This window comes from Lethenteron reissneri, chromosome 17 (assembly GCF_015708825.2).
Source record: "Lethenteron reissneri isolate LAM-NWPU_2019-01 chromosome 17, ASM1570882v1, whole genome shotgun sequence".
Taxonomy (NCBI): Eukaryota; Metazoa; Chordata; class Hyperoartia; order Petromyzontiformes; family Petromyzontidae; genus Lethenteron; species Lethenteron reissneri.
In genome coordinates this window covers 10,353,203-10,407,585 of record NC_083795.1, presented here as the reverse complement: position 1 = coordinate 10,407,585, position 54,383 = coordinate 10,353,203, and the positions used below count along the sequence as shown (strand labels likewise).

General features: G+C 41.7%; 2 protein-coding genes across 6 annotated transcripts; one reads left to right on the top strand and one right to left on the bottom strand.

Moving 5' to 3' along the window:
- Positions 1–2,145: 2,145 nt before the first annotated feature.
- On the top strand, positions 2,146–9,399 carry PSMD4 (proteasome 26S subunit ubiquitin receptor, non-ATPase 4). Its single transcript, XM_061553119.1, is given in 12 exon segments — positions 2,146–2,268; positions 5,350–5,490; positions 5,805–5,919; positions 6,134–6,220; positions 6,522–6,590; positions 6,710–6,907; positions 6,909–6,926; positions 7,054–7,162; positions 7,304–7,338; positions 7,340–7,448; positions 8,571–8,638; positions 9,095–9,399. Coding segments are annotated over 12 exon segments (1,167 nt in total). The 5' UTR covers positions 2,146–2,242; the 3' UTR covers positions 9,287–9,399.
- Positions 9,400–10,141: 742 nt separating this feature from the next.
- On the bottom strand, positions 10,142–53,813 carry HTR4 (5-hydroxytryptamine receptor 4). 5 transcript variants are annotated; one of them, XR_009755252.1, is made up of 10 exons: positions 53,304–53,813; positions 51,374–51,475; positions 49,188–49,278; positions 46,696–46,818; positions 43,378–43,578; positions 41,467–41,620; positions 40,175–40,821; positions 33,352–33,502; positions 20,131–20,183; positions 12,016–12,124 (listed from the first exon to the last, which is right to left on the bottom strand). XR_009755252.1 is itself a non-coding variant. In XM_061553115.1 (9 exons), exons 3-8 carry the CDS (start codon positions 49,214–49,216, stop codon positions 33,388–33,390), a joined length of 1,269 nt encoding a protein of 422 aa, XP_061409099.1. In that variant the 5' UTR covers positions 49,217–49,278; positions 51,374–51,475; positions 53,304–53,813; the 3' UTR covers positions 10,142–12,124; positions 33,352–33,387. The 5 variants fall into 5 exon arrangements, 4 of the variants coding, with proteins under 4 accessions (XP_061409099.1, XP_061409102.1, XP_061409101.1 ...); XM_061553115.1 differs by lacking the exon at positions 20,131–20,183 and having other exon boundaries at positions 10,142–12,124; XM_061553118.1 differs by lacking the exon at positions 33,352–33,502 and having other exon boundaries at positions 10,142–12,124.
- Between the last annotated feature and the right edge of the window lie 570 nt (positions 53,814–54,383).

Genomic DNA, 54,383 nt, shown 5'->3' with positions numbered 1-54,383 from the left:
GTTTCTAAATGCAACTTCGCCTGTAATCGTGTTTAAAACCAAGTTTGCTTGATGTAACATCTGATGTTAACGTAGGGCTACCGCATTTAGAGCGTTTTAGCTCAATGGGAAACAACTGCAGTAATAGCTAAACTAACTACAATACAGTATTCATGAAAACCTAAGAATAGGCCGCAGTGCTTTTGGTCATCAATCTGAAACAATGGATCACGATTTCAGATATTCCAAGAACGGCCATTTACCGAAACGTCGCCTATAACAGTCGTGTATATTCATTGTTTTCTGCAATCATTGGTGAGAACGCAGCGTAAATCAGAGGCGGCTGGTTGTCTCTATTTAAACCCTGGATTTCAGAGGTGACAAACTCAGAATTGTGATCTTTTATCCACCGATGTAGCAATTGATTTTGCAACCTGCGCATGAGCTGATTTCATCACCCCATCTCTAGGATCACACCCTTGGCTACCATTCGGTCGTCAGTTTTGACCATTCCATTCTTGTCACCAATTTAATTCCATCTCAGAATCAGAATATTTATACTCTACTGGAGGAATCCGATGAGCAATACAGCAATTTTTCACATATGCCCAGGAGGGGCGGGTCAGAATGTTACAACAACAAGCAATACAAAAACACAATAGGAGTGGAAAGTATAGGAAACGTAAATAAAGCCCTTTGATTTGTGTAGTTGCAGTTGCATGTCTTTTCTCCTACATTAACATGAGCTGCCCCGTCCATGCTGCTGACACACTTGGGCTACTCCCATCTCTAAACCTCTATAAACAGTTTTCCTTTAGAGGCTAACCCCCCTTTTCCTGATGACGATCGCTTGTGTTGAAATGTCGTGGTTTTTTTGTTGATTTTTTATTCTTTCTTTATAACTGAAAGAACCAGAATAAGTCTACATTATAGACTGCCAGTACGCTCACTCAGGTTCAGGTTAATAACCATTGCTACAGTCTACATTATAGACTGCCAGTACACTCACCTAGCTTAATAACCATTGCGACAGTCTATATTATAGACTGCCAGTACACTCACCAAACTTAATAATCAGGCTACATATTATTGGTTTTTTCGGTAAAGTCATGTAGAAGGGAAATAATAAAGTAATAAAAAAAATAAAACACCTGATGATGATTGCTTGTGTCACAATCGAAACGTGAGAATTTTATAGTTTAATTTTTATTATTTTATTATTTCCCTTCTCCGTGACTTTACCGAAAGAACCAAGAATATGAATCCCTGCAGTCACGAAAGCTTTCAATCGAAACCAGGCTGCAGTCGACATTATAGACTGCCAGTACACTCACCAAACTTAATAACCAGGCTACAGTCTACATTATAGACTACCAGCACATTCACCAAACTTAATAACCAGGCTACAGTCGACATTATAGACTGCCAGCACATTCACCAAACCTAATAACCAGGCTACAGTCTACATTATAGACTGCCAGTACACTCACCAAACTTAATAACCAGGCTACAGTCTACATTATAGACTACCAGTACACTCACTCCGAGTGTTGATTTATTTTCGTGTAATTTGTATTAACTTTATTTTTTATTCTTATGTTTCTATTTACGTGACTTTACCCATAAAACCAAAATAATACAACAAGCTCCTTGTTGCCTTTCTCTCCCTGCCCTAAATAAATAAATAACACTATGGGAACCTCATTTGCCAGTAAAAATATGATAATTGAGTTTTTACCCTTCTATCTGGCAACAAAACTGACTGTCAGTTTTGTTGCCAGATAGAAGGGTAAAAAACCAATTATAATAAATAAATATTCTTTGTTTCTTTCGGTTAAGTCACGTCTAAAGATAAAATAATAAATTAAAATAATATTAATTAATATTATTTTAATTTATTATTTTATCTTTAGACGTGACTTAACCGAAAAATAATAATAAATTAAAATAATATTATTTTAATATTATTTTAATTTATTATTTTATCTTTAGACGTGACTTAACCGAAAGAAACAAAGAATAATTCCTGCAGTCACGAAAGCTCCAAAATTAAGAATAAATAAATAACCCAAAACCAAATCGATGACGCTCACAAGTCCCCGTTATGACGTCACATCCGCGAGAGCGCGATTCGTGAAACCTCGACCGCTCATTGGTCCGCCGGACCGACGTACGACCACGCCCACCGCTCCTCCCGTCAGCCAATCGGCTTCTCGCTTATTAACTTCGGCCGCCGAAACATTCGCAGAGAGAGGCCGCAACGATGGGGCTGGAGAGTACTATGGTGTGGTGAGTCCGCTTGTGAATTCTTCGCAGGCTCTGCACCGCACGATGTTTCACCCTCATCACACTCGAGCGGCTTCTCTCCCCCCCGCCCCCCCCCACCACGTCCGACGGGCTGGTTCGCTCAAGAGTTTTATCGTGAAGTCAACTAGGCCGAGGTCTTGAGTGGTTAGGCCTCTCTCAAAAGTGCCTTGTAATGGGGGACACTGTTGTTGTCATCCCTCCTTTGTTTTAATTCGTTTAATGTTTCTGTTGCGCGTGTGTTTGTCCGTCGATGTGTTTAATGACGACTGCTTTTTTTATTATTATTATTGCGTGCACGTATCTGTACCTCGACTTGCTTACGAGCGTTTATTTTGGGCGGTGCGGTGGCAGCACCGTTCGCCCTGAAAACCTCACACGACCATCCGAGTTTGACTCCCGACGCTGTCCTCTGTGGAGTGGTGTCCGAATCGGTCCTTCATCACAATCACACGTGTGCTCCAACTAACCACATTACCCTCTGCATGGTGGGTGGGTGGGGAGGCCTTCATCCAACAGGACTGTCAATATGTACACTGTATTTGTACACTGTAAAAAAATTTATGTACACTATTTAATAACCTGAGGACCCATAGAAGTCATACGTCACGCCATAATTATACAGGACCGGTACTTTAAAGGCGTTTTGAGATGCAACCGTGCATCCCAATTAGCGTTACTTATGTTGATTGACTTGCATCCTTTATTTACTAGGAAAGGGCCACGTTAGAATATTCAATAGATGTATTACTTCCCCGTAGTCAATCAATGTGAGGGCCCACTGAGAGAGGTTATGTTGTTTTGTATCAATTATATAACCTGGCGAGGGCTTTTTGTAAGTACATTTTAAAGATCCTATTTTATTTTTTTGTCAATTCACGGCCTCATCACGCCATGTTTGTAATGGGTGTTGTTGTTTGGCTTTCCTTCACGCTGGTCATTGGTGAAGGGTTGAAGCCAATTAATATGCAATACAATATTTTCTGGAATGAGCAGGTGAAATTAAATTTTATTTTTATACATTGATTGCCCTCGTATTTAAGCTACCGATGAGCCATTGATGTGCGGACCCGTTGGTAATATTAAGTACCTAATTAGATTGCATTCTTCATCAATATTTACTGGACATCTGTAAAATATAACTTAATAGCTCATCGGATTCCTCCAGTCAATACAGATTCTGATTCAATAAAGTGAGTCAAAGTTCCATCACTACTCTTGACTGGCATCCTTGAGGCATTATTGAGATGCAATACCTGCACTGTATAGTTATTAATTGTCAAGATAGTAAATCTGTTGATTCCTTAGACTAGGTAAAGACCCATTGGAATTAATTATCTGTCTCGATTAACTGACATTTAACCAGGTAAATACTCATTTAGAGGCAGGAATGATATTATTTTAGACTGTTCTACTTCATTTGAACAGAGGAGGGCCCAATGCGACTATCTGTTGGTTGGCTGCAGATTGTATTACATGACGTGAGATCCATTTAAATTAATCTTGATATTCTATGCTGAAATGAGCAGTGAGGTTGCATTTGTCACCACCGATGGTCATGAGCCACCGGTGGGAATTGCCTATTCCCCTGGAAGATTTTGTGTAACTGGAAGAGACCTCCACTGTTGACATTCCTCATTGGTAGTTAGTTTATGGCTCACAAGGGAAATGTCAAGTCGATTGCCAACGAAAATTTAAATTCACTCATTTCTCATTGAAATTTGAAGATTCTGATACAGCGCCACATGACTGGACTACATCTTCAAATTGGTGCACCCTTTATTTAATCATGAGAGCACTCGTAATTGTACAACTTTTTTCATTGGTTGTAGTGGATTTCTAGATGATGATGCATTGTATGAGAAGAACACCTTCATAATAACATTACATTTACTGTAGTTGCAGTGCTCTTGTATAAATACTATGCACTATAATGCTGGATACATCTTTCCTTTTTGTATTTCCCACTGCTCAGTTTCAACAGTGTTCACTTATTATGGAATGCTATTTAGCGAAAGGATGCTTTTCGAATGTTTAAATCCCATCTTCGTGTGCATAGGGGCCATCCATTTAGTACATACGCATGGAGGGGGAGGGGGGTTTAACCCATATTCGTACGCTTGCGTATTGGGGGTCTACTGACAATGTACGTATGCATAGGAAACGGGGGGTGGTGTGGTGAAACCTCGATAATTATTTGTCTACATTGGCCTTCAAATGAGTTAGATAGTTCGGCGGTGGACTATCTGTTTGCTTAAAACGTTAATATTATTAATCCTTGATCGTTTCTGCGTGGATTAAATATCGGCCGTTCTATAGGATTCGGGGGGGGCGGGGTGCGTCAAGCGTACGTACGCAGGTGGGGGGAGGGCGATAAAAAGTACACGTGCGTACAGGGAGGGGGAGAAGGGTCAAGTTTTGACATATTTTTGCGTACGTAATAAATGGATGGCCCCATATCGGATATCAAATTGCAATGAAAGCCAAAACCACATTGCTTCCCAACAAGGATAATTTATAATCTCGGAATTACGTTGGTGCATTGTAGGTTCCAATCAGTCCATTATTGAGCAATGATTTTGCCTATCCACGAATCGCATCTGGAACTCTACACGACTCCATCGAGAGAGAGAAATAAAGTTTTGAGGAAACGTGATGTTATGAATTGATGAGATTTAGTAATGAGATATAGTGATGAGATAAAGTTATACAATGAAGAGATGAGAGAAACATATCTAGGCTTTAGAAGCATCTGCAGATGTTGCGTGTACGATATTCGTAGGCCAATATTATCCGCGCCATTTGGTATTTATGAGCCTCTCCGGAACATATCCCTCGCGAATAATGAGGGAATACTGTATGCAAGAATATTACATTTACAGAAGGATCATGTGCATTGTGTATCATTTAACTATTGCACTCGCTCTTATGTCCAGCATTATTCATTACTCCGGGTGTTGTCTAACTTATGATCAACATAAATGTGCCTGACCTCACTGTCACATGTTCTCAAAAATTACATTGCTTTTCTGCCACACTCCCCTTTTTTTACATTGAATTGAGCAGCGTCGACAACAGCGAATACATGCGGAATGGGGACTTTGTGCCGACCCGCCTGCAAGCACAGCAGGATGCCGTGAACATCGTGTGCCACTCTAAAACCCGCAGCAACCCGGAAAATAATGTTGGGCTTATCACACTAGCCAAGTAAGCAAGCAGGGGTGCACTCAAATGATACAAGAAACTAACTTAACTTTTTAATTGTGAATTAACGTTAATATATGGCAAAGCTGGAGAGATTACAGTATATCATTAGATGAGAAATAATCGGCACCATTAATAAATCAAAATATAGTGATAGCTGTGTTGCTATATTTAAAGCCCCCAGGAATAAAAATGTATATTTATTCTAAGTTTTTGACAGTATAAAAAACAAAATTGTCAAAATATTTGAATGTTTTTGCTTTTACAGTAATTTGCGAATATATTCATATCAACTATATTTGCTCACTTTTTGGCAGCAACTGTGAGGTGCTGACAACATTGACCTCGGACACGGGAAAAATTATATCCAAACTTCATTCTGTGCAGCCCAAGGGAGATATTAACTTCTGCACAGGGATTCGTGTGGCTCACGTGAGTGTGCAAAAGTTATTTTGATGGGAGCACCGCCATTACTTGTGTCCAAAGATTCTTAAATGTTACGAAAACACTGGTATGCTCTAATTAATTAAAATTAAATATTGGTTTAACAAAGTGTATTTTTTTGTAAATTATACTACATTCAAATGTATGGATTCATATCGTATGAGTTTGTTTAATTATAAACGTTTTCATTATTACTACACAGCTGGCATTGAAACATCGCCAGGGAAAAAACCACAAGATGAGGATTGTAGTTTTTATTGGAAGTCCCATCCTCAATGATGAAAAGGAGGTAAGTGGGTCACATAGCATATGTTTTTTTATGCCTTCTCATCACATTCATTATAAATGGGGGTTACGGCTTCATTTAAAAATGTGGGAAAAACTTTTACCCATTAGCTATAAAACATCTGTGTGGTTATTAATGTGACAATTGCTGCAGACTCTGCTGCTTAAAATAATATATTTCACATGCCATGGCACCGAATTGGTCAGGTGGGACAGCAGCAGCACAATAATTTATGTTAATGGTTCATTGCCTTCTGTCTGTTCTGCACCACTGCTTCCTCGTTTGACCATTGCCTTTTTTCCAGCTCCTGAAGCTAGCAAAGCGTCTAAAAAAGGAAAAAGTTAATGTTGATATCATTAACTTTGGCGAAGAGGTACGTTAAAAGCTTTTTTTTTTACCAATGTTAAAATATACATACATTGTGTTGCAGTTGTTTCTGGTGAGAAGGCCCTGTCTTTTATTTTAAACTCATACGGATGTGTTTGAAAACAGGGGAGCAACACTGAGAAGCTGACAGCATTTGTGAACACACTGAATGGGAAGGAAGGAACAGGCTCCCATCTCGTGACTGTTCCACCAGGTTCTAGCCTGGCTGATGCTCTGCTTAGCTCTCCCATTTTGGCTGGAGAGGGTGGAGTTGGGTTTGGTCTTGGACCCAGCGACTTTGAATTTGGGGTAGACCCAAATGCCTGACCCGGAACTGGCCCTGGTAAAAACAACTTTTCTCTTTTTACGTCCTACATTAGACATGCAAGTTACTGTATTCTACGTATTATTTTAGTATACTGCTTCATAACTGGCAAACAGAATTGTTAACTCGTGTAATCTTCATCTAGGCCCTGCGTGTATCTATGGAAGAACAGCGGCAGCGCCAAGAGGAAGAGGCACGCAGGGCAGCAGCTGCCTCTGCTGCTGAGGCCGGAGTGAAACCAGCTGCTGGTGAAGGTGAAACAAAAAAAATTACAATGAAAATATACAAATGCATTTAATTTTCATTATTTATATATATCATTATAATCTGAAAGCTTTTAGGTATAAATGTGACATCACATATGAATCTCTGCTTGTGTGTGTGTTTGTGTGCAGACTCTGACCAGGCTTTGCTGGAAGCAGGCCCTAGCAATGTCCATGCAGCAGCCGGAAACGGTCAGCCCAGGAATTCCAGATTTTAGCAGCATGTCCGAGGAAGAACAAATTGCTTATGCCATGCAGATGTCTCTTCAGGCATCAGGTACCGTACACATTTTGGCCATTGCAAGCAACTGCTAAGAATACTTTCCATATAAGCCGACTCTTGAACAATTCCGTGCATTTGGCATCACCAATGCATTTCAATTACGATTATGACCAACTTATATTGGTATAAATCTCCATCTTGGCTGTAATTTATGCTTCCCTAAGCGATATTCAAAATAAAATCCCATTCTATTGGAAATTGCTCTTAGTGTTCACATTTCCTGCATAAATCATTCAGTGTGGAATCATAGGCATTAAATAAGATTCCAAAAACATTCAGTTTTACTTGGTAATAAAGAACGTGCTAGTTTATGCATATAAAGTATTGCACTTTTATCTAAGGCAGTGTAAGTGCCTTGTATGGTTTACCAGTGAAATTTGAAATTCGACATGAATGCATAATCGGTGAGTTATGTTGTAATGGAATGTAATCTCATTGCACCGGCAAAAGTCTGAGCCATTTGAGCTCAGTAACAAAACAAATATAAATGATCATTTTTAAAACACGTTTTATCAATCGATGAATCTGCAATTTGTAGTACAAAATTTATGTTTAAAGGCAAGTATTACAAATGAATCATTAAAGCAATATTTTGCTCGCAAATTGTGCCATTTCATTTGGTTTCTCAAAGGACTTCAAAATGGCTTTCACATGCAGCTTAATGCGTTTTGGTTATAAGCCATTCAATACCTACAAAATGGCCAGCTGAACCAACTCGCATTAATTCTCCCACGAGTGCAGTCGGTTTTGTTGACTATGGCAGCATTTACAGTTGGGTGTACTTAAAATAATAAATGCACTCTGACACTTAATCACCTTTTTAACACCATTTAGGAAAAATGTTCACAATGGAGTAAGCCCATTGTTCGTTCACAAATAGACTTGTTGATTGCTATAATGTGGTATTCGTAAGTGGTTTCCAACATTACAGGCTGACTTAATTTTCTTATGTTATTACTTTTCCATAATAGGCTGTGCATTACATTTTTATCTTCCAATATGCTCTCTTCTAGTTCCCTAAGGTGATACATTGTTGGTTATCCTTAATGGTTTCATTTTGAGGATTTTGGTAGCAAAACTGCATGTCACTGCAATTTATTTTTTCTCCCTCTGTAGAATTTGGTCGAGAAGGAGCAAGTGAAGCAGAGAGCTCTGCCATGGATACTTCTGAACCACCTGCGAAGGTGAAGATTGTTTTATAAAGGGTTATTTATAAACAAATAATACTCATGATAACGCGTTCTTAATTTTAAAGGGGACTGCATAAACGTTTTAATTGTAAAACAAATTAAAGTGCCACTTCATTTAGTAGGCTATATTTAAATTTCTCTTTAATACATCTTTTACGCATGTCACATGATTTTTTTTATAAAATTACTTATGCTTTTGGCTCATCTTGCACAGTATGTATATGCCAGACTGCAGCTGGCATAATCACCGTTGCAAGCATGTCTACGAGCATAGGGAAGACATTCTCTCCTTAAAAAATAAACCACACCGGGAAGTTTATTTTGTCAGTTTCAGGAGTGTTTAAACAGAAGGTCTTTTTTGCTTCGGCAAGGAAATGTTGACAGTTTGACCCATAGAAACGGTCATGTTGATTTGAAATAATAATCATGAATGCATTTCTCCTGTTGCAGGCGGATGAAGAGGATGATTATGATGTGATGCAAGACCCAGAGTTCCTGCAGAGTGTGCTGGAGAACTTGCCAGGAGTAGATCCTTCCAATGAGGCTATTCGCAATGCTATGGGCTCGCTTGCTTCTCAGTCAGGCACTCAGGCCCAAGACACCAAGAAAGACAAGGACAAAAAAGACGAGAGCAAAAAATAGAGCAGATTGCAAAATGCATTTCCAAACCTTGCAATGCCCTGAACGTGAAAGTTTAAAATGTGCTATGTGTAAAGCTTATCTGTGCAAAATAAAGATCTTTAATATTGCACGTTTATCTTAGTGGTGGTCCTACTACTTAAGCGTTTACAATAAACATTGTAAAGGCTTAAAGGTGCTTGAGTGTTTTATACTTAAAATAGCATTTCTCCGAGGTTCCTGTTGGCAGATTTATCAAGTATCTAAATGTAGGAAGTGTTGTTCATTGATAGTCTTCATAAATGCCTAACTTTACAATTGTTATGCTTTAAAATTTGTTATCTTGGAGTCGGATACTTTACATTTGACTGGAGAATACTGAAAAACAAGTAATTAAGCAGCCATAGTTATAGCAGTTGTCTTACAAAAAACCTGGACTTGGAAGTTAACTGCTAAACGTTCATTGCAATTTATTTCATAATTATTTTTCTTGTTTGGCTGCTACAATAAAATAGTGTACTTTTATTAATTTAACCATTTAAGTGTTTTGTAAGGAAACTTTCACATCACATTACACCTAGGGATCAGGATTTTGATTGAGATTTAACATTTTTCTAAAGTGTTTAGTGCATTATAAAAATGTGATTAAATATTTGAACCATGCAAAAGTGTGCAAATTCTTCCCAGGATTTGTATAAACAGCCCTCCTGCTTAGCCATGAATCAAAATAACTTAAGTAAAAGGCATACAATGTTAGGTCATGTGGAAGTTTGTCAAGAGTTTGACCACATGCAGCTTCATTATTCGTGTGGTGTTTATGTCAGCAATACTTATAAATTGTATAGTTCTACAATTTGTAACAATACAACCAAAACCGAGTCCATTATAGATTTTATTTGCTTACACAGAATATGTACAAAGGAGTGAAAAACTTAATCCGTTCTGTACAATCACTTTTTTACAAAAAGTCCCCAAACTAAACAAGTACAGTAATGGTCAACTTTCTTTGGTTTGCACCAATTACAAAATGTACATTTGTATAAAGTACGAGTGCCCACCCACGCCTTATGGGGTATGGACCATCAAAATCCCTTATCCAGACTGGAAAGCATACACAAAAATCCCCACAATGTCACTCGGCTCGTGAAATGTTAGCATTAGCTTGTCGCGATCTGCAAAGAAAATGTATTTTACATGCTTAATCGCACAATGGGTGGCAAGCTTTGGTATAGCCTTCAAAACATGCCTTGAAAATGTTAACACCACCGACGCTAATGCTTATGCCTTGAAGCCCAATTTTGCAAAAGTTAAGTCATGCACCACTGTTCACCTTCTTGCCCCCAAGACCCTTTCAATGCCACGAAATCCCAACCTCAAAAGCGCCACAACCCCCACACTCCCGATACATCATTACCAGGAATTTTGGTTGGGCACCTCTGGTATAAAGTGAAATGCAAGAGTGCACAAAAAGGGCATTTTGAGCGTATGTGCTATAATGCAAACTTGCAGCATTATCAACGAGACTAAACACGATTCCACATGGTGTGCTGGGTAAATGCTCAGGCCGGTTTTTGGTTTCCCGGTTATGTGTGCACAGAACATGTGCATGATGTTTAAGCGTTTAATTTTCATAATATTAACAACCCTTTAAACATGTTTTAAATAGTATGTTTTCACGATAGACCCTATGAGTTAACATTCATAAAACTTGTAAAAAAAAACACATTGTGGAAATATAACAAAATAACAAAGTGCTGGATGCATTATTTACGAATAAATTTAAATAAAACACTGCTAAGAACTACAGATTTTGATTGATCAATTACATTATTTGGCTGTAAGACATCTTTAATACATTGATGTACTGATAAATAACCACTTACATTCATGTATGATGCTGGAAAACTTACATTTACAAGATGTTAATACTGTAACCTGGACAAATGTGACAACTAAAAGCATCCTGCTTTATATATTTGGGGGAGCAATATTTTGTGACTATCTTTAGGAATTTAAGACAAACGATAATACACAGCTGGTAAAAAAATAAAACCCAAGTAATGGAAACAAGGCTGAACGGATTAATGTTTTAGCATTCAGCTTTTCACGCAACGGGATGGCCATTAAAAGCGTTTAAATATTCTTTACAAAGTGTAAGAAAATGTGCTCTTTACATTCTCCACTTACTCGCACAGATGAAAGGCATACGAGAGCCATATCAATGTATACAGTGCTTTCACAAATACAACCTCAGCTCAACTGATATCAACACATTGTCTAGCAGCCTATCCATGCCTGGAAGGAAAGATCTTAATATATAAATTAAGTTAAAAGTCCTACAAACATCATACTGCAAACACTGCCAATTGAGACGGCATCGGGCCTCAGTGGCTGTTTAAATAGATTAGTCACATGGTGACAAGTATTTTAATAAGTAAGTAAATTACCATTTTAATCAAATAATTCTGAATTTGTGATTGCCGAATTTAAATGTGAGTTATTGGTAAGTACATGTATCCAAACAAACTATTTACATGTGAATTGTTAGCTTTTTCAGGTGGAATATCTACGAACGTTTTACTGGATGAAAAAAATAGCTTTTTGCGTTTAAAGTTCTATAAACTTTATAAACATGTACCTTTACATCCATTAAGTAGTGCATGCACTATAAACGTGTACAATAACGTGTATTGTCTTCATCTTCGACCTCAAAAGACATCAATGTTCTTGGACATCAAATCGATGTTCAGTTTTTGTTATAAACATGATTCCCTCTCTTCAGTCCCATTTGTTTTGTTGGAGAGGCTGAATCTTCTGTTGTGGCCATTTTGCCGTACACCAGCGTTCGTCAATGTAGAATATCTGAAAGGCAATCGCACAAATTACGTTGATATTATAACCGAGATTCAGAGTAAGCAAAGAGTACTCAAAACGAATTAGGACTTGGCCCGCGAATTTATCGAATGAGCATTGTCTGCTTTCAGCCGATCTTGATTGTGGGGAAAGTTTGGGATGGTGGTCCATATGGAGAGAAATCAGATTTGTGCAGGAGCCGTACGGATTATCGCAACACCATATGCGCGAGATGACAACAGTTTGGGGAGACCTGCATTCAACAGTGGATAGATAAATGTCAGACGAAATGATGCATTTTGCTGAAATCATAATGCCTCGCTTGTTAAATATAAAAAGGTCGCTGTGCCCCAAAATTCTTGTCAACTTGCATTCGTATCCCCAACCACTCTCCTCGTGTATTACACTAGGAGAATCCGGTTATGAGAAAATAAACAAATGACACTTTTTTATCGAAGTAATGTGATATTAGAAATGCAGACACCAATATTTATTGGCATACAAATACCACGAGATTTGTAGTGTGACTTTCAATATCTGTTACATGTCAGTTTCACTATGACGAACAAAGCACCCGAAAGAATGCCTTTATCTTTTTAGCATTCAAAAAATATATATGGTAAAATGCAGACGTAATATAAAAAAAAACATTTACTCAATTATACTCCTATAGATGATTGCCATTTTCTGTATGGAAATTTTTTAATATACGTTCATCAATATCTTGCTCAAAAACTAATTAAAAGCTTCATAATTGTTTTCATGTGCGACACTTATTTTCATGCCGTATGGCATTTTTCCTTCAAAGGGTAGATGTGGATTAATATAATGAAAAAAAAGTACCCATGTGGTTGTTTGCATGGAAATACTCCATTACGATTATGTGATCGTCTTTATTATGCCTCATTTGTTCAGAAGGTCTTAAATCTCATGATGTATGCAGAGCATACAAATGTCTACCTAATAACACTTCACACAATATGACTGACATGCATAGCCAGTAGAAAGGTTACTTTCATGTACAAACGTTGATATGAAAGGTGTTAAAATACCTGCAATTAAAACCGAGAAAAATAATGAATGACCACGCCTGAACAAATATCAGTTGTAATGATGGACATTTATTTACACGGTCTAATAGTTGTCTAATAGTTGTGCTGAACACTACACTAGGACCGTTATTACTCTTATTAACGTTAGATTTGCATTTCAGGGCAGCACAATAATCTTGTGGGCTACTTGTGATATTAAACTTTGTTCAAATAGCAGAATTGAGACTAAATGGAGCATCTCATGTTAAAAATAACAAGGAATACTTAAGTATATACAATTAAGCGAAATATACCAACCCCAGACTTGAGATACATTTTGTTTCTGAACTTTACACTGCTGGCCCACGCAATGCTTATGTAAATGTTTTACATCATAGCAATTAAAATTAAGTCTCTCCCATTATTTTGGAATTTGAAATAAACATTCAGTGTGCTTAATACATTGACGGTGTTTGCTATTTTTACCTAAATAGATATAATGCATATCCTGGCGCAATGTAATGGTTAGTTCACTTTCGGCTTGCATTCCATAGGTCACTGGTGTGATCTCTCGGTATGGAAGTTGAAATAATGGGACAAGTTTCTTAAATCCCTCCGAATTACTCCACCCAGAAGTATAGCTGGATATTTAGTTGATTTTCATCTCGTGTGTGGTTGCGTAAAGTCTGGCCAGCATGGAAGAGTAGGCCTAAGAATACCCTCAAGAGTGGCTCTCTGGAACCCCCCCCCCCCCTAGTGGAGCAATTTCTACCAGCAGTGGAGTAAGCATGAAATTGCAGAGCCCACATCTTTGACTTTTATAATTCAACCAACAAATCAAGGATAGTTATCCCGCATCATAGTTACTTTTACATGGCTTACATCAATATATATAAATAAGGGACATTTGTGAATATGTCTGTTCAAAATGTTTAGCATACTTCCCGATATGCAACAAACTTGAAATTTGGCATGTGGGTAGTTTCCAGACTGTACACCATGCAAAAAGTATAAAATAGACTTTTGTATTTTGGGGGGGGGGGGGGGGGGGATATATTTTGCACGGCAAGTGAGCTGTGACGTCACATCCGTGATGTCACCCGCATGCGGAAGCGTTATGCAGTGTGCCTGCTGATGTCACCCCCCCCCCAACCCTCTGCGAGTAAAGTGCCATACAAATGTGTTGCAGGTCTAAGGCGTTCTTCGCGCAGCATTGCTTTATTATTTGAGTCGTTTACTGCCGTACGCACCCTCAAAGTTGCGTGTGTCTGCAGCAAGCGCGTGTATGTGTACCTATGGACGCGCGCGCGTGTGTGCGGGGGGGGGAGCTGTAGTGTAGTGGTTAGGGCTACGCTGCGCTACGAACCCGGCAACCCGAGTTCGATTCCCGCTCACGGCCACCGGTGACAATTATTTGAACCGGTCCTGGGCCTCCCCTAGGTCGACTCAGCCTCAAACGAGTAACTGGTGTGGTGTGTGAACATCGCCACGGGGGAGACAAAGGCGGCCGGGCGTGGTGAATCCAAGTCCCGGGAAGTAAAGCTAGTATAATATAAAACGACAATTGTTTTAAGTGTTTCATATTTGCATAGTTATGCTGTGAACAGGCCGTTACCCTTGCCAATGACATTACTACAAGTTGCATAGCACTAATGACAGCAGCTGTGAAACAAGTGTCAGTTAAATTCCACCATGGTATGGTATGCCATTTTTTTTATAATTACATTTAAGGTGCCCGTAGCCGAGATGTAATTGCAATAATTTTCCAATTTACAACACTACATGCATTTGCATAAAATTTATCAACAAACTTTACAGTAACATTTATGAAGGGCCATTGCTCTAAACGTCACCTGTTAGGTTTCTTTTTAAGGCAGTGCTATTGACAAATGTGTTGAATTATTTGTTATTTGTGCTTCTGCACTATTGCCAATGCAGTATCACCAAATCCTTCATATTAAAACATTGTTTTCCTACCACCGATTTGCACGGTTGGCTACGTACGGTCCGAAAGAAGTTGAACGTACATACAGACATAGACACAACCTCTTGCCGCTTGGTTTTTTTAACAACTGTCGTTGAGAAACACTAAAAAATTAACGCTGCCCTTCAAAATCGTGCAATAAATATACGCGATCAGTAAATGTGCAATAATATCACGACTAAATATGTACTGCTACATACCACGACCAAACGCAAGTGTCAAAGAGAAGAAAGGTTTCGCGTTACAATTACAGTCATCCAATACAAACAAACTAAAATCATAGCTGACAACCCAATTTCCAAATCTACTCTCATGCCAATTGCTCAAAAGGATTCACAAAATATACGTATTATAATAGTAATAGCTCTGTGGACATTTAGACAGCTCACCGTATAATGTGTCCCTGGCTCTCACTTTTTTAAGTACTCAATCAGCCAGTGCCAAACAGATGGGCATTTGGCACCCAATTATTTTAAGCACTTGTGTAAGCACGAGTTCTGGGAAAAATTAACACCTGAACTCCACCACATGCCGCACTGCAGTGCGGTATAACACATTCATTTTGCATGCAAATATCCCGCAATCACGACCTTATGTTGGCACGCAACCATTTCGTACAACAAATAACTGCTAATGCGATGCTATCAAACATATTCATCTGGGCTTTGCTACACGGTAGCAATCTCCGCGCATTAAATAACATCTCTCAAATACGCAATTGAACAGAAAACGAAATTTGAAGCTCACACAGTGACCAATATATAAACATACCAAATCTATGGTCTACAAAGATACAATTTTAGACATAGGTGAACAAAAAGTACAATTAAAAGCGGATTCCTCGATCAATTGTATGTATTGCTCACACTGCAAGAATATTTAGCTACTCCAAGTACAGTATTTCCTAAAGGGTATAAATTCTTCGATTTGCTGCTCACGTTTAAACGGTTATGTTCCACATTCAGTGGTGGAAGTGGCCCATTAAGCTCCTGGTTTCTTTTTCTCATTGTCCATGGTAATTATGGTTTGTTATTATGCCATTGCAAGCAGGTCAGAGTACTCCTGACAACCGCAGGAAGTTGACCGGTTCTTAGGAAAAAAAAATTCCCGTCAAGACTTTGACAGTTTACAAAGCCAATAAACCCCCAGCTCTACGTAAACACTAGCCTCCACCTTAACTAAATCGTGGCTTTTTTTGGACTCACATTAAGTGCTGTTTGGAATGTTTTTCGAAAGTAAACGCCTATAAAACTGACACGAGAAGGACACGTGTCTTCATTACGTCGTTCTCCCAACGACTAACAAGTTTCAAAAAAATAACGAGGATACATTTCGGTTGTCGAGACTAAACCTAACCCCTTGCTTGAACAATGAGAAAAACAACAACCTTATTTGAACCTACAACCGGGACTTTAAAATAGATTGATTTTTTGGATGTTACTGTCAACAGTGCACTGTGGTGTATAAACATAAATTTGACACCCGCTTATTGCGGTTCCCTTGGAGCAGCTGTAAATATAAAGGATGTGTAAACCCTACTTTGACATTTTTAACTGCCTGCTTATTGCACGGACAAAAATAGACGCACAGGTACAGTGTGCGACCATAATTCCTAAAATTTTCATTTTTGAAACAGCTTCGTAGGAAGTGTTCAAAGTTTGCTTCCTGGCCCGGTAACTGCAGTGTTTGTCACGGTAACGTAGATGTGTTTATTAGCAAATTTAAAACACATTTCATTGCTCCCCTAACACAATTTCGCGAATGTTCCCATCAATCATTCAGTTTAACGGTGCCCAGGACAAACACCAACTTGTATTGAGCAAGTGGACATTGGTTGATGTCAGAATCCGGGCAAACTTAATGTAACGTCGAGGACGATCCATTTAAGTGCCGTACACAAGATTGCTGCAGGTTCCTTGCGACTATCAAAATTTGCGTATAGCTGACAGAATACAAGGTTTAATTTGCTCAACACATGAAATGTGTACGGTGCAGTTATTAAACGTTGGGCAAAATGTTCAAGACTAAGTCAAAACTGGAATCTGCCCCAAGAAAATGAGACCACAAGGTTTATACCAGGACAAAGCAATGTTTCCCCCCATGGAATGGTTAGCATTTGCGTGAAGACGTTGATAAAGAACATGTTTTCACATATAAACGGGACAAATATGCATACATTGGTACTGACGCATTCATTTATAGACAGGATTAATGGTAAGCTATGTGCTTAACATGGCCATGCACCACTAATGAGAAATGTGTCATTATTGTCTAAGAACTACCCCTATGTCCAGTTAACACACTGCAGTCCTGTGTATGTTAGGGTCTGGCCTTTTACTTCCCGTCATATAATTTGTAAAAAATATATATACAGTATTCTCTGGATTATAAGACACTCTGGAAAGTTAAATGCATCCAAAACTTGTGCCCGGTGTCATTAAAGTTAAACAAAATCTGGTCGCACACAAAAGATACACCCCTGATAGTTTGTTTTAAAACACAGGGGGGTAAAGTGTCTTATAATACAGATAATACAGTATATATATGTATGCAGTGTAGTATATAAATTGAGACATTTCGAAAAAGACAATCCAGAAGATCTATTTTTTGTTATTTTAGTAGTGTTAAACATGCCTAATTTAAATTACATTTGGCAGCATTTACATGACTTAATAAGAATCTGGCTCTGAATAGATCTACAAAAAATAAGCAATGAAACCCACTAACCTTTTAAATGCCAAGTTAGTCACGTACCCATAACAGCTCTTCGGATGTCTCTTCTAGCCTCCTGCATATAAAGTGCTCTATCCTTAAAAGGCAGGATACCCTCCACCGTAAAGATTTTATGAAAGAAGCCACTTTGGGGGGTGGGAGCAACATACCTTGAAATCCTAAAGCCAACTTGGAAAAAAAAACATCTTGAGAAATCGAACCAAATCTTTTCACATTAGCTTTCAAATAGTGTGTCTCAAATTGAGGTGCCTTACGTACTACTCGAAAAAGCATGGAGAGATGCATGCTTGGAACAACAGGTACACAGAGAGAAAGGAGGAACACTTGAATTGGACAACATACGCAGGCATATTGTTAGAAGGGATGATGGCCAATGGACGTAAAAGGTGACAGAATTTCAAGCAAAGGAGGGGAACATGCCCAAAAAGGATGACCACCACGGAGGAGATTGAGCGATGAGATCAACTCATGCGCAGCAGCAAGATGGATTGTGGGATCGCAACACCGAGAGAGAGATGGTGACGGTGTCGAGATGCCTCGTAATAGAAAGACAATGGCCGATAATTTGCCATGAATGAGTGCATACTTTCACAGAAAATGACAGGCATTCACACTTCTGCCTATCTGATTGTCTTCATCAGGAATTAATGTAAAATTGTGAGATGGAATTATTTCTCAACAGTATGTGCTACAGAACTATGGGAGCATTATAGGACTATAATCATGCATTTTTAGGAATCTAATATTGCTAATATGATTCACTGGTGCAAATGTACATGATGACAATTTTTTCATTTCCAGCCATTCCTAAGCCACTAATGGATGAAGGCCACCCACGCCATGTCGTTCATGCATTTTTTTTAACCGTACTTCACCACATCAGTTAGTGTAAGTTTGTGAAGTGTGGGAAGGGATGTTAGCCAGGGTTGGAAATCGAGCTCTGGTTGCTGGGTTCACGGTGTAGTGTGTTGACTTGCTGGCCCACCACCACCTCACCTAATTATTGTATATTAGCTATTATAAACATAATTTCTGGACACTGGTATATGACATATTAAGTCCGCAAAAGATACAAGCAATATGTTCTACTGTACATTATTATGGCACAGAGCCTTAGGCACATCAAATGCACAAATTAAGCCATGGCCAATACCTGGTTGCATTGAAACAGGAGCCTATTATTTAAAATAACCTTTAAAAAGTAACCTTTTCGATTTTTCGTATGTATAATATTTTAAATTCACAACCCTAAGGACTAAAGTTTAATTACGTCTTACAAATTTCATTTCAATTTGAAATTTTAGATACATGTAAAAACACATTCATATTACACACGCTTCAAACCCTAAAGGCTTGGCATTGACAGGGCTTGCTAAATTATCTCCAACTTTCCTACTCTGCATGATGAGAATTTCAAATTGCAACGCCTTAAGATTATCAGCATCATGGGCATGATCTTTTCACTGCTGGATGAAGGTCTGCCTTCATCATTGTCACGCAACAATCCATGCAGCTCCTGGAAATGAGATGATTTCATGGTCTTCCTATCTGTCTCTCAGCGTAATTATGCAACTTTTTTCCCCCAATTTTCTTTGTCAATGTCCACATTTGTGATACATAGCAAGTAGCAGGATTCTGAGGCGAGCCAATCGCATCGGTAAGAAGGGATGTCGGAAAGGTTTATATACAAAAATGTAACAGCGTCTGAGATTGCGAAAATGCATATTGTTCAAATAACTTAATAAATAAGGCTGCAAAGTTGGACTCCGGATAAATATGAACAAAACAAAAACCATGCACAATTTTGCTAAACAACTGGAAATATTTGTTGGATGGACACAACTGACACCACTAGGATATGCATGACTATGGCAGTTAATAAAGGTGGACCGAGATCAAAACAATGCATTAAAGAGGCAGACGAGAGCAAGGATGGAGTTCTATTGGAAAACTGAACTTGATAACTAAAAATTGTATCCCAATGTACCTAATTAAAAAGTTTTTTTTAATCAATTAACAGTAGTTACCAACATTACAGTAGCAAAAATTGTGACTCCATCAGGCGGTGTTGGGTCGTAGTTGTAAACTGTATCTTCCAATGCTGCAGTAAAGAAGTTGGCTGCTGTAAGAGTCGTTATTGTATTAGTGAATAATGTATTACAGTATCATATATCAATGAGGACATCCTAAAGCATGTCATGCTACGATGTAATTTTACAACAATAATTAACCCTTTTCAAAAACAGTATAAACTCAAACACAAATACCTCAAGGTCTGTCTCTTGAATTGATTAGGTCGCCCAGAGCTCAAGATGCAATCCTAAGAATCCAACATGAAAGCATGTGTTAGCAAGACGGTTCCAAATCGACTGGATCAATGTGCCGAGATTAAGTTCATGGGGTTCAAAGATGAGCTCATAAAAACGATAAAGAAAAGTAACAGCCTACATTAAATCAACGGATTATTATATATATGCACACTATACCAGGTCATTATTAACTTTTGTCTATCCACTCCTGGATGATGGTCTACCCACTCTGTCAACATTGCTCACGGTCCAGTGCTGATATCATCCATCTCACTCCTGCACATGGAACTGTTCTCATCGCTCCATCTCTCTGCGATGGTCATCGTCCTCTTGGATAAAAAAAAACTATCCCCGACTCGATTGAAATGTACGCAGAGAAATAAACCTGGGGAGAGGGGGGGAGGGAGTTATTTTCTGTGCTTGCCAAGTTTCCAGAACCAACGGGCAAACATTGAGAACGCCGTACCCAAAGCACAGACAGAAGCCCACTGTCTCTATGCTCTATTAGGGACTTCACATGCGCCCAGGAGTTCCACAAGCTCGGCAAACCTTAACATTTCGACATCAAGTCAAACTAATAACATAATCATCAATGACAGCTTTTTGTCTCTCTAAATAAAGGCCTCGCCATTGCTCTGTCGGTCACTGGGTTTTTATTTTTTTACCAAACTTCATCGTGTCTGTCTTTGTCAAAGGCAGTGCCAAACCAAGTTAGATGTTATTTGCCACTGATAATTATGTACATGGCCAAAAATTTACTTTCATGACCAGGTTCGTGGTGCTGTGTGCCAACTACTGCACCACCACTCCACCACAATCAAATATACTGTGTGTCATTTGGAAGATAATTACCGATAGATTAATAAATATCTGATTTATGAAATAAGTAAATGACTTGACACACAAACGAAAAATAATGCACATACAGCATGGATAAAAATGTTGTTTTGTCCGAGTATGTCCAACACCATGGTATTTATAAAATGTTCTCCCTCATCAAGAAAGGTGAACAAATTATTTATATCTGATTTACATTCCAAATTTATGGACATACTTTACCTAAGTAAAGGGACCACTGTGATTACACTAACGATCATCCACATCATTAAAGTGTCTGATATGTATTTCTAAAAAATTGAAATTGTCCAACTAATGCCACACGAAATGTGAATCTAAGGTAAATCTACAATTATGCACGAGCATTCATGCAATACACAGCTGTGCAGTACATATATTTTAAAAAAACATCCTCCAAAATATAAAACTGGAATGAATTAAATTTAAGCAAGGCTATACAATCTGTCACGGGAAAACCACGATTTTTACATCTGGAGAAAGTGGAGATAGATATTTGCTGGCGTTTCTGAACTCCAGTCCTCACAATCCTTCATGGTACAGCTTTCCGTGATTACCAACCATCAGGTGCATTCAGTGTGCAATTGCTTAATTTGCATATGAATAGACAATAATATATATGTGTATAATCTTGCTCTGCCACTCAGTGATATTTGTGACACAAACCGGCACACTGGATTTGGCCACAAGTGCTGAAGCCGAGAAAGACCGGTGCGTATGATGGGTAGAACAATGCATCGATGAAGATCAATTCTTAAGCTCATGATACACATAGAGTTGTGTGTGCAATAATCAATATCTTTTCATCCACTGTCACCACGAGTCCGGCAACTGAGCAGGACGACTCAAGAGCAGATGGTGGTTTACTGCTCGGGGCCGATCGTGGAGGTTACGTGTCTACTGTGAAACAGCTGCGGGATCTGGCATAGGGCAAACATCGTTGACAACGTGTGGTGGTGGTATCAATGGCTTAAGCCATGATGACATCTTTGATCTTTATGAACCGGTTTGTGTCACGCCTGCAGCCACTAGAGACACTACATTTACCTGCAACATTGAGACAATTTGTTGAATTCCCTAGGGGGGTAGCGAGTCATTTATACCGCGACGGTTCACCAGGGCTCATGGTAATTTTACCAAAACGTCTCCACTCCCTGTATCATAATCGTGCAATAAAAGCAGTCTAATTTAGTATTTACGTTCGTAAATAATTATCCGTGTAAGCACAAACAAGCCATTTCTGAACACATTTTCCTGCTGCACGCGGCCACATATCATGCCTTCTGCTGGACTCACGTCACAATTTAACGAGTAGCATATCTTGATTTACACTGTATACCTTACTGACAGCGTTACACCGCCCTGCTGTTTATATGACCGTAACTACAAGGTCAACACAATGTTGTTGATATCGTGATCAAATTAGACGAATCCCAATTGTGCATTAAAAAACCACAATTATTACGTCTACGCTCACATCTTACCTACATATTATCACGCCAAATCAGCGTCGCGCCATTCCCACTAATTCACCGTAATTGAGGCATGGTTCATAATAATGAGATATGTACAAATTACTGCCGTGCGAGAAAAAAATCTGCTCGGCGACAGATATAGCACTGCGGCGATTTGCGTCACATTTCGGCAAGGACTGCAATTTCTTGCGGTAATGTCTCCTTAAATTACTTACGCAGACACCCACTACAACGCTTCTCAACACGCATAATTAGGCATGCTAATTATAAACCGGCGAGCAGCTTGTATGCTCTGTAACGACACGCGCCACGCTAATGAAAGTGGAAACCGAGCTACAACCCCGAGCCAATGGTGCAGCCACCATACCGCTTTCCGCTGTCCACAGACTTCATTGACCCTCAATGAGTAATGTGAAATTTAGTTAAAGCCATGTACGGAATGACAATAGCCATCAAAAACAGGTCCAATATTTACATGCAATAAAATAAATGTTCGCACACATAGCAACGGTTGAGCCCACCTTACCATTTCCCAATGCGTATATTACCTCCTATGAAATATCGGATCCGAAAAGTGGACCGTGATTTAAGTAAATCTATGGAACAATTGAGGTTCATTACGAATTGTGAATTCGTGTTCATGGTACAAAAAAGCATTGAGAGAACCACGCTTGGGAATTACACTGAGTGAACAGAACAGATCACTTAGATTGGAAAAAAAATATTCAAGTTGGAAACATCTTATTGGCCATCAAGAATAGTAAATGGGCTTGGGCAAGAGATGTGACTATACAGGGAAGATGACCGGTGGTCGAGCTTGGTGACAACAATGACTCAATCATATTTTGTCCGCATTTACGGATTAATTAATTCACTTATGCATTATACGGGGGGGGGGGCGGTTAATTATTTGTTCTGATCAGATTCTTTAAAATATTTACCCTCAAACCCAACATTAAATCGACAAGAATCTTAAAACAATAAATGATTCCGTTTGTAAAGGAGGCCTAATGGCTTTTGGTATAAATGTTTCTCGAAAATCTTTGCCACAGTTTACAAGGATCGTGCGTAGGTAAGTGCGCGCTGTTCGTCCCCTCGCCAGAGAGCATTCCAATGCCTGCTGCATCCACTGGCATCACCCCAGCGCTCAGCCCCACACAGCAGTTCATTATTTCAGAGCAGTGGCCTCGAGACACACAATCTACCGTTATTGTTGTTGGGTTCTAAAAAAAAATACTCACGGTTTGAATCTCGCACCAAGGGATCGTAACAAGACGCAATGACAAGCCTTTGATTCGCAAAATGGCACTGAGTTTGTATATGCACTCAATTCTCTATGGAGCATGTTACCCAGAGGCCTTTTCAGTCACAGTGTGTAAAAAAAAAAACATCACAATGTAATCTAAAAGCAGTTGGAAACCAAATTACAGCCCCTGTACCTGAATGGGCAATACATGTCGGCTTTCATAACTCATTCAAGGAAAGCCTCGAGTAGGTTATAATGATGATAACAATAACATTATTTACAGCCCCGTGCCAATTCACTGCTGGAGTAAGGCCGACTCATGCCATGTCAGGTCATGGGGGTTCTTTGACTATACTTCAATTTCTTGTTGGTGGGGGTGAAGGAGGTGGGAGGGGGACCCAAGATTTTGCAGTTTCATGATCCTGCGAATTAAGAACGAGAGTTGTTAATCGATAACCCGTAACCGTTTTCAGAAATCGATGACCATTTCGAAAGCGAAAAATCCGGGAATTGTTTCCAATGGAACGTTGATCATGAATGCACCAATTGCTAGACACGAACGTACAAAACCGCAGAGGCACAAGTCACTGCGTTGTATATTTTCCCTCGTTTCTCAGTTGAAAGATAAAGGTGCAGCCCTGCAATTGCTTTCTTGCTCACATCACTGCTGGAGGAAGCGGCCTTCACGAGAAAGAGCTATGCAGGATTTTTGGTGCACTCTTTGAAGGAGGTGCGCGAACCGACACTTTATCCCACCTCACATGACCTGCCGAACGACTGCTACGCACACATTCATGCTGCTGGGTGGACAGAGGCCGTGGGAAAAAATATAAGAAACTTGCACCGTTGTTTCCACTGCTGCACCGGGAGATGGAATCGAACAAGCGACCACTGCACGTCCAGTGTGTTGACCATTACACCACGGAAGACTACCTTCCTTGCTCAGTTAAAAAGGGTAAAGCCGTACCAGACATTTCAATGTGTGTGGCAAAACCAGCAACTGCCCCCCCCCCCCGCCTTAATTTAATGCAATCAGAAACGATTTTAACAACTCTCGTTCCAAGCCATCTCGCTTCAACTCCATCTCTGAGGAGGACGTCCTCTCAAGTGTTGTCTCTCCTTTGGCTGCCACTTTGTCACCAAGCTCGACCACCGGTCATCTTCCCTGTATAGTCACATGTCCTGCCCAAGCCCATTTACTATTCTTGATGGCCAGTAAGATATTTCCAACTTGAGTATTTTTTTCCAATCCAAGTGATCTGTTCTGTTCACTCAGTGTAATTCCCAAGCGTGGTTCTCTCAATGCTTTTTTGTACCATGAACACGAGTTCACAATTCGTAATGAACCTCAATTGTTCCATAGATTTACTTAAATCACGGTCCACTTTTCGGATCCGATATTTCATAGGAGGTAATATACGCATTGGGAAATGGTAAGGTGTGCTCAACCACCGTTCTCATAACAGCAGATGTCACTGGAACACGTTCGATCAGCCTCACTAACCACAAACAGCCGAAAGATTTCTATTTAGATTCAATTGGTGCTTCTGTTACGAGTCGACAGCTTATTCATGTAATCCTGCTTAATCTCAAATTAAAGGTTCTCCCACATCAATTCACTTCACAGCCAATGACATCCACGTGGGCAGCAGTGATTAGTCGTGGACATAAAAAAGATAAAAGTACAACTAAAAAGAAGTGGCATTACATTTTTAATTAAATCCCTTTCATTCTCTGCCTTTAATTTTCCCATTTGACCCAAACGTTGACAATGCAGCAGTGGTTTTTTTTTGAAATTGGGAACACACGTGCAATAATAGAGGGAAAGAAAAAAAATCTAATTATAAGGTTTCCTGCCACACAATGCACCGCGAGATGCTGCCATGGTGTATTGCACAGCACACTGGACTTGAAATGTAGAGGTCACAGGTTCGTTTTTGGTCGTTGCAATAAATGGTCAAGTTTCTTAAATCCCCCCACCTCTCTTCCACCCATAAGTGTAAATGTATACACCACAGTGAGTCAATCGGCAGGTCGCGTGTGTTAGAGATAAAGTGTGGGTTCTCGCATTTCTTCTAAGATGTCTGGCCAACGTGAACAAGTAGACCATAATATCCTTTAGAGATCCCCTCAAGTGGCCCCTCCACCAGCAGTGGCACGAAAAAGTAATTGCAGGGCTGCACTTTTTCCTTTAACATGGCACGGTGGTAGGGATTGGCATTGTGCCATCCCAACGCGATTTGAATAATTGTCACTATCCAGAGTCACTACTCAAATCAAGAATCATTGCATTGTCTTGTTTCCCCGTCATTTATATTCATTCGTCCCATTTGCAAGTATTATTCATGCAATTGCATTAAACCAAACATCTTATAATATGCACCGAATTGTCGTGGATTGTAAATAATCGATTTTTCTCACACTCTCTGATGCCGAGTGTATCATTCTATTCTACTCTCGATTGTGGCAATATGTTAAGGGACTAAATGCCAATGTCGAGGTCTTTGCCACGAGATGGCCTCAGGAGGTAGAGTTCGTGTAATTTTGCTATTCCTCCTTTGAAGGAGCGCAGACTACAGTGGGTCTATGGTCCACAGTTCGGCAGTGTATCATGAATCATGAGAACACTTTTTAGTCGGTGAATTGATGCATCGTTTCATGCCAAATGGAGGTTTCTTATATATTTTTTTCGCTGCATGAATACCCGTACGAGATTGGCTCGAGTGAGCCGCTGTCCGAGCTGAGCAGAAACAGGCTGCGGCGGTGGCCGAGCAAAAGGAAGAAACGTCTAGAATACTGAAGCCATCATTCTGGCAGTCAGCTGACAGAGATATGCACTGGCAGCTCATGTGTCCCGCATTGGCCTGCTGCCTAGCTGCCCACTGTTATTTTGGTACAAGCGTTTGAATTCCTTTGGTTTTGTCGAGACTTATTTTTGCCTACACATGGACAACTGACGCAAAGGATTAGAGCTGATATGAAGACAAAAATACGAAGAAAGAAAAGTCGATTTATTTACCCTTAAAAAAAATTCAAGACAGGTGCAGGATTTATTCCAGTGTCTCATAAATGGCTCCATCTCAAAATAAAAATGGAAAAACACTACACAGAATGCTGCTCTACCACAGCATTTCAGCCACTCTGTCTCCAAATGTCATAAATCCCAATCAAATCCCTCCATAATGTGCAGATGAAAGCAATACCAAGCCCATATTTTTAAGGACTTATCCTAAATCAATTTGATTTTTGTAAAATCACATTAAAAGGTCGATGCTTCTAGTATATAATAGATGCCACTGATAGATCTTGGCTTGCCAGTAATCTAGCCTACTGTTTATTGGATAACACCCACTTTCCTCACCCGATATTGTGTGTGCTATACAGTTCGTCTCATGTAAAACGAATAAAATTATATCCTCACCATGCATGATAAAACCTCATTCTCATGGTGTTTTCGCTATAATTTTGTATGCTACTGTACTGGTGTTTTAACACGCCATTGTTATTCAGTCAACCCTAAACAAACGATGAATTCGATTAGTTTGCATTCATCCAACTCTTCTATAAAATGAGGCATTGGTAATTAATTTCAGCAGGTTTCCTTTGCATTTGCTTTTATAATTAATTGTTATTGGTAACTTTCAATTGGTGACCATTAATAATTTGACAAAGTATTTAATTTGAGAATACAAATGCTTCAAACTGTTTAAAGAGGAGGGCCAATACTTTAATCCAAGGTGGCATTAAACAAAGTTATTGCACCCATTTATGTTGAACTTATTTTGCACCGTACACAGCCAACCTTGCTAATCAGAGGTGCAGGGAAGGACAAAACTAAACACAAAAAGCAGTTCTAAAGAAAGTCGTTTTCAATCTAGATTAAAAGGAAGAGCATTCCAGATGGCTGGAGAAGCGCATCTGAAAGCGCGCGATGCAGTAACCGTCTTTGTTCGATAGTTAGCCAAAAACCGCTGTGAGGATGCCCGGAGTTTGTGTGCTGTCACTTGTAATTCTGTGCCACAGAAGTTAAACAACAGTGAACACATACACACAGAAGTGAACACAATACTTTTCACTCCCAAATATATAATGTAAAGAGTGGTCATGGCCACTAACCTGCCATCCACCGAGGCGCTACTACTCACACGATCTTTTGCAAGAACCAACTGAACACAAGAGATAGCTCCCCAATTAAGTTGCCACCAAAGCTTGGTTTCAGGCAGAGCTACCTGGGAGAGAGAGTCCAGGAAAATATTCCATGCAAAAATGTAACCTCCGTTTACCACTTTAGTAAAAATTCAAAACTAACAAGTGCAACAATTGTCTGATTATCTTACCGATACATGTGACAATAAAAGAATATCAGAGTTATGTTTTTTTTAAATTATGGCTGCAGGTATTGTGGTCTATGCAAACATGACTCCTTGTAAAAAAAGGTGTCAGTTTTGTTGCCAGATAGAAGGGTAAAAAAAACAATTATCAATGTCAGAGTAGTTTCTTGCTCAAGTGAATATTGAGGCAGTGTTCATCTCTCGTTTACAGCCCCAAGACAGTGATGGGAATTCCACATTACTATGGTGTAGGAGTCTATACATAGGACAACCACTGTTGACTTTCCCCCAAAAGCAGTACTCTTTTTATCGACCTCCAGAGGGATGATGGGCTGAGTCATCCCCCCCCCCCCCATCAGGCATTCGAACTCGCAACCTTCTCATTGTGAGCTGCTCGCTCTATTGCCGAGCCACCTGGCCAGATAGAATGAACGTGACACATGAAGTGCTGTATATGGAATTCCAAAATTGCGCAACATTTAATTATGGCGCAGGCAAAGGATGAATACCCGTTAACCAATCACTTGATATTAACCACGCAGAGTGCGATCTGCAAGCCAGAGCTCACCATAAGGACCTTGGACTGCTACAAAAAAACAATACCATATTTAAACATGCATAAAAAAAATAACATCAATAAGATGTATAGTAATATAATAGGCCTTCTCTATACGTACACGTGTACATACGATTATTACTTATCATTACTTGTTTATTGCTTTCAAACAGTTACTCAAAAAACACAAGATACGGTTGCCAGCGGCCGTGTTTTTGGCAAAGTATTTGGCGCGACTTCTGCTATGACTTGACTAATGAGTGTGAGAGACGAGGTATGGCAGCCAACGCTGTTGCAAGTCGACTTTATGAGGGGCTGCAACCAAAGTGCTCGCCAATCTGGAGGGCTTTAGAGACTTTCAATGCGCACGACGCTCGAATTAATTAGTAGCGGCGGACATTCCCACGAGGAAATCAAGAAGAGGAAAAGTCAATGTTTGGCTTTGAAAGATGCCTTGTATTGATTGTACAGCGGTCATTAGCCACGCGATATTTAAGACGGAAAATCTATTTGCAATTGTGCTGAAACACATGCAAAGTATTAAGTACTATTTTTTTGATACTCGAGACCTATAATAGCGGACAAAACATTTATTATGTTGTTTGAAGGATTTTGTTATTACATTAACTTAGGTGAAGTATAGTGGTTATTTTCTAATCTAAAAAAGATTAAGCACGTAAAAAATACAAAAACAGATGGCATGAAGGTGACGTGTTGATCGAGGTTTAGTATCTAATGTGCACAGATTGTTTGCCGCTAATGCGTTCAACAAATGTTATTGTTGAAAAATAACTAATTTAAAAAGTAAAAAGCGTAGAAGCGCAGCCCTGCGATTTCACTCACGCCACTTCTGGCCGAAGGGACCCAACTAGACAGACCACTCGAGGGGTAATTTGGCACAAATTTTGCTCTCACACTCGCCAGACATCCTGGGAGAGGTAGGAGTCCCTACACATTACTCCACCACATGAGGGCTGCCGGTCGATTAACTGTGGGTGTACCCATTGACACTTCTGAGCAGACAGGAGTGGGGAGATATATAAAAATAACAATAATAACTTGCAGCTCTGTTCTGGGAGATCGAACCCATGTATCTAGATTGCAAGTGCAGTGTGCTAACCATTGCTCACTTAACACAGATCAAAGGATTAACTGATAATGGTTTGTGTTTACATTTTAACAATGTGGAATCTTTTACGCATAAACCATCTTGACGAAATAACATGTGTGTCAAATGGGTAGACGCATTCCACAGCCAGTGTAAGCCACGTATTTTAAAGTTCATGTTTGTATGCTTACGTCATTGCTGCAAATGATTAAAGCTTTCCCAATGCTACTGAAGACATGTACCATAGATATTTCCAAATTACTTACCAAAATAGACAATTTTACTTCACCATGATAATGCGAATGGGCTGGTGACATGGCCTAGCTGTAGCGCATTGGCCACTTTTGCATCGGTTCACGGTTTGAATCCAGCGGCCACCCTGATGAATACTGCGCATGTCAACAATAAAAATAAATGTTCACAATTTTCTTCACAGTGGACGTTAGAGATCAGGTGACATCTTTTGCAAGAGTAAGCCATTTCTCTGCTGGCATCGTGCTCGAAATTTGAAATCTCTGAAATTGTACTTGCATAAATTAATTGGGATTATCCATATAAATCATCGCCCCATACTGTCAGACCACAGAAGATAATTGTCGTGCCCGAATGAGTTGGATCTACCGAATGGCCCCCTCTCATTAGTAACCTTTCTGATGTTCTGGTGTTTAATAATTTCTGATCTCTGCGAATCTAGATGCTGAATAAAGGCCATATGTCGTGTCAGTCAGTGGGGTTGTTTGACCATACCTCACCATTCTGGTTAGTGTGTCGGTCAAGGGGGGGGGGGGCAGGAGCAGTAAAAATATCACTTGCCAATGAAGTTAGAAGTTAGGCATGGCCAGAAATCGAATTCTGGGTTTATAGCGCAGTTAAATTACCACTGCAGCACCACCCAAATTTGGTGATTCTTGTTTGGGGGATTGTAACATATATATTTTCATTTCAGGTTGTACAATACCTTTTTTTTAATAAGATAATTAATCACTCAATATTTTTCAAGAATTGTTATTCTCTATTCCTTATCATAAAATAATTATTTTGAAAGCTTAAGGAACATTAGCTGGCCGGTGGTGTAATGGTTACAATGTGTGCAGCTTGCAATCGGACATGTACTTGGTTCAGAACTCGAGGTGGAGATTCTTTAAACCTCTCTCTCCAGCATCAATAAAGTAAGAACGTCGCTTTGTGTGGATGTCAATTGTGGTTGTCCTCAGGATTCGCGACCCCACCATCGAAAGGAATGTGGAATTTCAACCACCGGCTCAGAGCAAATAGGAGATTAATACTGCCCAATTTTTAAAGAAAGCAGGAAACCACTTTGACTTTGAAAATAACTATATTTAAAATATATATATACACAATTAAATTGTAAAAAAAGCATTACTTCACACAAAGCTTTAACATGGCCTATTCATACAGGATAACATCTGAATTATGCGTAATTACTTCTGCTCTCTACATACCCACATGTGCACATGGGTCTTGTGACTACCCCCATAGCCACATAAACACACAGTGCACCCACAGCAGCACTGAGAGCATCTGCCAGTTCATATCCCAAAAGCCTCATATTTAACACCGATGTGTAACTGTTGCTCATCTATTCAGTCCCGTTGGTAAGTTTCAGAAATGTCAAACGTAATAGCACACAAGTAATTATTGAATTATATTCGTACAAATTTTCAGATTTCACATTTTCTAAGTTTCACGTGGAAACGTGTTCCTATTTTTTTCGCTTCAACCAATTTTAATACCTTGATAGTTTGGACAACATGCAGTATGCAAGAGGAATTACAGACGTTGCAATGTTTCCGTTGTTGTTTGTATAACTGTACATTTTGTGTATTAGTTGTAAGTGTCCTCATTTCATCCTTTGTAAAAAAAAAAGGCTAATAGTTACAAATGGTACCCAGAACAACTGGGAGCACTTAAACTAATTCATCATTTGTACTCACATAACAGTAAACAATTTACTTCTTCAATAATTTATTGTAGTTCGTTTCAATTGGATATTATAACGAATATCTTGTCGGCCAATCTAATGTGATGTTACAAAGACGGGTGCAATTTTTGGCACAAAATAAACATGACAAACAATATGCAACAAGTTTGCTGAGCAAAAGAAGTTCATTTTCGAGAGATAAAACAACTGAATGTGTCACGTGGGTGATCTATCGGAGGAGGCTAGAGATCAAAATGAAGAAATAAAGCAGGGTGAAGTGTATTCTTGGTTCTTTCTTTAAAGTAATGTAGAAGGGAAATAATAAAATAATAAAAATAAAACATAATATAATCAAATTATCACGACGTTTCGGCCACAACGCAAGCAGCCGTCCTCAGGTGAAGAAACAGAGCTGTCTTTCCGACAGCTCTGTTTCCTGCAGTCACGAAAGCTTTAAATCGAAACAGGATGAAGTGCTTTTAGAAAACTGAAATTCTTAAACTAAAAACAACATTCAAACATATTTCATAAAAATACATTACTGTGATAAATGTGCCTGAAAAATAAAGTTTTCAATCAGTGCATATAACAGGACATGACATATCAGTGAGAAACATGGAGATTGACAAACAGCATGCAACAAAAGCGAACAAGTGTGCCAATAAGCATGGAGAGATACATGCTGGGAATTAAACATGCATCAGGGAACAAACATAATTGAGGCATTATTTTGACTGTTAAGTGTGCGGAACGATGGCCAATGGAAAAAGACCCATGATGGAATGACAGCCAAAGGAAATAACAAACCCAAGAGATGGAGTGGGGAGATCAGCTCGTGCAGAAATGGGATGCATTGTTTCTTCGTAGGGCCATGAGGATGGTTAAGGAAAGGGGAGGGCTTCATCCAGCAGTGGATAGATTATGGTGGATGATGAACCAATTGGTTACTGTAAATATAATACTGAATGTCATCTGCCACACATTTTCCGCAGAAATATTGCTTAAATATATGACACCTAATGTAAAAAAAAATCTGTGCTATTGGAGTATTGTAAAGCGAAAACATTATTATCATTGATCCATTATGTATATCCAGGTACAAAAACCATCTAGGCCACATTTTCATGGTGGACTAAGGATAGCAGTGAAATTAAACTACATTGCATATACTGCACGCTTAATAGCATTTGTACAACAAAAACATTAGTGGTGTGCAGACATTCATGCTATAAATAGTATTCAAAAGAATATTCCCATAAAAAACTGAATAAGTTGCATGCACGTTGTTTTGTATGCAAACGCGTATTTGTAACACTGACCTGCAACTACTTAAGAGCCAGTAGTTGCATACTCACATTCAGGCATATGCATGCACGAAGCGTCAAACAACAACAAAAGTGGAATAAATTTACAAAAAATAATTTTAAAATGTATCCATTCACAAAGCACAGCCCCATGCAAAGCAAAAGAAAACACTGTCCATCTGAAATGGGAAAAGTGGCAAATGCGAGCGGTAACAACATCAGCTTGAGACAAAAACAAAGCGAATCCATTTGCATGTCATTTTCTGGCATGGCCAAGGAGCACAAAGATTGGAATTAATGGAGCAGCTAACTCTGTTTATTAAATGACTGCAGCCCACAGCCAATGTGCAGCAGACACTTACAGTGCAGGGCAGGTGCCCAGAAGCTTTAGCAGCGGGTTAGACTGGACTGGGCGCCCCACAGAAATGTGTCACCAGTTTGGAGACAGCGGGGCACGCCGCTGCCCGAGTCCGCGGGCGGCTGGTAAGGCGTGCGCGAGCTCGCACGCGCGCGCTGTGTAGAGGCACACGCGCGCACACGCACACACACACGTGGCAGCACGCACATGCGCGCGTACCACACGGCGTACATTCACGCACGGCACACGCGCAGCACAGGAGGGCAGGGAGAGGTGCGAGAGGAGGAGAAGGGAGTGCAGAGAAGGGACAAAAGCCTCTTAAACTCGAGGACACCGCAGTACAGCCGTAAAGGATTTGCGCTTCTGCTGCAGTGTGTTAGTATTAACAATGCAATGATATAACAGCCAGACTATCCATTTAACAAAGAGTACAATTACGTTTCCAAAGATTATTTCGGGTGGCACCCCACGTTGTTTTGCATGATGTCCAATGTTTCTGACTTTTCACCCGCTGCAACATGACGCGAAACATCGGACATACTGCTGAACAACGTACAGCATGACGAGAAAACACACGGGAGAGCTGTACATCACAACTAAGACACGCTGCGTAGTAACCCTACACTCACTCGGTCATAATCTTACTTTAATCCTTGGTGCTTGCCACCATCTAGGTCTTTAACCATTATCGTCATTGTACAGCTATGAACTTTACACCTGCAAACTCAGAGGGCAGTTTTAGTCCACATCGCCGTCAGTAAATGCTCAACATCAATGTAAATTGAACAAGCATGTCGGTTCTTCATATTGCATCAAAGCGTGTTCATGCGAAGCCTATAAATAAGGGGACAACTATACCTACATCATGACCGTCCTGCACTTGCTGATCTCTCAGTGGAATAGCTGGACCAATAGTGCAGTGGTTTACTCTTTATGGAGTGCAAACACTTTACTATGTCATGCCTGGCCTTACACAAAAAGCTAGCCGGAGATTTGTAGCTTGAATTAAAGGTCAACAAGAGGACCAACAGTCATTTTCCAAAAAATCATCGACCCTGAGATAAAGAAAATGGAAGAGGCGCACTGTGGGGGCCACCCAGCCCCAGGTGAATTCTGCAGTGCCTTGCCCAGCACACAAAAGCAGATCGCTTTTGATAGGCACTGTCGAAAAAAAAAGATGAAATACTAATGGAGTGTGATAATAACCGCAAATATTAGAATGTTTGTCACTGAACGTCCTCTGGAAGAAAAGTAATTTGAAGTATACATTCAAAGTTTGTAATTACGTGAACATTTTTTTCCATTATATTTTACTTTCAGGTCATACAAATTTGGCCCGAAAAATATATTGTTTAAATATTAAACGAATATTCTAAATCAACTCATGCATGAAATAAATTCAATCACGTTGCATTTCAACAATGCCACAGTGATATTAAAGCTTGGAGCTCTTGCTGTGTCCATCGCATGTGCTGTCTGAATATTGCTGAAAACATGACTTTTTCATAAGTCCATTCAGCTTCACATGGCCGAAGAAAGCATACTATAGTAATCTGGGTCTATAATGTTAACCAGAGCTGTGGGTAGAAACACTGGGAGGGCATTTTTATAACCGGGATTCATTTTCACAACACTTCACAGCTCATAAAATTCTGTTTTAATACAGCAACGGCGCATCATGAAGTTAGGTGAAATATCTCTCGGTGCAACAGTCCAAGCATTCACCAAATGTCGGTGCGTAGTAAGGTCACATTGGTCCCTCCAGGGTGCCCACACTTCCTGGAAAAAATGTCGAGCTTGTAAGAAGGTCGCAAAATATATCTAACTTTACTCACATGATCATCGATTCCTCCACCCACTTGGACGACTCGGTCCAACAGGCCAACTGTTTCGTCCGATTCTTACCATGTTCCAACACCACACCGCAGGTCAGACCACTTCTCTTTATGCTTTTTATTTGCTCCTGCTCGTGCTGCTCAATTTTGGCATTCGCTCCCATGGGATATTTTCCCAAGGACTTATAACATGGCTCAAATCAAGGAACATATTGAGTTGTATCTATTACATCCTCAATAGTCCTCCTCTGTTTGTTGATGGTCGCTAGGCATTTTGGGCCTGTGCTCAGAAAATGCGATAAAAATAGCACTAGGGCTTCCAGCATTCACATTATTACGTCAGCTGGCTGACAAGTCACCAATTTCACGAAAACACTCACATTCATCAATAACACTGCCATGAAAGGAAAAAAACATGTAGCAGGTGACGTTTCGGCAAGTGATCCTTATGGCTGTACTCCGGGGTACCAAACAATACAAAATAGCCGAGGCAATTAAATATTTTATTTCTGGGACACTCTTTTTTCCAGGGGTGTACTTAACTCCGCAACTGGGCTACCAATCAATCCGAAATCAGTGCCACACTCTACGATGTCGAAACGCAGCGAGGACGATTGCGCTGAAACCCTGAACGCTCGTATGCACCGTAGTGGTACATCATGTACAGCTCGTCGAGATGAGTCGATTGCCGGATCGCCGACCATCAACAGACTAAAAATGACTGCATCACGGACATTATTCGAGAGCCGGGGTACTATGGTACCCCGGGGGTATCACCATGATGTTCAAATGGCCCTTCTCCACCAGCGGCAGCGGTGGCAGCAGCAGCGACAGCGGCGATTACCTGAAAAGTCACCTATAATAATACACTTGTCCTTTCAAGGCAGTGTTATTGACGAACGTGTCGAATCATTTTTGTTATTCGTGCTCATGCGCCATTGACAATGCAGCATCGGCAAATAATTAATCTGTTTCCCCAATTTCATGGATCACATTGAAAATAGTTGAAAACAGTCCTCAAACAACCCACCGCTTAATGAATGCCTCCCCACGCAGCATCAATCGTGGGGGGAGGCAGGCAGGGCCAGTTTAAATATCGTCTCACCACTGACATTAACCACGGCTGGGAACCGAACCGAGGTAGCAGGGTTTGTGGCGCAGTGCACATGCCACTGTACCTCCGATTAGCACGGTTGGTGCGACAAAAAATAAATTAAACATGAGCAATACGCTCCACCCCCAGATTGAGAAGGGAGCCCCCTAAAACATAAATTGATTTCAGAAAAACATGTTTGTTGTTTGTTTGTTTCTTTAAACTTTAAGTTCTGTGCGATTAAATCTACAGTGGTGCTCTGCCATTGTCTTGACATTGCAACTTCAACCTGTCCCACGTTGTTAAACATTATCTGCAGCAAGAAGAGATTCTGTGTCTCACAAACACACAATACATATTTAACAATCGTCTTTTCAGGTAGCAGTAGTCTTTGCAAAGAGCACTGCAAAAAACACGGTCACGTATGTTTGTTGAACTTATTTTGCACCGGACGGAGCCAACAGTGCACGGTAATGGCTTTTGCACCTGGAATCATTTGTTCTATTTCACATTACACTGGTGCTAAACTTTTGCAATTAAAAAGACATGCAGGTATGAAGTAATTGCTTGGGAAATGGCAGAAGTTTCAAATAAATTACGGACCAGGTGGCTCAGTGGTCGAGTGAGCGGTTCACAAGAGGAAGGTTTTGGGAGTTCAAATCCTGTTGGGGGGGGGAATTGACTCAGCCCATCATCCCTCCGAGGTCAATAAAGTGAGTACCGTGTTTTGTCGAGAAGCCAACAGTGGTTGTGAAATGTGGACATTTTCACCACTGGATCCGGAGCTGCAAACGGGGCATGATCACTGCCTACATAACAAGCTGGTCAGCACGCTTCGACTGTTAACCGCAGAGGAACCAGAGCTCCATTCCAGCCACGGCTAACACCATGGCCAAATAATATCAAAACCTAGACCTGCCCCCCCCCATCTCCCCTTCAGCGGGGGCAGCAGGGGGAGGGGCCGTCCTGGTCCACCCTTTGCCAACCCACACCTAGCAGCAGCGTGAAGTATGGTAAGTAAAAAAAAATCCTATGACCAATATTCAGTGCCGGACTATCCTAGTAGCAAAACTAATATATTCTACGGGCCTCGCACTTTCAAGGGCCCCGCGGTAAATGCTTTCAAGCTATTAATGCCGGTTCAGTGATTATGCACTTGCTCTATTACTATAGTACTATAGTGCCTTCAACTTTTATGAACGACTGGGTGTTTAAGGATAGCGATTTGTCGTATTATCTGGCTGTATAAAAATAAAATTACTTTACTACGCAAGTAAAAAATTTGTATTCTTTGGGTCTTTCGGTAAAGTCACGTAGATAGTTACAAAAGCTTTAAGTCAAGATTTTAAAATTTGTGTTTTAATATTTTTTTTTATCTTTGGGCCCCTTTATAATATATGCTACAGGCCCCGCACTAGCTTAATCTGGCACTGCCAATATCGTGTGGGGTGGCCCTTCATCTAGCATTGGATTGAGAATGGCTATAATTTATGAAAATATATTTGTAGAAAATTATGTCTGGCTGGGAGGCACAGCGGTCGAGCGTGCAGTTCACAATCGGGAGGTCGCAAGTTAAAATGCCATTTGGTGCTCGATTCAATCCACTAATATTTTGGTGTTGAAAGGATGAGCACAAGCTCTGTGGGCAAGTGATTATAATTGTCCTAAGGATGGACTCACTCTGTCATAAAAATGTGGAATTTCCACCACTGGATTAAATGCTGTAAACAGCAGATGTGTACTTGCTTCAACGCTCATTAGAGCAGGAAATCCCTTTGACTTGATGTTAATAAATGAAGGCACCTGCAGGTAAACTTCGAAAGGCAAATAAGTCATGCAGCTGAGCAACAACCTTCCACAATTACTTAGCATGAGGAAGTGGGGCAAAAAAAACATCAAAGACTGCAAATCCTGTGTACACCAAATATTTGGTTTTACAAAACTAAATATCCGTAGAAACATCACAGCTAATAGCCCTTTTTAAAATATTCAAAACAACGCTACATGCACGTAGGAGTGGACTTGCACATGTGCATCCAACATGCAGGGTAACATGAGCTAGAGCTCATCAAACTGTATTCCGATTAATTCAAGAGTGGTGGAAAAGATTTCATTACAAGCATATTATAGCCATCTTACTGGGAATCGGAGAGAGAGACGGTTGCGAATCGGAGCGATGTCTGCACGTCTTCTTCCTCCATAAAAAAACTATTTTTGTTACCGACAATAAGTCACCAATTGCCATTCTGAACGTTTATATATATGTGCCACCAGTTGTGAAATTCCAGACAAAGACAGGTTGAAAACTAATTAAGTGCTCAATTGCATCTAATTGGCTTTCCTAGTAAAGTGCAAGGGGGGGGGGGAAAGATCTTAAATCAAACCGGTGATATACCCTCGTTTTAAAAATGATGCTGAATAAGTAACGCAGCACCAAGTGCCATGCTTCACGCACACCTTCAGCATTTTACAACTTGCGAGAGACCTGCAATAGAGCTTATCGCCTTCAGTTACAACGAACCTTTGTACCTTAACCCAGATCAAAAGTTACATAAAGCATTTTATCTAAAAACAAAAGAGGTTGTGCTAAAAATAAGGTGGCTGATAAGCCACGACGCTGTTGCTTGTGTTGCCCATGTGGCTTCAATGGACATCCATCTCTTGGCAACAAAACAACATTCCAACAGCGCCACAACACAGAATATTGAATTATTCTTGTGAGCCATTTGAAGTCTGCTTCATATTAAAAAAAAATCCACGATTCGCCAGCAAGCAAAATGCAATGTGACATAGCACCCAGAGGCATTCTGTTTACCGTGGAATACGTACCACTTAAAGTAATGTAACAAGTGAAGGAATTGCTATCACATACTATGCAAGTATTTGTTTAACGACCTATAAACACACACTTGGACCCTGAACTACCAACCGTGTTACAATAAAACAATAAAATCAGGCGAGTGCCCGACTGGTAAGAACTGGATATTGACACTGTTTCCTCAATTGGGAACAGAAGGATTTTTTTTCACGTATTAAATTTTGCAACTCCCCCCCCACCCCTCATCCAAAACACCGATTAAATAATTGCCAATTGGCTAAGGTGTAGTCGTAGTAATAATAATCATAATAAGTACAATAATTTTACATGAGGTGACGTGGTGGGTCAGAGTGCTGAGCCAGCACCACTGAGAACCCGGGCTTGAATCCTGGCAACCAGTTATGGTTCGAAAACCGGGGCATCAAGTAGAGCGAGTTGATGTTCTTAGCTCAGTGACTAATGACTGTACACACGTGAAAAAACACATCGTATTTAAATTTGGTTTGAACTTTATTAGCTAAATTCCAGTTCTGAAAATTGAAAATAATGGTTTGACTGCCAAGTGGCAAACCATCTCACTGCAGAGGGCATGGGAAAGGCCACTGGAAGGATTTTTTGAGAGACATTCTCTGACACATCAGGTGTGTTTGCTCTGTGAGATCCTAAACTAAGTCTTCGCCTCGAGACATTAGCACAATTGGAATACACTGGTGGGGGGGGGGGGGGGGAAAGAAAATACTAATGTTTTAAAATTTTCAGTCACGTGGGATTGTTTGACCATACTTCCATATGCTGATCAGCACGACTTGGTGAAGTGGGGGTTAAAGGCCAGCTGGAATATATACTCGCGTAATATATTATCTGTGGTCAGGGATCAAACCCAGGTCGTGAAGTTCATACCGCAGCGCGCTGACCACTGCACCACCGCTCCCACCCTATTAGCAAAGTGTTCGGCAATTAGATATAATAAGACACCAGTGCTTCTACACTTCTTACCGGTAAACATCTCTCCAAGCAGCTAAATACTGAAAAGGGAGAAACCATGCACGTACACGAGCATGCCGAAGCCAGGACGGCTCACCTGGGCACCGGCTGGACAGTGCTGCCGTTGGTGCTGACGGAGTAGCGCACGGAGTGGCCGCTGAAGGACGAGCGGCGGTAACGAGCCGCGTCCCAGCAGCACAGGATGGCGAGGAAAGCGCGGCGGAACGAGCGGTTGAGGAACGCGTAGAGGAGTGGATTGAGCGCCGAGTTGGCATAGCCCAACCACAGCCACGCGTCCCACAGCTGTGGCGGCGTGTCATAGTTCACGAACGGGTCGATCACATTGTTGATGAAGAACGGCGCCCAGCACAGGCAGAAGCAGCCCATGATGATCGCCAGAGTCTTGGCCGCCTTCGTCTCGTGACGGAAGCGCGTCGACTGCGTTTGCACCATCGTGGCCTGGGCCACCGGCACCAGATGCTGGGCCCTCAGTGGCGACGCGGCGCCCGAGGTCACCATTGTCACTTCGTCACCCGTGGTGTCCTTCGAGACGGCGCGCTGCAGCGAGCCGATCTGGCGCGCGTGGGCGCGGGCCGTCACGTAGATGCGCTGGTACGCGGCCGCCATGAGCCCCAGGGGGATGTAGAAGGCAACGAGAGAGCAGGCCACCGCGTACACCTTGTTCACCATGAAGATGCAGTGCGTCTGGTTCGCCTCCTTCGCCTGACCTAGCCGGAGCTCAAGCTGTGGCGCACGCGACTCGTAGGTTAGGTTACCGCAGCGAAGCAACAGAAAATCATGAAATAGCTCGCACAAAACAAGTCACACTTTTTTATATTTACATCACGCAGCGTGTAAAAAAAACCCAGCATTAACATCGCTATGTTACTGATGTATAGAGACTTATATCCTCTGTATAACCTACCTAGGCTGATGGGGCAATTGCTGTTAGCGAGCACCTATGAAAGCTAGCACAATACACGGGGGGAGGGGGTGGCTTGGCCAGCACCACGTCCAATCAACCGCTTTTTTCTCCCCAATGCCGATGTACACGTACCCCATCAGCTACCCATTTAAAGCCGAGTCAATCTAAGCGACGCTCCCAGGACCAGTTCAGATATACCTCCAACAATGTTAGCCAAAGCCTGGAATCGAAATTGGTTACCGGGGTTCGTAGCGCAGTGCGCTAACCACTACACTACCACTCAGACACATGCATATATCCTACTGTCAGACGCATAGAGACACATTCACGCAGTATATAAACACAGTCGCCGACAAATTAATAATATATTTGACATGGCTGAAATGAGGCCACCGCAAATGTGAGTCTTATCAGACATATGGCGGCGACCGAGTGAGGGGCTGGTAGGCATCCAAGAGAAACACCTGTTGTTCTATGCCGATGATGTTCCAGCCGTTGGCTATGGGGATGAACGAGATGAGGGAAGGGACGACCCAACACGCCCCCAGCATCAGCCCCACTCTCAGCGGCGTCATTTTATTTTGGTAGACCAGGGGCTTGCAGCAAATGGCGTAGAACCTGCACACGGACACACGTTTGCGTTGAAGCTTCCCGAGTGTACACACACGGGCAACTTTGTGCACATATAAGGGGCGGCAAGTGGAGAAGCAGAGTAATCACCATTGAGAGTTGTCAATCACCAAGGATAAATCCACGAAACGTTTAAATGGACTTTTGCATGAAATGGCTTTCCCATAAATTACTGCGACAATGAAACGAAACTTCTGCTGGCCTGCAGTCGGTTTTGAGTACACAGAGTGTTTCGCAGTTGAATGCAAGAGGTTGGCAATTGCACCCACAACAGAAGTAAGAGCTCTTAGTCTTTTTCTAATCTATCACTAATTATATTATAATGATGAATATTGGCGATTTTTTCTCAATAAAAGTTTCAACACGATGCCATTTGTTTGTAAATGAAGCACGATATAAATAATTATTTCCTATCAAAGTCCATTACAAATGGGGCACAACCACAGAGCGTTCTTCTTCAACGCAGAGTGATATATTGCCGCAATCATTTTGTAAGATTCCTCACGTGGCTGCCAGAGTGGGTTATGGATAGGCACACGGGTGGCACACTTTGTTGAGCAACGTTGCGCTTGCATCAGTTCATGCCAATAAAGTTATCCTCATTGAATACGCAGCGGGGATTGACGAACTCGAGGATCGCAGAAATAAAAGTGCGCTCGCTGAGAGCAGGCGGTTGGTTTGGAGGTGCAACACATTTGGAGGCTGTTAGCTATTGGCAATATGCGGTGTCTTTCATCTCCACCGTGCGCCAAGTGCAGAACTGAGCGCTAATATTAGAACGAGATGACTTGAGTCAAGGCATATTGGCACAGGCACAAAGTCAAAGTCCAAATGAAGATTTACGCACATATAAAAAAAATCTCAGAGACCAGAATAGTTGTGCATGCCTAGACAATATAATGGCACAGCGTTCTAGGCTGGTGCACATTTTTTTTACACTAGGTGTGGTCAATAGCAGTAATGGCAGTCATTGTATCCATATTGACTCCCGATATGTTTAAAGTAGCGTGTAATTACCCATTAATGGTTACCCCCAGTGCACACAAATTGAGAATTCCGTTGCAAATTGGTGAACTGTGGGACATTAGAGTTGAGTTTAGTCACTGCTGGATTTGAATCCCAATTGCTTGGGAAGGAGGACTCATCACTAACCTGTACCATATGTGCAAGTGAATTCAACCTCACTGACACCGTGTATTTAAAAAAGAGCAATGTTCCAGAAAGTCCTTTGAAAGTATGAATTTTATCCGAAATATTATCCTTTTTAGAATTCCTTCATGTTATGGTACTTGACAAATTTTGGATCATGGAAGAAAATGAGCATTACATGCAGTCCAGTACTTGTGAAAGTCACAAGGAAACTGGCTTAGTACAAAAGTATCAGAAACTAAATACCTGGCACAGTCTGTAAGAAGTTCCAATTCTTCGTTACGCTATTCAATGTACCAAAGAGTTCACCCAAAAAATCTGCTTTTTATTGACAACCTTGAACTAACCCCAGCGTTAAAATGCAATGATCCAGTCAAGCGCACAAAGGTTGAAAGGCAGATTTGTAGGTCTAACTTCATGCGCAGAGGTTTAGAGTTATTGGGGTTGATAAATACTATCGGGGCTACGATTGGTGATATGCACAGGATGTGGGCATGAGGGGGGGGGGATAATTTATGAATTGAGCTTTGGTCGGGGTTTTTGGGACCACCGTGGAAATTGACGTTGAGTGGACAGATGTTGTGGTGAGGAATTACCTGTCCAACGCGATGCAGCAGAGGTGCATGATGGAGGCAGTGGTAAACATGACGTCAAAGGAGGTGCGAATTATGCAGAATTTGTCGCCATAGGGCCAGTCGTTCTGCACCCTCTCCACAGCCCCAAAGGGCATCACAAGAATAGCCACCAGAAGGTCTGCCACTGCCAGTGACACAATGAAGTAGTTGGTCTTGATTTTTCTAACAAACGATATAAATTAACATGGGCATTGTTAAAACGAATGCATCGTTGACAACATTTTGGAATCTTGACTTAAAGCTTTCGTGACTGCAGGAATTCATATTCTTTGGGTCTATCGGTAAAGTCACGGACGACCACTTGTGTTGCGATCGAAACGTTGTAGATTTTTCGTTATTACCAAAAAACCCAAAGAATACATTTTTTGAAGTGTCAGTTTTGTTAACTGTTCCTACACCCATCATAACTTGTGGCAAAGGGATACAAAAACACATTAAAATATATACTCTTTGGTTCTTTCGGTAAAGTCACGTAAGTATAAAATAAAATAAATCACGACGTTTCGGGCAACAACACAAGCGTCCGTCATCAGGTGGGAAAGCCTAACATTAAAATATGCGTTCAGTGTCTCATTCTTGAGGTTAAAAATGTTACAGCTCAGTAACAGATTCAGCATTTAACTTCAGAGAGCATATTATAAGGACACTGGTTTATACCCGAGGCTGTAATTTTCTCACCTCAAGTAACAAAAGGATCCCTGTGGGGTTAGCATCGTATCCACAACAAATGTGGCCACGGCAATCATGCAATTATAAATTGAAAAGTAAGCATCCGTTCATTCCATTAAAAAAGGTATTGAACCACCACCTCGTACACCAAAACTTGACAATGCATTGGGTGAGCTAATCTGATGACTCAGAAGCCGAGGCCACTTAATGTGCAGCCACCAAAGCAAAGTTGAATGTGCCAGAGCCATTTCTGTTATCCATGTCAAGGTAGGAAAGAGCTCAATCTCACGCCTCTATACTTTGCCTCTGGGTCACATTTAGCTTGCATCTTTTCACGGAGGTTCCAGGCGGAGTTGAATTAACAAGCACATATTTGTATATAATACCATATTTCCCACCGTGACCAGTTGCTAACCTTATGGCGAATGCCCGCAAGCACAGCTGCATAAAATAAATGGTGCTCCCTTTATGCCCTTCGTTGCTGCTGCACAACAAACGCAAGTGGGTTAACCGCAAATGGGAACCGTGAACACCTGGGCAATGAACACGTATGAAATTTTTATACATTCACAGAGTTGGCTGTTAATTAGGTTTTCGACGCATTGGGAATGTAAACTCAACCATAAGGAGGGAGTTTGAACCCTCAATTCATGAAGATGTTTCAGCTGTGACTCACAATCCTGACTATTGTCATCCACAAATAAATAAATGTATAATGCACCTCAACCACAGATCCCTCACAATGCCCACTGGAATGCGTTAATGGGAACATAAGAGTAGACCATACAGGGCATATTAGATTCCCATTAGCCTTTTCCAAAAGCCTGCTAATGAGAAGGTTTTTCATTTTTGATGCAATGGGTAGTGCTGGGTGTATGACCACCAGATGAGGACCTCAGACAAAGATAATAGCGTGTCGTAAATTAAAGCTGCGTGAAAACTGTCTATATCAACTGCGTGTGTTGTTTATTTGCTTTCTGTCATGCATCCAAAAGCTACTACGAATGAAATAAATATATTCAATAGCTATTTTTTGTAAAGCAAGTGGCATTTACTTTGGCGAGAAAAACAAAACAAAAAAGCTTGCAAATAAACCACAGGGTAAAGGTACAGCTGTGCAATTGTTTTGCTCATGCCACTGCTAGCAGAAGAGCCTTTACTAGAGGGAGCTCTAGAGGGCCCCTCTAGAGACTGCATTTGGACTACTCATAAACTGACTTGTATATTAATAAAATTAACAAGTTAATAAAAGGAAATTATTATATATTGTTTTGTTTCACCATCACAGACCAGAAATAAAGATGTCCACAGCGAGCGATATGGGACATAAGGGTCAGTGTGTCATGCTTATTTAAAATACTGCACGTCACATTCCACTTTCGACACGACAGTTCACACGACACCACTGCCACCACAAGAAGTCTGATAAAACAGAATCTCATATAGAGCTATTGCTTCAGAATCTCGTACGCGTAATGAAGCAGATAGAGCGTTGCGTTGGCGTACAAAGAATGTCCCTCTCACACACGGCAGACAAATAGGTTTTGATGGCTTCTGAAATTGGCTGAGACAGTGGGCAATAGTTTGAAGTCAATGTCAACCAGCTAGCAGGGTAAACCCATTATAATATAGTATATGACATGGGGGAAGGGGGGGGGGAAGAGATGTTTTCTCTACGTCTGTACAAATCTGGTGAAGCAGATAAGGCGGGGGTGGGTGATTGGTACAAGGTCAGATACCTACTTGGAATAGCTGTGTCACTGTAGACAATTTTATACCATAAATGCGTTTGATATCACAGCGACGCTCGTTCTGCTGCAAATACATTTTAAATGTGAGCAATGCTGACCAAACTCCACACTAATCCTTCCAGTAGGAAACACATCCTCTTAAATGGGATTTATATCCGGACAAGTGGTGCCATTACACAAAAGATGCATTTGCGCATTGCTTTTTTTTCTCCTTTTCAGATGGATTATAAGAGGAGAGGGGGGGGGGGGAAGGGGGTGTGGTTGTGTAACACCGAGCCAACCTGCAAGGGTCAAATGAGGATCCGCTGCCAATGTTCTCCTCTTATGTTTCTGGAACAATCAATGGGATGGCTTAAAGCCATCGCTGCAAACGTAACCACGGGGCCCAGCCGAGTGAACGCGTGCACTGAAAGTGTTCCGAGGCAGTTTACACCTGCGGTTTGTTTCTGTCCCGGTTGAGGGGGCGGCGGGGGGGGGGGGGTTGCAGGTGGACTGGATAAAAGTATAAACTCCGCTCTCTGTGTCTCCATACGTGAATACAACGATTGTTTGTTCCATCGGACTTTTCGATTTCCACGTCAATTTTATCAAGCAGCATTTGCTAAAAATGAGCAAACTGTGGACAAATTTCAACCTTCTGGGTCTCATCAGCAGAGGCAGGTTGGTAAAACAATTACGAGATGCCTCTGGAAAGATCACACCATGCAACCTATGTGACTCCAATCAATGCAAGAAGCAATGCCCTGCACAAACTCATTACGCCCTGCCGTGGAACGTCATGGGTAATGGCATATTTACGCAAAACTACTTTGCGTCTCCACATAGGTCGTTGGACCTGATGATCGACAGAGGGTCTCACCGGAGGTGTCTATCCTTGCACACAGCAACCACCACCAGCAGGTTGCCCAGAATGGTCACAGCGATGATGATGGAGAAGATGCCGGCAAGGATGTACTTCTCGGCTTGGCTGGATGTATCATCGCTTACGGGATGACAAGAGCAAAGAGGGACGTGGTATTAGCCGCAGCCACCTCGAGCAGGCAAAGTGCTACCACGCTGCGTCTTTGATCGTGGTCAAAAAACCTATCAAATGCTCTACTGAGCTTTAAAATAATAATTTGTACCAACAGCAGGATAGTTTATAGTGTGAAACAAACAAACAAACAAGTCAATAACTTTGAACCAAACGGTTTCGTTGTTATTTTTTGAGAAAAACATTTTAGCCATATGTTCGCCAGCTCAGTCTGCTCGGAAGACGATCTCTCATTTGCTCAGTATTTAACCATGATGCTGTGTTCCAAACCTACTGGCCATACTTTAAATAGCCACCGAATATATCCAATGAATAACCAGATGAGATGCGCATGCCACTTCATTCTCTAGATTTTTTTTACAGCCCTTCATCAATCCACTGTTGGACGAAAGCCTCCTCACGCCAGTGTCTCTCAATGGGGTTGTTTGACCATACTTCACCACCCTGGTCAATGTAGGTTGATGAAGGAGTGCGGGCACTCAGGAGTGGTTCAGCTATCACTCATCACTGGCTGGCATTACCCATTGCTGCAAATCAAATCCAGGTCATTCACTTCATATTGCGGTGTGCTAACCACGATGCTTCCACGCCACCACTTAATTCTCGGGAATAACCGATTGAACGTTGTTATTTTTTTATACAAAAAAATACTTAACTATTCATTTCAAACCCAAATGTGCTCTTTGCAAAAAGACAAAATTCACCATTTGCACATGCGTTGACAACGGTCTTCTCCAATACAACGCCAATCACTGAGAGATGGGCAAGTCATGAAGGCGGAAAGCAATTCTGTGCAATTTTCCATTCCGTACCGATGAATTGTAGAAAGCATGCAGCAATTACTAGGTGCCACAATTGATTTTTCCAAAAGATATTAATGTTGAACAATATTGCATTTTTTTTTTAAAAGTAAAACAATTGAAGGCAATTGCACTTTCATTTTCTGTTTTGTGCACGCCTGCTTTTTCAGAACCCATTCCATATTGTGCGATAAAGGCGAGCCACACAGAATGACGTTTGAATAGCATTATTGTTATCAATACTGTGTGCGGAATTGTGTTTTGTGCAATTAATATCCAAGCACGCATACCACTGTAGCTATGAGACTACTGTATTCTGTTTAATTAGATATATTCTAGGCAGAACCCATAAAGTAAAGAGAAATTAGACAAAAGATTAAGATATCTCATGTTGGCAAGCCTTACACCTACATGCCCACTCTTGTTCACTGCATGCCCATTTACCTGCATGTTAATGACGGAATGTGTGGGCTGCATTTCTAATACCCTGACATGCCAGAAAAGTTGGTGCGAAATTTTATGTCGGTGTCTAAGCCAATGCTATCTTGAAGTTCTTTTCAATGTAGAATATAACATCACAAATATCTCAAGCTAGCCGATACATCTCCTAGATAGAGTTTCTCCACAAAATGTGTAAATTAAGTCTGGTCCACTTTTGTGCACCGCGTTCGATTGTGACAACATGTTTAACACCTGCAGACTTGTCTCATTTCTTAAAGCCACCTTCTGAAGCATCTATTTAAAGAAACGTCACGTCTTCACGCTCTGTGCACTTCAGATCAACATTTGTTTTTATATTTTCATTCACGACATAAAATATGCAATTGGTGTAAGCTTTCCATAGTCACAAACGCTCACGTGTCATTTGAAAAGTATCAAATGGCAGAGGCTGCAATGGATATCAGGGTAAATGAATATACTCAAGAGACACCAACAAAAATAGGTGACTTGTGGTGGCTTAGGGGTCAATGCACCGAGATGGCACTCATAAGATCTTGGGTTCTTATCTTGGCAGCCACCTGTGATTATCCAGGGTTCTCAAGCGTAGCGAGCTAATGTTATCATCCTGGTAAAAAAAAATTAATGAGAACAAATAATGAATTGATTTGCCTGTTAAAACGATGGACATGTATTCTCTGTAGGGTGAGTGGGAAAGCCTAATCCACACTCGGAGGGGATGAAGAGGTCACTTCGAAAGCACCTTGGCAGTAGTTCTGATAATATTCTTATACAGGCAATGTTCTATTGCACAGGGGCGATTGCATTGCTCTGCAAGTGTTCCAAATCAGTGCTTCGTCTCAATTACAAAGTAAAAAAAAAGAATAATATTGTATGAGTAAACATGTGGTAACTTGTTAAACAATTACACCAATTCGTCCACGTACACTCATTAAATGGTCCATCGTGTTACTGCTACCACATTTCCTTCGACAAAATACACTCGACTGCACTTTACAGAGACCGGTATACATTTAAGTGACGACGCCAGGTTACGGTCAACACAGTAAAGCCACTTACTTGTTAAAGGTGGTGTTATTGCCATACATTTCTGTTTTCTGGCATCAGCGTACGTGCCGAAAAGGCACAGGGCAAAGGCGGCAGCCAAAATCTGCGGGGGAAATTTGAAGAGAGAAAAAAAAAATCAGCTTTGACGACTGTGGATTTCACACAAGACAATGCCCATTCAAGTTATAACATGCGAATGTTGCAAAAAGTCATGGAAAAAAAATCACAGTTGACCTTTGTACCTGTTTATGAAGCATTGCGCTCCTTTAAAACCACATTTGACTGAATAACAGGCACACGTTTCGTGTTCTGACCGTAATTAAAATGTTTGCAGCATCATCAAATATTTAACACATCAATTAATATTTTTTTATCATTTGTGCGCGGCCGGTTTATTATAAAAAAGCTACGCAGTTTGCGATGTGGAAGGGCGAGTCATAGAATTCAAATTGATTTCAGAATCTCCTTTTTTAAGACATCGCTTCAAAAACAAATACTTGGCCTGTGGCATTGGCTACGTACGGTGCGAAAGAAGTTAAACATATGTCCATTTAGCAGTAACGCTCCTCAGTAGACAATACTAAATAAGGTTTGACTGCACAAGTTCCATCTGATGCAGAGTATAGAATACACTCGAAACAAAAGCATACACTCAACGAATTCTCTCTGCGATGAAGAAGGTCCAATGCCTGCGATGTTGCCCTTACATCCCCCCCCGCCCCCCCCCCCTGTTTAGGGCAGTGTTATTAACAAATGCGCTCAATTGTTGTTGTTGTTGTTGTTGGTGTGATTTGTGCTTTGTGCACCACTGCCAATGCAGTATCACGAAAAAATATGGTTGAACAAAAGCATATCATTCTTATATAGTCAAGAATGATAATAGATGCTCTAGCAGTGCCTGCACATATTGCACTTAACAAAGAGGGCAAACTGCTTTTTATGATGTAATATCCTTTGCCTTGGAGTATTTACCTCTACCATAGTAAAGTAAGTTAGCACGCACTCAGCAGAAATCCTGTTATGGCCATCATATATGATGCATTGTAGACACAATGTAGTTACATGGCAAATTTAATGGATACTCAACTTGACTTTCCAAAGGTACTAGTTCACCTTTAATAATTAAAAAATAATTTACATCTAGGCACGTTTAGATTCTCAGGGTTTAAAATGTTTACACGAATCCTGCCTCCATTCAGACAGCTGTCTTTCCGACAGACCTGTTCTTCACCTGAGGACGGCTGCTTGCGTTGTGGCCGAAACGTCGTGAGAATTATTTTATTATGTTTTATTTTTATTATTTATTATTTCCCTTCTACATGACTTTACCGAAAGAACCAAGAAGACGAATCTTGCCCTTTCGTTTTTTATGCAAAGTATCAGTCTTTAAAACATTGCTTTCGTGTTATTCATCTTCGTCATGGGTAGTTATCATACTATCTCTAATAAAATACACGTGCTATATCTGCAAACCTACCTGGATTCAATTACTGACCATGCAAGTGGTTGTCTGGCCCTGACATACCCGAGCCAGACTGCCATAAATGAGCGCCTGGTGCGGGTGTGTTAACATCAGCCCTGGGGATACAAAGACGGCCAGCCGTGCTGCTCGTTTCCACCACACCCCCATCCCATCCCTCTCTGCTCGAACCCGCCCTTACTAGGTGCTCGCAAACAGCCCTTGCTCCTTCATTCCACGTACAAGGCTAAATATGGGGGTGGGTGGGGGGGCATCTATGTCTTTATACGCGAGATACAGACACCGTTGCTGCGTATGGCGCAGTGTAGATAATTCCGTGGTGGTGGCGTGCCGCGTTTGTATGGCCACGCGGCACTGCGCTCCGGGTGCTGTTTGCCCGGTGCGCACCTCTGTGCTCTGTTGAGCAACGTTTACGATTGAGACCTTTACCCCGGAGCCCGCAATCTCACATCGACAGCCCTTGTATGCTAGAGATTAAGCATCGTTGCATCCGCGAGACGTGCTCATAGTGTTCCTGCCCGCATTCGTCGACTCGCACGAGAACGCACGTGCCACGTACATCGTCACGTACATCCCCTATTCACGGCAACGGGTTCCAAATATTCAAAAGTTGCATTTGCGAATCGATTGCGAACATTATTTCGTTCAGATAAATACGGTGTAACGCGTCAATCGTATCAAACGGTGAAATGCAATCCCGCCCGCGTGTTTATTATACCGTTTTCCGTTGTTCAGTCCCTTGTTGTTTCAATCGACTGCTGGGTGATGGCATCAGCACGCAGAGTCGCTTGTGGAGGTTGTTTGACCATACTTCAACTGGCTGGTCGGTGCAAGTTGGTGAAGGGGATTGGGGAGGGGTGGGGGAGGCAGGATAGGTTGAGACAACACTCGCCGCTGACGTTATGCGTGACCGGATATTGAACTTGAGCCACCGGGTTCAATAGCGCAATGCGCCAAACCACTGCGCCACCGCTCCCTCGCACATTACATTACAAGGAGTTGAAATGGATATCAATACGTTCAATAAATAAACACCGTCCTGACGATTGCAGCGCAACACGAAGCACACTTGTTTAATGTTTTACCACGGTGCTTTGCTCGGGTAAAATCGCGATGTCACTAATTGTCTTTGTAATCGAATGCATTCCCTTACGCCGGCGAGAATTAGTCTACTTCAAGTTCTCTGCTAATTAAATAGCGGCCCAGCTGTCGTGGCGCTGATTAATGGATTAAATTAACAGATTCGAGAGCAAAAAGCGTATAGGCGTAACCTTGATTCTAGGCAAACGCTTCAATTATTAATCTTTTAAAATGTGAAATGTCAAAGATTTCACTGTTTCATTATCCATGCGTCGTAAACTCTCAGCGAGAGCGTAAAACACGTACGTGTTACCTACCGGTCACTGCGCATACCTGTTCCACTTAACTCTTGCAAACATACCAGCTACCTGTACAAACAGCAGAAACTAGGGGCGCATACATCACAGCGCGCCAAGACAAAAGCCAACAAGACAAAGCAAAACACTTCGCTTAGGTTTTCGTGCTTTGTTCTGCTTTAGCTCACCCCCCCCCCGCCCACCGATACGGCTTTGGGCTGTAGCCAGTGTAGTTCGGCACGATGTCCGCCGTTTTGCTCCACGTGCTGGGAGCTTTTTCAACAGCGAAACGTCGGACATCGTGCCGAACAACCGGAGAGTTCGCCAGCCAAAGGCTCGTGCATAATAGACAACAAACACCCCCCCCCCACCCCATCACACCATCACAATGAATAATGACCTCTCGCGTTTTTGACATTTAAAAGGCACGCCTCCACTCACGGGCGAACGGGCACGTGAGGTTATCTTCCATACAGCGGTCAGTTTCTTTCTCGCCAACAGGTAACATTATCCATCAGTTCAGGGAGGGAGATGGGGGGCTCGTGTGGGGGGTGGGGGGGGACCTCTGGTGACGACCTCCTAACGAGGGGAAGCGCTGACGTCCAGGTGAAATCAGCGGGCACGCACGAGGTTGTGCCCAACATCGGCAGCGACAAAGACGCCTCCCCGCCGTCAATAATCCCCGACCACGGATCGCGCACATTTGTCGCGTTAATTTGAGGACAAAATGCAGCGCATGATGGAGGTGTGCGGGTGGTGTGTGGTCCAAAGAGCACGCTCGGCCGCTCGTCTTACCGGGTGCTGAATGGCCTTTTTTTAAACGCCGCACCGACAGGTAGGTACATAACTCAATTCGAGGCGGATGGTCAACCAAGGACCGGTTCAGTGTGGTACCCCTCGCCACTTTGTGCGAGTTGTGGTCGGGAATCGAACTCGGGTTGTGTGTTTTTTTTCTTTTCCTAGCCGGGTTCGGAAGGAAAGCGACCGGCGCTTTAGCGATGCAAGGGGGAGTACACACCAGGCAGCAACGCGAATCACCAACCAGAAACGCATTCCGCTCAGGCAGAACACAAACCACTCAGGAACAACACAGGCCACCAAGCAACAACATAAAACATTAAGGAACAACACAGGCCACCAAGCAGCAACACAAAACATTAAGGAACAACATAGGCCACCAAGCAAGCAACACAAACCACTCAGGAACAACACAAACCACTAAGGAATAAATAACACAGACCGCCACCAAGCAAGCAACGCAAAGGCACTTACCTCCAGTGCGGGATATCCAAATCCACTGCGAATCCAACAGGTATGGGGCAACCAGGGTCGCCAGGGATGACGAACAGTCCGTGGTCTGCCCGTTAGCTGCTGCTGATGATGTTGCCGGCACCGAGCAGTATCCCGGAGCGCCGATGCTCAGCCCATCCCACGACAAATCAGGATGCACTTCTCAGCGCAAGCCTCATCACAGCCAAGCAAGCCCAAGCTGTCTTCTCGTAACGACTTCTCTCTCGGTGAACTATGTCACGGGTGGGGGGGGGGGGTAATATAGGGGGGTGGGGGGTGGCTGGGCTGTGACGGTGGTTAGGTGGTGGTGGTGGTGGTGGGTGGCTTTACGAGTTGGGATTGTGCAGCTCGCCGCATGCGCGCCGCGCGTTTGCGGTGCCGCGCGGTTTTGGGAAGAGAGAGAGAGAGACGCGAGCGAGAGATGCGCAAATTGAATCACCAACGCAGCGGAGGCCGATGAGCCGCGGGCGCAAGAAGAGCAGAGAGAGAGAGGGGCGCGAGCGTGCGCGCGTGTGGCGACAGGAGGAGGTGGTGGAGGAGGAGGAGGTGGTGGAGGAGGACGCGTCTGGCGTCTCTTGTTGGTTGGCCCGTGGAACCAGCGCGCCCCCCCCCCCACCCCACCCCGGAATGGAACGCGGCGTGCGCTGCAAAGCGGCCGAGTTAATCCCAAGTGACTCACTCGGCACCGCGAGGTTGGGCGTCGTAGAAACGACGGAGTGACAGATGTGTCCGTGTGTGTGTGGCATAGGTATGGGGAGCGGCAGCGTAGTGGTTAGCGCCGCTGAGCTGCGTTCGATTCCTGTTCACGGCCAACGCGCCAGCGACGAATATCTGAACCGGTCCTGGGCATCACCTAGGTGGACTCAGACGCAAATGAGTACCTGGTGCGGTGTGTAAATATCGCCACTAAGGAGACAAAGGCGGTCAGACGTGTTGGTGGGCCACCCACCCCCTCGTGTATCGCTCCGGCCTTCATAGGTGCTCGCTAACAGCACTTGCCCCAACAGTCTGTTCAAGGCTACACGGGGGATCTTTGTCTCTTTGGCATGGTGGCTGTCAAAG

Bases quoted from the DNA above. Each gene is read 5' to 3' on its own strand.
- HTR4 (XM_061553115.1), bottom strand. From the start codon at position 49,216: ATGTATGGCAATAACACCACCTTTAACAA. The intron at 46,819-49,187 runs GTAAGTGGCTTT...TCATCCCGTAAG, and splicing joins AATAACACCACCTTTAACAA to CGATGATACATCCAGCCAAG. The intron at 40,822-41,466 runs GTGTTTCTCTTG...CGTGCGCCACAG, and splicing joins TCATCGGCATAGAACAACAG to CTTGAGCTCCGGCTAGGTCA.